The following is a 71,752-nucleotide window of genomic DNA, read 5'->3' as shown; positions in this document are numbered from 1 at the left end:
CCCAACCCACGGGCCTTTTAGTTTCTTTGTTTTGGGGTTATTTGCCCCTTCCTTTTCCCTTCCCTTGCCTCTCACCCCCCCCTTCCCCATTCTCCTGCTCTTTTCCTTTAGGGAGCAGGCAGCTGCATGGATCTTGGCTCTCAGCAGGGTAAAACCACGACACACACTCACAGTTCTCAGACACTACAAGGAGCACTCACCTTCTCTCAACTCTTCTAAATGCTCTGACCATCTCTGACCACATTCACTGTATTTCAAGTCCTGTACTGAACTTTACTGAATACAGTAGCTGATGCACAGTACATACATTTTTTCCCCAACTGTACATACAGAGCAGTAGCAGGAACCATTAAAACATAAACCACACAGACACACACACACACACACAAGGATTCTTATACTCACGCCACAAAAAGCCCCAGCAACAAGACCAAAACACACACCTCCCAAAATAGTCAGCCAGCCAGTGTGAGGCTGAGGAAATCAAACGGAAGGCTTATACAGCTCCACTGCTGCAAACCTCTAACTGGTAAGGTCAAACTGGTAAGGTCAGCAGGAGGTCAACTGCATGAAGCTGGGGCTGACATCAGCCTGATGGTGAGAACCACTGGGCAGGCAGAATAGGAAGAGAAGTGTATTTGAAGATGCCAGTGAACTACAAATGATCAAGAATCCTATTCTGGATTAAAAGGACCTCTGAGTTTTATGTGTCAGAGGCAGAACCAGAAGACAGCCAAAAACATTTATAACCTTTGATTGTGTAACTGACCAGTAACAAATACGCAATTCGATTCTAGCAACAATTATCCTCTATGGAACCCAACCAGATGAGACACTGGGAATGTGAAACACTGGATTTTCACTAGTGGAGGGATAGAAATGTCAATGACAACCAGAAAGATGGGGCCTGGCTTTGGGACCCTCTGAGACTCCACAGCTCCTACTGACCTCACTTGCTTTTGGGAATATTCAGCACTTCAGGAACAAATAAAATAAAAATACAATAAAAATACACGTAAACCCCCTCCCGCCCCCCATGCCCAGACCCCCATGATTTTTGGCAAACAAACTTGCTGAGAAATCAATCTTTGGAATATAACAGACCTTTCTTTTCTGTCCTACTGCAATTCAGCAGCCATATTTCTCTTCTCTTTGAGGTCTCCCCAAACACAGAAGCTACTAAAGTACAAACAACAAAACCATTGTGGGGTGCCACTCTCATTGTCCCTCAAGCGTTACCTATCAAGGTCTCCACAATCAGAAACAGTGACCTCCACATTTTTCTATCTATAATCTCACTTGAGCTGGATTCTGTTCTTCTGTTCCCAGCAGTGAAACGCGTTCAGACCAAACTGCAAACCTTGCTGCAAACCTACTGCTACTGCTTTGAAACAGGTACCTGCCACCTTCCAGGACGTTCCACAAGTATCAAACCACTTCAATGATGATACGGACAACAAGCAGGATTCAAAGTTTCTTCTGGCTGTGCTAAGCAACAGAGTGACCTAGGAGAGCACAGGGAGGGACTCAAGTAATCTACATTCACAATGTAAAGTACCCAGAAAATTGCAAACAACAGTAACTGCATTCATGAAAATAGTCTTTGGAGATGCCTTCATACAATGTAAAGTCTAAAAAGTCAACTGCTGTGGGTGTAACCTGTCCATGAAACGGAACCACCACCACCAGGCTTTGCATTATGAAACTCTGACAGGGCAGGGACTGCGCACTTACCATTCACTTTGGGCTGTCTTTCACCTCACTCAAAACATGGTTCCCAATGATGAGAAGAACAGTCCCTGCCCTGCCCTGCAGGCTGGAAAGCACACAGAATTTAGTAATGGCAAATTGTACTGGCAGAAGTAAATTAATCAAATCTGTACAGCAGCAACTTCGGAGGTCAATGCTTCACTATTTAAAACTCAACTTTGAGAAACCCCATCACACACAGAGATAAACCTTTATTTTAGGGCACAAGTAACATTATCAAAGTACTTACAGAATCAGGAATTAATCTACTAAACAAAACACAATTTCTCTGTAAGTTTTACCCAGTGATACATTAGCACAGCAGAAGCATAATTCCATTCAGCAGTTCTGAATTCAGTCCTAGTGTACAGTACTTAAAAATTACATAGCAAGCCAGTGTTAGGATAATGCAGGAATCTAATACTACCCTTACAAAAAAGCAAACCAAAACCCCCAAACAAATCCCAACCCCAAACCTGAAAATTACACTTAGATCTTCCTGTATTCATAATTAGTGCTGACATCTAATAATTGCTATGTTGAAGAATCACAATTGTTAGAGCAAAATTCAATACACTGTAAAAGTGTGCTCTGGAAAAGGTTATTTTCTACACTGTACCTTTACATTTAGATTTTTGGAGAGGTAATTTATCAGCACTCTTATCAGTGCCTGCTGGATACTAGTGCTTCCCAACACAAGAGCAGTCAGCGGCGCAACATCACTCCACGCTAAGCAGCTGACAATATCAATGGCTTCATCATAGAGTTTCCTCTGCTGAGCAGGAGACAATTCCAATAAAATATCAGGGACTGGCCTGAACTGTCCACTACTCATCCAGGCACCAAGCAATCCACCAACTGCTCCTCCTAGAAAAGAGAGAGAGATGTTACTTACTGCCATGAAGCCACCCCCTCAGGAGGCGCTCACAGAGCCCCATCCCACCTGCTCTGTGGGGTTCAACAGAGCCAAGCTTTCTCCTGCCACCAGCACCCACCCACAGCGCCCACCCCAGCTGGACAAGAAATGCTCTAGTGAGTGGAGCAGCTCCAGCAAGGGAAGGCAAAGGGATCCTCTACAGCTGATGAAATCGTGGCTGCTGCTGAGAATACAGCCTTATGCTCTGACAGACACGTTGTTCTCTTTCAGTAACAGTCTAACTTGTAACAGGGTGCTTTTCAACAGTCATTCCCACTACTGACACCGCAGCCCAGAGACACACACGGGAGGGAGGCAGAGCTTTCACTATGGATGGGCATCAGAACCCACTCTGCCTCCAAAGTTCCCACCCCAGCGACTGCTCCTGAACAGTCTCTTGTGCACTCACAGGGATGCTGTTTTTCATTAGATAAAAATTTCTTAATTTACACATTTTACCCAGTTGACAATTTTTCCCTTGATACCACAGAAATACTTGCAAGCCTACGGTGGCTGAATTCTTCTTCAAGGAACTGTTATGAGAACATCAGCTATTTGTTTATTTTTTGTGACTCAACATCGCTAACCCTCACACAGGAATACTGCAGATTCACTCTCATACCAAGTAGTCCATGAAATTGCTGGAATTGCTCACAGGAGTAGGGAGCATTCAAGAACCAGGACCCACATGAGTTCAGTGACAGCTTTCAAACTACACAAGTTCAAGAGATACAGAGGAGATACCACCCTCTACTATCAGGCCCTGGACATCCTGTAATTTTTCACACAAGGAAACAAAAGCAAAGTGACAGGGAATAGCAAATTCCAGAGGAAAAAAACCCCAACAAGTTCATCAAGAAGTGGATACCATTATATTATAGAAATAAGAATACTTTTTAAAATAAAATCATTAGCAAGATGATCCTGCCCCTTTCAACAGCTGATTAAAAATACTGACCCTGGCTTTACACCCCAATATCCTTTCTTCTGTGCCACCAGGTACCGAGCCCCCCTCTGCCTCCTGTGCTCCTTTTCACCATTGTCTCACCCCTCTACTCTTCATTCCCCACTGCCATGCTGGAGCCGAGCCCACACTAGCAAGCTCAGAGCCTGTGAGTTTGCTCTCAGCGAGTCTGCTCCCACACCTCAGACACTGGTGTTGCAGTTTTGTGTAGCTGTGCTGCTGAGATAGCTTTTGCAATCTACGTTTTACATCTACAGCCTCTGAAGAGATTGATCCACGCCTCTGCAGGTTTGCCGGGGGATTTGTGACTTGGCGGGGGACCAGGCCAGGGGAGTGTAGGCCCGAACATCAGCACCCATGGAGGGGAGTCCTGCTGAGAGGCCTGTGGTGAGGAGATGACTCCCCGATAGAGAGGACTCATGCTGCAGAAGTTCGTGGACTCTCGCCCGGGTGGGACCCCGCGGTGCCTCAGGGGAATTGTGTGGAATGTCCCCCCCCAGCTAAGACAGAAGACAACTCAGGAGGAGCAGACTGAAAACCCCCATCCCCCATTCCCTGCCCTTCTCTGTGCTGCGATGGTGGGGAAGAAGGCAGAGAATTTATGATTAAAGTCAAATGTGCAAAGAGGTGAGGGGTGGGGGGGAAGTAGAAGTGTTACAATCTGGGGAAGGAAAGCAGCTTATGAGGAACCACTGGAACCCCACTCCCTATTCCCGGCCTTTACCTGCACTATGTTGGGAGGGGATTGAGCAGCTTTGGTGGGCATTTGGCCTCTAGCCAGGGCCAAATCACCTCAAATGGTATACTTCAGCAGGTGGGAACCAAGGCTCTACACCCAAAAGCAAGTGGTTTGTTAAATATTCCTTCAGAGGGTTCCAAAGGCGCCACTGCCTCAGGCCCCTGGACGGGGCCCAGCTTGCAGCAAAGGAGTCCAGGTCAGCAAAGTCCCTACCATCCCAGAAGAAAACACTAACACATGCCTTCCTGATGAACACCTCATTTCTAAAAAGACAGTATAGATAATGGCGTCTTCTTAAAGGCCAGTTAGATGAAATCTCAGCACTGCACACCCCTGTCCTTCAACCTGGACCCCCTGCACAGACTTAGTAGTTTGTCCACTCAAGGAGTTAACCACACATACTGCTCCTAGAATAAAACACACTTACCTACAGCGATTCCAGGTGGACCTCCGAGCACACCCCCAATAAATGCTGCTCCACCCGCCATCCAAAATCCTCGACCAGAGTGTTTCACAGCAGCTTTCATCCCCTTCTCTCGAGACAACTGGCAGAAGAGTTGGATCACCTCATCAACACTGAACGGCATGTTGGCGAGTTAGGAGCCTGGAAGAGATATGCGCACTTATCTTTTGATCGTTGCAACAGGGACTAAATCTTGCAGACGAACAGAGTTCAGGATTCAGTGAGACTGAAAGAACAAAGGTACAGCTGATAACAGAAAAAGAGATACTCACTTTCAGTTTCATTTCTGGGAAATCCAACCTACTTGTAGACAGAGAAAAGCTACTGAAACTAGAAGAGTAGGCCAAAGGTGAAAGTCAGAGGATGCCAGAGAATCTTCCAGTTTTAGGACAAATTCAGAAGACCATACAAGCAATGAAAGACATCAGAGACTCTAGAGCACATTGCCTTTGCTCTGAGCAGTTGCCACATGTTCAGCATAACTCACAGCTCCAGGAAAAGACAAAGTGGAGCCTCACTCTACTGTAGCTAGCAGATTATAACTGACAAATACACCAGGTATTTTCCCCTTGTCCATTCATTCACTTTCTGAAACAACAGGAGCTACTAAAGTACAAACAACAAAAACATTGTGGGGTGCCACTCTCATTGTCCCTCAAGCGTTACCTATCAAGGTCTCCACAATCAGAAACAGTCACTTCCACATTCTTCTATGTCCAAACTCACTTGAACTGGATTCTGTTCTTCTGTTCCCAGCAGTGAAATGTGTTCAGACCAAACTGCAAACCTTGCTGCAAACCTACTGCTACTGCTTTGAAACAGGTACCTGCCACCTTCCAGGACGTTCCACAAGTATTAAACCGCCTCCATGATGATACAGACAACAAACAGGATTCAATACATTTCTTCCTGCTTCTACTTCAGTCATCTGAAAATCTACAGAAGCCACATTTACTATAATGACTAAGAGCATGCCACTCTGGCACAGAGTATAAAGCTTCTTGGGAGCTCATGGAAGCTAGTCTGGTCCACACAGAACTCCAAATTACTTGGACCTAACTTCTGTTGGTATCCATTTGACACATGTCCACTTTATAGAACAGTGAAGGCTGAAAGATCATACCTCTAACCGGTTTATCCTTTCTACAGGTGTAAAAAAATGCATTTGAAAGAATATACTGAGCAGCAGAGTGACCTAGGAGAGCATGGGGAGGGACTCATGTAATCTGAGCTCCATGTCTGGCATTACACCGATCCAAGAAACAAAAGTCAGTTCATTGCCTGGGCCTAAATTCACCAATACCTGTAAAATGCGAGTCACAACATTGATGTCTGAAACCACTCTTGAAATCTGCTAACCATCTGTTTAAATACTGGATAATATTAAAAATTAATTGGAACCGACATCTTTTCTAGGCCTTGCTCTACAATTAGATGCCAGCAACTGTCACATCTGGGTTCGAACAGAAGATTCTAAGTGGAAAGGCTCCATCCCACTGTATCAGCCAATCACCTGCTGCTGTTAGCTGGGTGTTTACATTGGAAAGAGTAAATTTACATTGTGAAAGAATCAGAAAATTGCAAACAACAGTAACTGCATTCGTAAAAATAGTCTTTGGAGATGCCTTTACACAATATAAAGTCTTAAAAGTCAACTGCTGTGGGTGTAACCTGTCCACAAAACGGAACCACCACCGACCTCAGGCGTTGCATTATGAAACTCTGACAGGGCAGGGACCACACACTTACCATTCACTTCAGGCTGTCTTTCACCTTACTCAAAACATGGTTCCAAATGATGAGAAGAACAGTCCCTGCCCTGCCCTGCAGGCAGGAAAGCACACAGAATTCATTAATGGCAAAATATACCGGCAGAAGGATGTTAATCAAATCTGTACAGCAGCAACTTCTGAGGTCAATGCTTCACTATTTAAAATTTAACTTTGAGAAACCCCATCACACAAACAGACAAGCCTTTATTTTAGGAGAAAAGTAATACTATCAAAGCAGTTTCACATGTGTTTACCTACAAGAGAAGGCACACCTCCACACTTGTCAACATTGTCTTACAAGTGCCTTGAAGCAAATGGCGAACAAGCAGCCGGGATATTCATCACCACCGTGTCTGGAGCTGTTGTTAACTGCAGTCGGCATGTCATCCCGCAGCACTGCCACCAGCGGCTGGCTGTCCTGTACCTCCATTGCAGTACCCTGTTCTTACACAGTTCATTTACTTTAATGCAAAACACAGGCCACTATGATGCTTCTTACAAGTATTTTAATGGAAACAGGACAAGCTGTTCAGATTTGGTCAAGAAACCAATGCTGACATGACAATCCCAGTCCTATGGATAGTATAAAAGTGCCAGATTCAGCTCCCCTTTTAAAACTTTTCTAAAAGAGTATTCTTGCCATGCCTTCCCATTCGAGGTCACCAGGTACCACTTAACTGTACAGTTTGTTTGTCTGTTCCTTTTAATTGTATTTAGGCATTGGCTTCACTTCTTACAGAAAGAAATAACTAATTCAAGAATTACAATGAAAAGGCAAAAAAGAATAAAGTTAGGATTGAGATTAATGTACTTCCTTATAACTTTCTTTTTCAGGCCTGAAACAGACATCAGATAAAATTCTTCAAGGTGCCCCAGCAACTTAGGCACCTCTAAGTCATTCACAGTAGAAAATTAAAGCACTTACAGAATCAGGATTTAATCTACTAAACAAAACACAATTTCTCTGTAAGTTTTACCCAGTGATACATTAGCACAGCAGAAGCATAATTCCATTCAGCAGTTCTGAATTCAGTCCTAGTGCACAGTACTTAAAAATTACATAGCAAGCCAGTGTCAGGATAATGCAGGAATCCAATACTAACCCTACAAAAAAGCAAACCAAAACCCCCAAACAAATCCCAACCCCAAACCTGAAAATTACACTTAGATCTTCCCGTATTCATAATTAGTGCTGACAACTAATAATTGCTATGTTGAAGAATCACAATTGTTATGAGCAAAATTCATTACACTGTAAAAAGCGTACTCTGGAAAGGTTTACTCTCCATACTGTATCTCTGCTCTTAGTTCTTTGGAGAGGTAATTTATCAGCACTCCTGTCAGTGTCTGCTGGATACTAGCATTTCCCATCACAAGAGCAGTCAGCTGAGCAACATCAGTCCAGTCTAAGCGCCTGAGAATAGCAATGGCTTCATCATAGAGTTTCTGCTGCTCAGCAGGAGGCAATTCCAATAAAATCTGAGGGACTGGCCTGAACTGTTCACTAGTCATCCAGGCACCAAGCAATCCACCAACTGCTCCTCCTAAAAAAGAGAGAGAGAGATGTTACTCTTTACCAGTTCAAGTCTGAAATTCTATCCTCAGCCTCCATCAACAATGTTCCCACCTTCATTAGAAATCAATGCAGAGCTGTGCATGTGTCTGCTTTAACTAGGTTTATAGATGATAGTCAAAGCACCAAGGATTTTCAAAGCCTCTTACATCCACAGCCATCACACTGGAACTCCACGCAATCAATGCTAATACCTTCAAGCTAGCAATCAGAAACAAAGTAACCGTCCTAAGGGCACAGGTCTCTTTAGGATAAGCTCCACTACTAAACAGAACCTTGCCTCAGGAAAAGCCCAAGCAATGGTCTTATCAGTGAGAGACAAACATAATTTCTGTAGAGTGGCTCATTGCAGCTGTAAGGTAGTAATGCCAAGAAGCCCACCCCTCAGGAGGTGCTCACAGAGCCCCATCCCACCTGCTCTGTGGAGTTTGACTGCCACCAGATCTGTGGAGCTTCTGCCACCAGCACCCACCCACAGTGCCCACCCCAGCTGGACAAGAAATGCTCTGGTGAGTGGAGCAGCTCCAGGTCAGCAAGGGAAGGCAAAGGATCCTCTACAGCTGATGAGATCGTGGCTGCTGCTGAGAATCCAGCCGTATGGTCTGACAGACATATTGTTCTCTTTCAGTTACAGTCTAACTTGCAACAGGGTGCTTTTCAACACCCATACCCACGACTGAAACCACAGCTCAGAGACACAGACAGAAGGGAAGAAGGAAGCTTCTGAGATAAAACATGCTTACCTACAGCGATTCCAGGTGGACCTCCCACCAGACCCCCGAGAAATGCTGATGCACCAGCTAGCAGTGCTCCTCGACCTGAATGTTTCACAGCAGCTTTCATCCCCTTCTCCTGAGAGAGGTGGCAGAAAAGCTGCATCACATCGTCAACACTGATGGGCATCTTGGCAAGTTAGGACCCTGGAAAGAAGAAGATATCTTTTGATGGCTGCAACAGGGAGTAAATCCTGCCACCAAACAGACCTCAGTGACTTTCAGAGAGACTGGAAGGACAGAGGTACAATCCAGGAAAAAATACATTCACTTTCAGTTCTGACAAAACCAAGCCTATGTGCAAACAGTTAAATATTACTCATATTGCAAATGAAACCATAGAGTACACCAGAGAAATATCTGGTCTTATGACAAAATCAGAAGACCATACAAGCAATGAAAGACTCCAGAAAGTTTTTACCTGACTCTGGAGCCCATTACCTTTGCCCTGAGCAGCTGCCACACGCGTTCAGCATCGCTCACAGGTCCAGGAAAAGACAAAGCAGAGCCTCGCTCTACTGTAGCTAGCAGATTATAACTGACAAATCTACCAGGTATTTTCTCCTTGTCCCAATTCTTGCCACAAATCAGTCATTTGTTTTCATACTTCAATTCTTCTCCCCATTTTGTCACATGCTTAAACACTTCCACACTGCTTTCTGAAAGCAGGAAGAGCCCGAGGAAGGGAACAGTTTTCAGGAGGAGGCAGAGTGAGCGAGGACTGGCAGCACACGGGGGCTCTGGAGACACAGCATCAGACACACAGGGGTGTACGCGTACAGCCGCCAGGACTCAGGGTAGCCATGAGATGACTTCCATTCACACGAGGAGGAGGCGTGACGGTGCCTGAGAGCCCTCACGTGCCAGGACAAGACCCCAGTGTGGGACAGAGGCCTGGTCGTGAGAACGAGCCCTCTGGGACCGAACCTTTTCCACCATGCTCACTTTCTGCTGGGGACAGGACCCAAGCACTGCTGACACTAAACAGAAATCGGGGTTTGGGGATGGGACCACACATGCTCCATAGTCGCAGAGAGGCACAGTAGGAAATTCATCAGAGAGGTGCACTTCTCTTCCCACTGCATTCATTTTCATGCCAGTCCAAGGAATACAAAGTTATTCGTTTTACCACCACTGCTTTTGGGGTTTTTGCAGGCTTATGACACAGCAGTCTACCAGAACAGCAGTGTGTGCTGGTTAGTGACTGCGGAGTGACACACTCGGCTTCCAGAATTATATGTTATCTCATTCAGAGTGATTCAAGCTCAAAGGAATAAATAAATGGCTGCTGTGTTCATCACAGAGCAGTGGGGAAAAAACCAAACAAAGCCAAAATACAAAACTGGTACAGCTCACACTGCCACCTAGCAATGCTGGGAAATGAGAAGACTGAATACATGGTTTTACCTTCTCAGAAAAGGTGAGCAGATCGCCACTCAGAGTTACATTCACACCAGCACCAAAAAGCTTTAAGTGCAGCAGATTCAGTTCCTCCGCTCAGAGAGAATGGAACAGATTTGTGCTTCTCCTTCTTTTCCTTAGCATGACCCAGTCATGTGAGTGCCAAAATGAATTTGTTTCTTCTCTTTGGGGTAAACCCAATGAACATCTGACACAAAGCTCTTCAGTACAAAGGCTCTGTGACATGGATGGGACAATGCCAGTTGGAGAGTTGAAAACGCAACACGTCTCACGCCCAAACTGACTGGCTTCCACCATTTCCTGAACCAATCTAATTGCAACATACCTGAAACGGTGTTTTGGTAGCAAAGGAACTGAAGGAATGAAGCTGCCTGTCCACAGAAAGACACCTCCACCGTCCAAACACTGCAATCGAGGATGTGTCCTTACGGTACCAAAGCATCTCAACCAGTGCAAAGGTGTTCAGGTAAACTGTGATGTCTCTGAATAAACAAAACCTCTTTCATGACTTGGTTCAAAGTGCAAGTGGCTTAACAGAGAAAAAGACCCAGCTGACATTGCAAGCAGGAATCACACTGCTGTCTGGTGGTGCACAAATGCACAGTAACCTGTTAGTCTCAAGGCTGAGCAGAAATATACAGGAGGAACTCAAGCAAGTGTAGGATTCTTGCCAGAATAAATTGCTGCATTACTCCCCTTACAACTTCCCCAAAGGGAACTGCCCCTTGCAAATGTAACCCTTATTGGGGGTTTCTTGGCTTGACTGAAGAAGCTGTTCCTGCTTAATCCCAAAATTGAGTGTACACTCACAGTTCTCAGACACTACAAGGAGCACTCACCTCTCAACTCTTCTAAACGCTCCGACCATCTCTGACCACATTCACTGTATTTCAAGTCCTGTACTGAACTTTACTGAATACAGTAGCTGATGCACAGTACATACATTTTTTCCCCAACTGTACATACAGAGCAGTAGCAGGAACCATTAAAACATAAACCACATATTACAACACAGACACACAGACACACACACACAAGGATTCTTATACTCACGCCACAAAAAGCCCCAGCAACAAGACCAAAACACACACCTCCCAAAATAGTCAGCCAGCCAGTGTGAGGCTGAGGAAATCAAACGGAAGGCTTATACAGCTCCACTGCTGCAAACCTCTAACTGGTAAGGTCAAACTGGTAAGGTCAGCAGGAGGTCAACTGCATGAAGCTGGGGCTGACATCAGCCTGATGGTGAGAACCACTGGGCAGGCAGAATAGGAAGAGAAGTGTATTTGAAGATGCCAATGAGCTACAAATGATCAAGAATCCTATTCTGGATTAAAAGGACCTCTAAGTTTTATGTGTCAGAGGCAGAACCAGAAGACAGCCAAAAACATTTATACCCTTGATTGTGTAACTGACCAGTAACAAATACGCAATTCGATTCTAGCAACGATTATCCTCTATGGAACCCAACCAGATGAGACACTGGGAATGTGAAACACTGGATTTAATTCTTGACTGGCATCAGCAACCAGTTAAACTTTGTTTAAATATACCCATTTAACCCTGCTCTGCATCTGCAATTCTTGTTTATTTTCTTAAGGCAGGGTTCATTCCTACCTATTGGTGTAAAGATTAAAACCATCCTGATTGCCACTCGTTATCTCTGCATGTGGTACTCTCCCAACCATGAGAACTCACTACATCTACAGATATTTACTGTAACAATAGTATAACCTTGTTGCTGACTGGATAAATCAAATGCTCATTTTTGTTTGAGTTTCAAGCATATTGGGAGATGCTGAGAAACTCATCTGTTTGCGAGACAATCTGAATCCAACTGAAATGCACAGAACCTTTTAATATCATTTTGTAAGAATGGCAAGTTTAAGAGTGTTGCTGACTTTCTTCTTTTGTGTACTTAACGCATGTGAATTCATCAGTTTATTTCACTTATTTAACAAAAGAAGCAACAAATTTACTCATATAAATAAACTAAAAAGAGGCTGATTGCACAAATCTCTTGGACACTTGAAAATGCAGATAACTATTCTGTGGGAATGACCTCCTTCCACTGGAATTAAAGGAAATTTGGGTCCTAAACCGTGGAGGCACTTAAGACACCTGAGTCACCTGGACTAAAAGGTTACTATGTATCTGTGAAAGACTTACTGAAAACCTTGCCCAATGTCTTTTTACTTTATAAAATAATGGTGAGCTTTTAAAAAAAATAAATTATTAATTTCTAGCCAGTTTCTCCATTTTGAAAGCTGTATTCAAAAGAGTTACATGTCACTTGCATCAGCTAGCTGGTCTGACAGCCAAAATTCTCCCTTTCCGTTAAGAAATAAGAGCAAGCTGACACCTGGGAAACACGCAGAGAGCAGGGCCTGTTCCCCGTACGGATACCTGGCGCGGCACACCGCAGCCTGCCTCCAAAATCTGAACCAAGGCTGACAAGACTAGAGACGCTTGTCCTGGCTCACTGCAAGAGCACAACCTCAGCTCATTCACATGAGCCACGGCCTGAACGCTTTAAAATCTGTTAAAATCGCTATGACTGAATTTATTTCCCCACAACGCCCATTTCAGGCGTGTTGCTGCTGAAACCGGACCCAGCCGCGACGAACCCGGGGCAAAAAGCACCCATGAGCCGCAGCAGAGTTCAATCCGATCTGAAGATTTTTAAGGCTCATCTCACCGGGCCCGAGCGGCGAATCCCGGGGTGGACGCCGGGGCGGGGGCAGCAGGCGGCCCGGCCAGGGCCCAGCTCAGGGCCCCGGCTCCGCCGCGCCCCTCCCGTCCCACGCCCCGCTCCCGGCACCCGCCAGGCCGTGGGCCGCGACCCCCGGCCCCGCTTCCCGCAGCGCCCGGCTGCCGCAGCCGGCATCTTCTGGAAGCTTCCCGGCCGCCGCAAACGCAAACCGCGCCGAGCCGGGGACAAACGCCGCCGCGGCTTCCGCACGCCTCAGGCAGAGCCGGCGCGAACCCGGCCGCGGCCCTTCCCTCCCCCGCTTCCTTCTCCCGCCTCCCGGCCGCCTACCTCCGCCGGCAGCGTGCGCCTGACAGGGGCAGGGCTGGAAACGGCTGCGGCGCCGGGGGAGGAGCGCGGCCCGGCAGAGCGACCACCGCACAGCCCAGCCTCCCACCGCCGCACCCGCCCTCACCTCCGCGCCGGCCGCGGCTCCGGCAGGCCTCGGGCAGCGGGCCTGGCTCCTGCCACTACAGCCGGCCTCTACAGCAGCTCCCGCGCTTGCTCCATGGGGAAAACGCGTAGCCCAGAGCGGCGTTGGGCAATCGGCGTGCCGCCTCCTCCTACCGCCTGCCCCCGCGGCGGCACCGAAGGCGAACCTGGCCCAGGCCGGCGGTCAGGCGCGGTGTAAGCGCTCTCCTGGGGCTCGGTGCTCGTTTCGGAGCAGCGCGACCGACCCCGGGGAGCATCGGGTGCCTCCGGGCCTTGCGAAGGCCGTTACGAGCTCACGGGGAGTCCGGCTAGGATGCTACGGGGGACGAGGCAGACGCTGCCCGCCGCGGAAGGCTGTAAAGGCATCCCTGGCCTCAGCCTGAGAGTACCGCCCGCGAGCAGTGCTGCGCGCCCTGCACCCGGGTTCTTTCAGCCATCGGCTCGGTACAGCGCACCGAGGGGCTGATCTAGCGCCGTACACAGGCTTCGCGGCGGGACCGCGTTAAGCACCGTGTCACCTGTGGGCCCTGGACCCCACCACCGTTCCTTAGCGCCAGGGCTGTCTTGGGAAAGGTGCTGCCTAACGTTAAAAACGCTGCCATTCCCCGGGAATGGGTTCTTATCAGAGCGTTATTTATTATTCCGTTTCTGCTTTTAGGCAAACCATCACCCCCCAGGTCCTCGTTGGGATGAAAAAGCAGGAGGAGGAATGAAACTTGTGTCCCTTTCCTGTGGCTGCGTTGGGGGCTTCATAACCACTCCCTGCTTGACATGCTCACACAAACCAGCTGTCTGTGTAACAACTCAAGCCGTTACAGGCCTGCTGGAGCTCGTGATGTTCACGGTTCAGATGTAAAAAGCGCACATGGAATTCCTAGAAGGACCGCAGAACCATGGACACTTTAAAAAGCAACGTCCCAGGTTCCAGCTGTAAGCAGCTTTCCAAGGAGCGAAATTAAAAGCAACGAAGTCTGCCAGCCAGCGGTGTGTGTGTGTGTGTGTGGGGGGGGGGGGGGGGTGTTACCCGTCTATCCCAAAGCGAACCGCTACCTCACAGCTCCCGCTGAACACCGGCTGCGAGGGCTGCATCGGCGGGCGCCACCTGGCGGCTGCCCGCGGCTCCAGCTGCCGCTGGCAGCGCCGGTCACGGACCGGTACCGCCCGGGAGCGGCGGGCAGGTCCCGCAGATCGGACCCCGGCACCTGCCCCGCCGCGCTAGGCGGGGCTGCCTTAAGTCCCAGATGCTACTGCTGCTCCTGCACCGCGGCTCTCCGCCCTCCCCATCACACTGTTTAGTTACCTTTACCAGGGCGTTTTACTTCTTTCCCCGCTCGGGTTACTGGAAGCTCTACGCTGCTAAAAATCAGGGGAAAAACTATTCCCTCTCATCCCCCAAATCCTCAAGTCATCCATCGAAAGCAAGCATGCGAGACCAACTACAGCGATGGCATTCTGGCACAGCCCAAACCCAAGGCAGCTCTGCACGGCCCCAGCGTGCTGGGGTCACTGCCTATTTTCACAGCTTTTGACATCCCAGGAGCCCAGCCAAGGGGTGGCAGGAATGGTTTCATCTGGAGATGGGCTCTCGCTATCAGGAGAACAATTCACTCAGAAAACACCTATCAGGAGCAGGCTCAGCCTGGAGAAACTGTCCAGAAAGACATAATGCAACTGTCTGACAGATCTACCACCTCCACAGGAAACCACCACAGGTTTTTTTTAAGACAGGCACTTAATCTTGTTTGGACAGAAATAAAAGCTGTTTCTAAGTTTTCTTCTGTGCCAGATATTCATGAAAGAAAGAAAACCACAGGCAACTGCGACAGACTTAGTTTCATCATTTCACCTAGTTGCACTTTTCTTACAATCTTTAAGTTTCTTACTCTCACCATAGCAGGAAAGAGAAAAAACATTCAAAACTTGAGGTGTGTGCAAATAATGCAGCTCCATTTGCCTAAGTCTGCAAAGCACCTAACCATACACATGAGATTTCCTTTCTGTGTCAGTGTGTTAACTTGGAAGTGTGTGAGGATGGTCTAATACACTGTGTCACATCAAAGCATGAGGAAAAGAGGAAGAAGTGCCATGCATTCCCCAGAACATGTGATGGGAGTGGTCCACAGAGAAGAAAGGGGATGGGAGATGGAACAAAGCAGGTTTCTAACCACATCCAAGTTCAGGAGGGTAAGAGACTTATCAGTTCCCCCCGAAGTCTGGAAAACCCTATGCCGCAGCAAAGAAAAGCTGCTTTGCTTATCCCTGTCTAACATCTAGGGCTCTACACAACCTACATCTCTCCCCAGATACTATAAAACCTGGTATGCATGCTCTCTGAAGGGCCATGGGAACAACAGCATCTGTTCTTAAAGAGAACACTCCTACTTCATACTGTGTTTATGATTTGAACCTTCCCTTCTTGACAACAATAATTACAGTTTTAGAACTTCTGAGTTGCTGATATTATACTGTGATTATCAAGAAAATGGTGAGCTTCACAAGATCAAATAAGGCACAACCTGTACCAAAAGAGAAAGGGAATATAAAAGTAACACTGTTGCATTTAAATCTTTAACAGAACCACTTAGTAAGGGAAATTCTACAACTGCTGCCTGGCTGTTCAAAAGGAACCGCAGTTCCTCCAGAACCCTGTACAATGAGAAAAGGCAGCATTCCTGAAACTGGGAACATAACTCCAATTTCCATCTGCTAACACTCTTCACCTCTGTGCATGCAGGTGTAAGTAATATAGTCAAAATGACCGAATTGCTCCAGGAAGACCCAATAGCAGGTTACAGAGATCTGCTACAAGCAAAGCATATGCTTGATGGCAAATCTTTTCCCTGTTTCCTACATTAGATATTCATCAGGGTCTGACTTCTAATTGGATGCAAATAAAGGATATAACAGGGTTTTGCATATGAAGTGAAGATATAGAACATCTGTCTCCTTACAGCCTTTCAATGTACCTTATGTGACACTAAGCTAAGAAGTGGTTTGCCTCATCAGCTTGTAAGAAATGGTTTGAATGTGAAGAACAATGCAACTGAATTAAATCATTCCACTGCTGCTGTAAAAGGTGCTCCTTTGGTCTCCCCGCACGCTCTCAGGTGATAAAATGACAAGTTGGACAAAATCAGTTTCAGTGCCAAAAAGATGGACTACTGGTGTAGAAGGTCACAAAACACTATTAATTGTCTTATATCATCTGAGTCTTGAAAGGTGATCCAAAAATATAGGCTGGTGCTTTGGAATAAGACTCACATTGCTGGCTAGCACTATCCATGAGTGCTCTTTAAGATATTTAAGGCACAGGCTTAACTGCAAATGGCATACCTCTCCTGCTCTTTTAGACTCTTAGGGTAGTCATTTATACTGGTTTTCTACTTCCTCAGCAGCCTAATTCAGTAACTGTTTTTACTGATGCAGTGTAGCCATTTTGTGACCTTTTCAGAAAAAGCCACAGCAAATCTGACCGTATGAGTCAGTGCCCTGCAATGAGCCTACAAGTTTATACCTTACAGCATGTGTGAACACTGACATGAAATAAAAGCCTGGTTAAAAAATAGCTACACAAAATACCTGCAAGGTTTCCAGAGCAGAGCTAAAAAAGAGAATTGCCTACAGCTGCTTCCTCCACTCATTCCCCTCCTGCAGAATGTATCTAAGAAAAGTGCACCCCAGCTTTCTCCTGGCCTGTAATTAAAGGGCATGCATAAAGGAGGCAAAGTTCAAGACCAGATTTAAAATGCATATTATAGATTCAGGTACAGAACAAAGCATTGTAGCACCAGGGATGGAAGGACAATATTTGAAGGTGTCTAGAATAACATCAGTGATAGATTCCCATGCTTGAGACTGTTCAGTGGCCTGAGAAATCTGTATCGGATCCTGGTGCTTGTGGAGTCTGAGAATAGTAAATGTTCAGCTACTTCAATATGCTTCTGGCCCCAAACACACAGACAGCACTTTGGAGACACAGAGGGGAAGCACAAAGAAGCTGACTTAAGTCCCATCAGTCAAGGGTCCTGGGCTGACTTCACTTCCAATCCTAGCCCAATTTCACAGGTGTGGAATGAGAGGCCAAATTTTACAAAGCTGTTAGACTTCATTTCCTGTCTTCTGGGAACACAGAGGAATTCTCTCCAGCTGTCTTGGGTCTGAGTTCCAATAGCATGGCAGGCAAAAGGAGCTCAGTTGGCCAGGTACTAGAGTGGAAGAGAAGTCAGCTTGTACAGATACCACTGTTTTTCTTTTCTCACGTGGTAGGATGGAGGCTAGATGATGGAAAGGTCAATTTGAATCGCACTGTACAATGATGTACCAGAGTCAAAGCTTCCAGAAGTCATTGCAAATACTCAGCTATGTTACAATGGAAATTTCAGACTTAGAGTTCAGTGTGTTATATTTTAATACTGCTTCCTGGGCTACCTCTGTACTCTGCTTGCAGTCACAAGGGTGTCACCATTTGGGATCACATAGTGCCTATGTGGCTACAACAGGGTGATGTAAAGAGGCCCTTTGCTGGCTTTCCACAGACCTCAATCTGGAAACCACTGCCTTAAGAATGTCATAAATGACTGAGTAAAAAGATGTGCATTCGAAACTGGTAATGGACATAATCCATATAGAACAGCTAATACCAAATGGCTTTACCTACAGCAGCATGTATATACACAATCATGAGACAAATGCCACTGGAGTAAGAGGGCACTGACAGAGCAGGTGACTTAATACTAGAGAAGGAAAGAACTGGGCAGCCCCTTCTGGATGGTGAGTTCCAGGGGATCTGTCATTCTGCCTTAAGTAGACAAGCATTAAGTTCTCAAAAGTCTGTTGAAAAGACTCACAGCAGGACACGCCAGTCTCCATAGCAGGGAGGAATGAAAAGCAGAGGTTTTCCTGCCATTAGAATGCACAACTGTCCCTAATTTCTGTCAAACAGTAGATGTCTCCCTTGGCCAGTGTTTGAAACGTGTGTAAAATGTTGTTAGGGTACACATCCCCAGCCAGCATGACGACTGTTTTTTTTCAGCCTACGTTCCCATCATGCCTCACAGAAAAATCCATGGGGGACGGAAGATAACAGTGAGTCCAAACCCTGAGAACAGAGCCCCATGAAAACAGCAAATTATAAACTCTACTGAAGAGATTTTCTTCAGAAAGATCACAGGCCTCGTGCTTTAGTCATGGCCTGTTCCTTTGCCAGCAGGTTCAGAGAGAGTGATCTGTGAGCGCTAAGTGATTTCTCTCAAGTAAGCTGCTCACGATGACTACAGAAACCTCAAGGATTACAGTGCACAAACAATGGGAGAAAAGCTGCTTCAAATAATAAACCCAGACAATGGAGTTGCCATTATGGTAGCAATGCAAAATATGGACAGGGATTTAAATGAAACGGGTGATATCTGTATACTTTGGAGGGCTCACGTGTGCCAAATTTGGCAGCATGAGTCTTCATATTGCTTGTTGCTCCACCCCTCGAACAATGAGGCTAAACCCCATATGTGCAGGAGTTGGTAGAGCACAAGCAGTTTTGCTAATCACACTGCATGCAAAAGCAAAAAGACAAAGGAAACTAGTAATGCTTAGACTAGCATTGGGGAAATAATTAAGCATGAATAAAATATTGTATGTGGATTTGAAATGAATGTTCTTGGAAACAATTGTGCTGGTTTCAGTTGTGCTGCTTTCCCCCCAAGTTTCACAAAGTAATTTGCATGTCATTTAAATAAATACCATAAATTATTGCAAACTTTTTGCTTTTATTTACATAAACCAAAATGCTCATTTCCATTATTGTTTGGATTACCTGACAAGAGTGAAATGCAGAGGACAGAGGAAGCTTGTTTCCCCCCAAAACATTACAAATTCCTCATGTGAGAGGCAGAAATCAGGACCCCATCTTTAGCTTTGCCTTACACAGCACGTAAAGCTCTGTGTGTGCACAGAAGTATAGGATCAGATCTTCCCACTGAGCCAAGCTGGAGCTGCAGGCTGGCCAAGGGTGTTGGCTGCCCTGCACTTGTCAGGGTTTCACAGCCCTTTGTGGAAATAACAGCAGCCTCAGCACAGCATGTCTGCCGGCCAAGCCTGCTTTTCCTGGGATAGCTTAGTTCTCTGCAGCTTAAGCACACACAGCAAACAACCCCTCTACAGGCACACTGAGCGTGCACAAGCCACTGCAGCACTCGACAGCACCTGCAGCGGACACTCGGCACGGCTTTCACACGCTGGGAGGTGAGGACACTGTTAACTCACACTTCTCTGATGAATTCTCTGCTGCTCTTTGAGAAAACCTGAGGATCAACTTCAACCACCATACCTTACAAGGCCTACACCCTGATGCTCATATTCTTCTCATTCCCATTCAGTGTTATCGACATGTCACCAATGTGATTTCACCTCTGAAATATCTGCCTTCCTTCCTGACTAATAACAATTCTTAGAGACCTTCTCAAACCTGCTTTCTCCTCTCACCCCATCAGGGGGTCAAGAGCATCCCATTCAGAACCCTTGCCATCCTGTTCATCCAGACAATTATAAAGAAATCACATGATAAATGTAGAAATCCAGACAAAGGTGAGTACAAGGTAGACTAAGAAGTTGGGTAGGACCACATCTCTCTGCAGGATCATACAGAGCCTGTTAGCCACCAAAGACTAAATATAGGTGCCATCACCTGAAAAACCAAGTGACCCAACCATCTGCAAATGGAGGAACTGAGTATCTAGTATAAATGATTTTAATGTTCTGGCCATAAGTCAGTAAGTGATCATTTGGGCTTCTGACCTGTGAAAACTGCCTGTGGGTTTTCTCCTCAATGCTTTATTGACATCTGGTTGCTCTCTCCAGTCTGAAAGGGAACCCAACAAATGTTCTCCTCTCTCCTCACACAATCTTGGGCTGCTTTTCCACATAGTCTGTTGTAAAAGACACCCAACATTAAATTGCAAACCAGATGAACTCATTATACAGATGTTCTTTTCACAGAATAACATCCTATAGTCTCGATTTCTAAGGCTGCTTTTTGTCTTATAAATGAAGAGATTCAGCCTGATCCCATCTTGGACACGGAGGCATTTACTTTCCCTGGACTTTTCTTAGTGGAGTCTTAAGTTTTGCTTCACCACTAAGGAAGAGCAACTGACTGTGCCTAACTTCATGATTTCCAGGTATCACTAGGGTGTGCTGTAGATCATAAAATTGCAGTAAAGCACAGTTAACAGGGAAACGTCTGCTACTGCTGCACTAAGTATTTCAGATTAAACACAGAAGTAACTCAACACTGACTCAGATTCCCTTTAAACAACATACACTCTCGAGAGGTAGTACAGCATGTTAGCAATTTAAAACATTTTTGTTGGTAATGGGCTTGGTAAACACAGCATGGTACCCAGAGAACTGGAGTCAGGCAGATAATCACACAGCTAAGCTGCACCTACACAACTAAATCCAGGCATGCAGTCCAGTGGGAATTGAATAAATGGGACTAGAACCAATACCCATATCAAACCTGGTAGCAAGCTTTCTTCAAAAAAATATTACAAGACTGTTTAAGTCACTGGAACTCACAAAGATAAGTGAGGCCTGCAGATGCAGAGTCAAGGGCTGGATGATAATTATTTATACCAATTAACACATATAAAAAATGATGCTGTAATTCCCAGTGGAGGTAACCTAATTCATCACTTGAGACTGCACCTCTCAGGTATCAGCTCTTAGTACAGGGGTGCCCAGCATGGAGCGACACTGGGAAGGGAACTGCAGCCTCTGTGGGAAGGAAAGTGTCACCCCCCCCCACCCCAGGCTTCCACCCACTTCCAGGCCCTGCAAGAGGTGGGACCCTTTGCTACCACCTGCACCCAACACACTGCTCAGCTCTGGGGAAGATGCACCTTCCTGCTCTCCTTCAGCCTAGGGAAGAAACAGATATCCTGGCATTGTCCTTCAGTGCCCAGTACAGTCACAGAGCGGTGGTGGGATAACAAACCCAGCATAATAAGGATGCTGAATCAGAAGAGCTGTTAAGCACACCCTTAACTTTAAGCATATATTTGCACTAATAACCACAGACTCAAATGCAAATTTAAAAACAAGCACCTATTTAAACACTAACAAAAGCCTAAATGGCTTACTGGGCCAAGGCCCCAGCTGTCAAGACATATCCAGTATGCCATAGTTAGTGGTAACAGCAAACAGAATTATCAAGTGATGCTTCAGCAGGCTGTATGAACTGAGTTTGGTAGTCTTACACCATGAACCATGTATTCATTATTATAACAATTTATACTACTATTTGTAGCATCTAGGGAACCCCAATCAGGGCTCTATTGTGTTATAGACTGTACAAGCACAGAAAAATAGGATGGCTCTTATAATGAGTACATCACAAGCCCCACTACCATAATTAACATTGATTAGCATCGATGCAACAGCATGGGAAGACAAAGATTGAGCCAGTTTGGGAGCTGAGGTACTCTCTCACCCTTTAAGGTGGCTCCACTGATTCCCAACTGCAGAACAGAGGGCAGGCTGTTTCAGTGGAGAGGGCTGCAGTCTCCAGTGCTCCCAGTAAGCAACTCCCATGCACACATTCTAGGACACGGGATTCAAAGAGACATCTTTGTCACTCACTAATCCAGTCTGTCATGAACAACTACATCACACAATCCTGCCCTTAAAATTATCAAGAACCATTACAAAACAGTTAAAGAATACTACTTCTTCCTGCTCAGGGCATACACGTCTGTCTGTCACTCAGGCTGGCTGAATTGGTTGGACAGTGTATCCTCACACATCAACCTGCATACTGAAGGAAGACTGGGATTTACAGCCACAGATGAGCATCAGTCTGAAATGCAATGGCTAGAATTGACCTAAAAATCACAAAAGAGAGACCTTAATGGACATGGAACGTGGTGCTGCACATAAACTTCCTCCCTCCAATATACAGCCCTTGCTAGATCTGTCATGATCATATGCAACTTCTCATTGTAGCCCATGGCACTGTCCCAGGTTTGCCTTTAATACTAAAGCAGTTTTTCCTTTCCAGCTGTAGGGAAGTGTTGACAGGTCTGTAATGCCAGGAATAAAACCCCTGAGCTACCAGCATGACTTAGAAAGATGAGTAAGTTTACACAAGAATCATTTTTTAAATCCTTACTTTGCCAAAATACTGTCTGGGGCACTCACTGGAAGACAAGCATTTGTGGCAACTTCTCTCTCACTTTTAGTACTGTACTTTTGTTTGCAATTTTGGAGAGGTAACATCCAAATACATACACTTCTCTACATGCACTTCTTGCAAGTTTGCTCATTACATTCATTAAGCTATTTAATTATCAAGGATCTACTGGAGATACAGTGAAGACCCCCTGAACACCAGTTAAGAATAAACATGCAATGAGAATAAATTACACACACATATCAATTCCTACAAGCCCTGTAAGGACTGAGACCTTTCTGCATAAGCATCTGCTGCAGAATTAAATCCAATACAGTAATAAAAGCCCTCCCCACCCAACTCAAACAATGGCACTATAGCAGTTATCCGATCAGTTAAAAGAATAAACCTTTTAAATAAATAAATTTCCACTACACCAATTTATGTCACTGTGGTACTTAAGGCGAAACCTTTTAAAGGAATAGATTTACTGTGCATACAGATCTCCACTGGGTATGTGTAATTATGCAAAGGAAAGGCATTACTTTTAAAGTGGATGAATGGGTGATACTTTTTGATTTACTGCTAGAAACAGAAAAATGGTAATGGCATGAAATAAGCATTTGCAAAACCGTTTTGGCAGACTGAAAATGTTTGATTTACCTAGGGCATCCATCAGGTTCTACATTTTAGATCAAAGTAGATAAATGGAAAGGCAAATGGATATTTGGAAAAAATCTACAGCTTTTCTGTCAGCCCTGCAAGTAAGTTAAATGTTTGGAGGGGGAAGAGCCCAAGGCTCTTTGGATGGAAGCAAGCCATGATTCATCACAGCTCTGGCAACCACAGCTTTCTGTATTTACCTGGAAAGGTGAGAATTACATGGAAGCAGTTTTAACTTCCTGATTCTGGGCCTGATTCTGAGACTTGAAGACAGCTGGCAAAGCTCAGCATTTCCATCTATCACTAGGTAACAGGTACCTGGAAATAGATAATGCACACTTCAGGTCATTTTCCTCACAACTCCAAGTTGTTCTCTTATTCTCTCTTATTCTCTCCTCTTCTGTCTTGAATTCACATTGAAGAAAATGTGTTTCAGTCAAAACACACCCCACACCCCTCCCTCCAATAACAAAACACTGCCTTCTCAGATCCTTTTGAAATCTGTGCAATAGGAAAGCACACTGAAGGTAGGATAAGGTTTACAGGACAAGTAGGTGTGACAGGTCAGGAGAACCCAAAATCAGTTCCTTCCTAAGGCAGAACTCTTCCATGAGGTTTCTAGTGAAAAAATGACTTCCAAGTGCACCATGATCCTGCTCTGAACTCCTACACCAAAATGCATCACCAGGAGCTGTGTAGTTTATGCATTGTGTCCAATCCTTAAAGCATCATCAGACCTATGGTACATGTGTTGCACAGATGGTTTGAATGTGCACAGTAAATCCAAAATGTCTGGGGCACATCCAATCTGTTGTGCTTGTGAAAATCCACAGGAGGGCACATGCACAAGAGCCCCAGCCACACCAGATTTACTGCAAGTGTGCACAGCACGCGCAGTGGGCACAGATTTGCTATAGACACACAGTAGAAAGGACTTGCTCGTAAGCTGAGAAAGGGCTGGGATTGCTGGACATCTGGAAATCTTGAGACACATGCAGAATCCTTGAATATAACCTCTTGAGAAACTGGCTGGCTGGGGAAGGACATGTCTGGAGAAATTCAACATTATGTCCCTCTGCCTGCTCCGCTGGGAAATAATGCAGAGGGGGATATATGGCCTTTCCAGCTCTCTCCACAGCATTATCAACACGAACAGCAATTCTGTCAGCTACTTCTGCATCCACTTATTCTTCAGAAGGGTTGCCCAGCTCTTAAGAAGCCAAAGAGCAAAACTCACATCTTTTGCCCAGAGAGGTAAAAAAAGCCAGCAGGACTTATAATTACACAATAACAGAGCTGGCTGCCCTCTAGGATACTCACTTCATAGATTTATCACAACAACATTAGCAGATACTAGCTCCTGCTGACATAAATGGACTGTTTTTAACTTAGCCTCTGGGTAACCTGTTCTGGTATTTCAGTGTTCAAGGATAAGCTGTGGAACCCCCATCCTTGCAGATATTCAAAAACCATCTGGACAAGATCCTGGGCAACCTGTTCAAGCTGACCCTGTGTTGTGGTGTAACCCAGCAGGCAGCTAAAACAGCCACACAGATGTTCTATCCCTCCCCTTCCCCAGAGGGATGGAGGAGACAGTCAGTGGGGCTGAGTGGGGAAAAACATTAAAACTCACAGAGATACAGACAGCCTAACAGGACAGAAAAGTAAGATAATTTATAATAATAATAATAACAAATATACAAAACAAGCGATGCACGGCACAGTTGCTCAGCACCCACAGACCACTGATGCCCAGCTGGTTCCTGAGCTATGGTCCAGCCCCTGGCCAGCTTCCCCTAAGTTATATACTGATCATATGGTTCAGAATATCCTATTGGCCAGTTTGGGTCAGCTGTCCTCCCCACGTCAGCTTCCTCGCTGGTGGGGCAGCAGAAGCTGAAAAGTCCTTGGCTGAGTGCAAACATTGCCCAGCAACAACCAAAACATCAGTGTGTTATCAACAGTATTATCATCTGAAATCAGCTACTAAGAAGAAAATTAACTGTTCCAGCCAAAACCAGGACACTCTGATTTATGCTGGGCCATCGGGCTACATGATAATCCTTCCAACCCCCACTGTTCTGTAATTCTGTGATGAAGATTTGTCCTTTCAGTTTTGAAGATGCATTTGCCTTCCAAGAACTAATTCACTGATCACACCTCTATCATACTGTATACAAAGAGTTCAAAGATGTTGCATTTGAGGAGCAGGCCAAATCCTCTTCAGTGATCAACAAAAAAACCACAAACAAAAAATTATGAAGTTCTACAAAAGTTCTACAAAAGAAAGAACACAGAAAAACCAAGAATGACAGTCCTATTCCTCTGTTGCATTCCTCTGTCACTAGTGAACAGCCCTTTATATATAGGTTTTTATATACAGAGCTCCTCAGATGAGATGGAAGTCGCACATCTTCAGAGCAGGGTCAGCAAGCAGCATCCAGACCTTTTGTACCTAATATGCCTTCCAGTCTCTTTGAGCTTGTTTTCAGTTATGCCTCTCATGCCAACAGCAAGCTACAGATTTCCACATACATAAACTCTCCAAATCAAGACTCAAGAATAAGACCACCAAATGCAAGATGCATGTACACATTTAACAGCAGCTGCACCTATGCGAGCTGAAGATTTGTAACACACCCAGGCATACCTGAGAGTTACACACTTTGTCTGTAGAAAAAGTCACTGCAAGCTTCCATGCAAGGAATAAGTGTTAAAATATTGAGCTAGAAGTAAGGCCAGTCTGTATTTCTGCTCCTGTAAATCAGCACTATATGTATATATTAAATCCAGTCCCTTGATGTGTCCAGTTTCAGTGATGAAAACTTCGCGAGCAGGGCAGAAGTTCCTGGGCAGAGATCGATCTGCCTGCTTGTTGTCCTTGATTGGCACTAATGCGACGTTTTCTCCTTGACTGCAAGAGGCGCTTTTGTGATTTGGGAGCAGAAAGAAATTCTGCTCTTGGCAGATTTATACAGTAGGAATACGCTAATGTCCTTTGACCTGCTTAAGAATAAATACGACCTACCAAATTGTCATTTTTATGGGTATTTACAACTGAGGCACTTTGTAAACCTAAGAACTAATATTTCCCAAAGGAAATCTGTGCTCTCCAATCTTGATAAATTATTGAAAAATACAAGCCACTACCAGCCCTACAAATTTTCTCTTCTATTTCTCCTATTTTTAGTTACACAGGAGTTGTCAAAGCAGATTGGACTACTGATCTATTTCACTGGGTATGATGCTGCAGCCATGGCTAGTGCTTCAGAGGAATCCTATAATATTTTTGGCTATTTGATCAAGGCTGTGTAAAAAAAAAATTCTTTCCTGAAAGTTGAAGGTTTTCAGTGCCCAATTGAAATATGAGTCCTATAATTCTTTAAGCTCTCAAATTACTATCAGAGAAGTATTACAAACTGTAATTTCCACAGCCCAAACACCACCAACTGCATTTGCTCATGAATGCTTCAGCTCATGCTTTAAACAGATAATGTAGGAAGTAAAATAAGCCACTCTAGTTCACCCAAACTCCAGTGCTCACCACCTCATGGGTGTAGTGCAGATACTCTGTGAGTTTAGTAACGCATTACTGACCAACTATTTCCCTAGTTTGGGTTTTTTTTTTTAATTCTGCAGGCCAGGTGACCCAGGAAGCATTCACTTTTGTCTTTTGAAGTCCCTTCCAACTCCTAACAGTCTGTGACTGCTGTACCTCAGCTCCACTTCATCTCACCAACCCACCCCACTTGCCACAGATCTCTTCCATCACCTTCACGCTGCCTCTGCCCACAAAAGCTTTCAGAAAAGCCAAACTAACTACCCACAGGGAGAAATGGAAACTGAGAGGAGGAGCTCTGCCCTTCAGCATCTTCTTCTGGAAGACAACAGCACATGACTATACCTCTAGAGCTTGACCTTAAGGAAACAGATTTTTGACATGAAACCAATCATTGTCATCCATACTGGAATGGTGGAAAGCTGTTTCCTTTTACCCTTATCCTCCAGCTGAAAGTTGATAGAAAGTCAACACTATTCAGGACAGTATCTAAGACATGAGACTGGCAGTAATTTTCCAGAAGCAGCTTATTGTTTCTCCTCTTGGTTATATCCCTGTACAACAGTACAGATCCATTCAACACATCAGATTTTGACTAAAGCATCATGACGTGACGTTCATCTCTACTTTTACTCCATTTCTAAGGGCAGCTGCTTTTCTATTTTTCTTTGCACATCTGTGGACAACAAAATCTTTTCTCTATCACAAGAATGTCTTCATTAAGTCAGTTTCTGCCTTCAGCTTATTCTTAGTCTTCTGCATACTATAATCTATGTATATGCACAAGAAAGGCTCTAGAGGCAAACTGAAAAAGCAGGAAGCTGGAATAAACAACGAAGCAGAAACTGCAGGAAACTTGAGCATCTCTTCTTGCCCTTACTGGGCTGTTTTCCTTTTCATCCTTGTTTACTGTTGAATTTGGGATTCCTCCTACAGTTATATGAAACACGATTTCAATATCCTCTGTTTTGTGATAGCAGTATGACATGGCACAGCTAATCCAGTGATTGTGGCACAAAGTCAAACAATTCTGAGTTTAACTACTATCCTGAACACTTAATTTCACATCAGATTTTAGACATTTAAATATACACTTACACTTTTAGACTTAATATTTTTCTCTAAGTAATTAAAAGGTCCTAAATCCTGACCAATTCATCAGCACCTGCCCCCACACTGGCTATTCCATCTCCCTTTGCTCAGGTAGTAGGACAGAAGTAGGAGCTGCATTTGAATGTCCAAAACGCCCAACAGCCCAGCAATCCATACAACCAAACAGCATCTCCATCCCACTTATTTCAAAGAGAGTGACATGCTCTGGAAAAAAGAAATTATGAAGCACTAATGTTTGCTGTCTGGTACTGAATTTACTTTGTGAAACAATGAAAATCTGACAGTGACAGGAAAGAGGGAAGTTAAACATAGAGTAGTCATTTCAGCCCAAATCAGCAAAATCCCTTTTTGACATCTTGAAAAAAACCTACCAATTAATAAAATCAACAGATTTTTAATCAAGATAATTGCCCTCACACATCTTTTCCTATCCTTAAGTGTTTAACAAGAAACATCTTAGGTTCTCCTTACCTTTACTACTTCTAAAGCTTCAAGCTGTAAGCAAAGAAACAGACTGCGTTGTGAATTGAAACCCTTTCACCTCATGAAAGGCTTTCCTATTTGCAGTGCAGACTTTTCTTTCCCTAAATTATCTGTGCATTTAAGGATAGGGGTGAAAAAGCATCTAGTACTCTTGATATTTCACTAGAAACCACCCAGCCTGACTTTTAGTTCAGCTGCTGCATCCGTTTCCTCTGCTGCAGACGTAGAGAGGCCAACAGGAAGGAGCGATGGTTGTGTCTGAGCAAAGCACAGGGGAGAAAGGGATAGATTTCCTAAGGGAAGTAAGCTTTTGATCCCTACAACAAGTGTTCAAAGGATCAAATAATCCTTGTCACTAAGAACCGAGCAACAGTTAAGAGTTGGGAAAAAATTGGAAAGAAGTTCCATAACGCCCAACACAAACAATTTGTTGCAAGCTCTGGTACAAGCAGCGTTTCTCTCAGCAGCAAGGAGCTCATGAGCACTGTTCCCTGACTCCTCTACTGCAGAAATCCAGCTCTATCTGAAGGATTTTAAGTTCTGATGGTATTTCTGCAGTGGAGGGGAGGATCAGGCCAATTCTAACACACACCATGGCAGGTTAGTCCATGGAGAGGACCTCAGCCCAATTCTCCACCCTTTCTGACCATGTATCATTTAGGTCACATATATAAATGCTGCAAGAAAAAAGCCACAGACAGATCTGTTCCCAAACTCAGTTTCGAGGTCATCAGCACAGCAACCACTGACTGCATGTTAGGGCAGAGGGGCAGGATGTACGTGAAGATTTCGTAACACAAATACCTCCCGTGGTTTGTTTTTGAATATACAGGCATATAAATCTGCTCTTCAATCCAAGGAGCTGGAATTCCCAAGCCTACATTTTGCAACAGATATCACCCCTTACTGCCATAATTATGCAGCAAAGCTTCAACTTTCATTCTTCAGGAAAAAAGGTCTCCCTGAGCCTGTATACTAGTGACAGTGATCCTCAAACATAACCTACACTGTGAGAACTGACAGTCTTATTTAAAGAGGCTGCAAACAGCCTGAAACTACAGCAAACACCCCCATTCATTTCTCTCAAAAGACTCATGCAGGAGGAGTTTGGTGGGATAGGAGCAGGAAAGAAAAACTGTACTCCAATTTATAACCTGTGGAGTCAAAATAATGGGAGGGAAGAGCAGCCCAGGGGCTGGATCAGCTGCCTAAATGACAGGGAAGAAAATCCCCCCAAATCAGCCACAAATCCTACAAACTGACATTTTCAGCACCAAAATACATTTTTAAATTATTATTAGGTCCAGATAAAAATAATTAAGCTTTATGTATGGAATGAGGGTTTATTAAGATTTATACATTGATTTAGACCAAAGTCTGTTACCACCACTGCTTTTTATTTATCTTTAACTTCAATAAAGAGACCCCCCACGTGGCACTAGGTATCTCCCTGTACCAAGCATCATACCGAATCTTCACACAAAGTCATTTCACTACACAAACTGACACTTCACATTCTCTCTGCTGGGTCACAAGTCAACAGTGACAACCACACTGAGGTTTCAAAAAATCTAACAGGACTTGCCCAACCCATCTGTTTTTAAGATCTTTCTGCCCAGCACAGAATGGACACCCATAAGTACAGTAACGATGCAAAACCTGAGAGGAAGAAGAGATCCTGCAGGAAAGGGAGGCCACTATCTGACATTTGAAAAGGGCAAATCGAAAGCAATCAACACCCAACAGAATGCTCAGTGTAGGATGAGGTGATAGCTTAGGATATACTTAGGATACTGTAATGAGGCTAACAAGTGCTGTGTGTTTTAATGTAAATTAACACAAGATAATCTCTTCACATATTTAAGTGATGCACTTCAAATTAATTAATACATATTTAATAGAAGTCTTCTTGAACAGCTGTTATTTACTTCTGGAGTTTCTACACATTAGCACTGCCTGCTTTGTTCTGCTCTGAAGTTGTTCATGCTCCAAAGTACTTTAACAACTTGGGCTGTATAAAAATTGAACACTCTTCCCAAAAGAGACAGCCTTTCTGATAACTTAATATTTTTACATTAAATATTCAAACACTTTCTGAACAAAAGGTCAAATTCTACTTACAGCATCTGTGTGAAACAGGCAAGCAGATGCTTAATGCTGCTAGACAAATACTGTCGGCACAAAGAATGATAAAGAGTTGGTGGTTAGTCACATTTCCAGGCTTTAAAATCAGCTTTCCTTGACTTCTGTTTCCTACATTCTGCACTTACCATTCACTGAAAAGTCCTTATCAGTGTGTCAGCTGCAGGTGTCAGCTCACTGCTTGGAGATGGTTACTGTTCTTATGGCACTGTACCACCAGCTAGTGCTCATTGCTTATGGTCAGCCTTTCTAGCCTGTGGGCTCACTGAAAACAGCTGTCCAAGTCGGTAGCAACTGCATTAGAAACTCTCTGTTGGGATAACCATCATTACATCTTCTCTGCAATGATGCATGGAAACAGGGGCAACTTGTGAAGGGCCTGAAAACAGCCCTAAACACACAAAGGTGAAAAATATGTAGTTATTTTAGCACACTGCTATTACTGCTACCTAAATTAATGCTCTTTTATTTAATGGGGTGTTTTTCACAATAAAGAGAACGTGAAGGCAGCACTTACTACTTGGGCTAAGAACATAAAGACAACCAGATCAGTGCTTTACCTGGCAGATATGCTGCAGGTGTCTGAGTGCCTGGAAGACATCTGGAAAGCACCTTCACAATCCTCAAATAATTCTGCCTATACCAGCAGCTTGGAGTTAGAGCTGCAGATGCAAGGAATGGTACAAGCCTGGGTTAGCTTTCAGCAAGAATCAGCTTCCTGACCCCTATGAGGCCACACAAATGGTCCTGCTGTCTCAAGAGCAATGATGGGGACAAGTATTTGGGACAGAACTGTTGGGTTTGATGGATGTCCAAACATGTGGAGGATTTACACAGGCAGTCAAATGTGGACTTTGGAAAAATTAGTGTCAGCTGCACTAAACAGGCACCTGAAGGGACTTCTCTGCATTGAAACTTTGTCAGTGTAGTTAGGAGAAAAGCAGAATGATGCCAAGGTTGTCAATGGGTCTAAATAATCTCTTTTCCAGGAGGTCAGCACACCAAAGACGTTTCACTGCTTTTGATGGGAGTCATGTGGGAGACAGACCAGTCCAGAAAAAAGAAACACAAGTAGGCTTAATTCTCATGTGTGATGTTCTGGAATTACCATTATGTTAATGAAACTACATTTCTTGAAAATCTTTCTTTTCTTTGGAAGGAGGATGTATCTTTTGTTCAGAGAAGCATGGGCACTCTGCCAGCTGACAAAAAAAGTGTGTTTGTATACTTGCTTTAATATCTACAATATAACTTTAGCATCAGCCAAAGCCTGATGCATAGATGTCAAGGAAAGAAGGAGAGATACCAGAAGACCAGCCCAGCTCCCAGTCCCATGGAATGAAAACACATGCCCATATTTTATATAGCCATGACATAACAGGTATTCTTTAGATTATTCTAGACTTCCTTAGAGCTAAAAGATCAAATTCAAGGGTTCTAGCTTACAACATGTACAGTGAGACTGTCATATTTTTCCTCTGTGTTCTACAGGAAAAAATGAAAATCTATGTATACCTGTCAGCTCTGGTAGAAAGGTTCCCATCATAATTACACCTTATGTGTTGGAAGGAACCTGGCAGTTTTTAACACCACTAATACTAGTCTGGAGAGGTACAAAGCTTTAGGAGCGTGCTGAAAAATAACAAGAAACCTTTATTAAAATTTCCAGGTTTTGCAAAAACATTTGGACTGAATTCCAACTCTACTTAAAATGTAATTAAATATTTGCATTTATTCTCTAGTAAGTATTGTTAAGTAAATCAATTTCCCAATTATCTTAAGTTTTTGTATGGTATACAATTACTACATTTTTGTAATAAATGCACAATTCTAATGAAAAAATAATGATCTTGAACTTTAATAGAGCCCTTCATTTGAGGAGATGAAAGTGCTGTACATTCATTCATTTATTATGTCTTACAACCCCCGTGTGATGTAGGCACTATTATCATCATTTTACAGATAGGAAACTGGAAGGCTAATTAACTTGTCCAATTTACAATACTCTTCACTGTAAACTTAGGGCATCCTATTGTACTCACAGACAAAACAAAACTCACCTCACCTCTGATGAATATTTACCACAAATTCTTTAAATTCCATAAGCATTTTACTTATAGAAGAGAATGTATTTGTTACACAAGCCTTTGGAGAGTTGGTTTTGCATTGGCAATGGCTTTGAGTGCCAGAGAAACGTGCTGCCTAGAAGCAAACACCAGAGCACCAGTTTATTGTGAAGTGTCACCATGTTTCCCAGCTAGTTACAGAGATGATGGGTGTTTTCATTTAGTGTTATTAGCCATTCAAGCACACATTTGTGCTTTAATTCTGTACAATGCATCACACTGTACTTACACCCCCCCCCAAAAAAAATAGTGTTTGCTGACAAACTCATTCTCTCAGTTTACTTATGTGTTCCATAAATTTCTTTACCCTGTCAGGATCAACACCATTTGCCCAATAACTTTGTTTCTTGAAATACGAACCAATTATTAGAGCGTTTGCATCCAAATAACTCCTCACATTCTCCAGAGTAACTCCAGACCCAATCAACACAGGAATCTTCACTGCATCTTTAACCTCTGAAGAGAAGAAAAGAAAACTTAAGGTTAAGTCCCATCTCAGAAATTCTATCAAGACTCTCATTTGTATAGCTTTTGAACACTAAAGAAAGGTATCAACAACTCATGATCACAGTATTTCTTCTACTACAGATAAAACTTCTCTAGAAAAGCACACCTTCAGCTCTGAGCAGCTGTCAAGAAAAATCTTACTTTTATTTTATTTTGCATTCTGTTATTGTAAGAAATGCTGTATTGTAAGAATATTCCTTGGCACATATGAGGGTTTGGACTAGATGGCCTTTAAAGGTCCCTTCTGACCCAATGTATTCTATGATTCTATACCAGAGAATGGTCTCAGTGCTATGGAAGACATGAAAGTTGGGTCTTGGCACCACAGTGCTATGGAAGACATGAAAGTTGGGTCTTGGCACCACAGCTGTTCCCCTGTTTATTCTCAAGGACCAAGGTTTAAGCCAGAGTAAGTAGAATTGGCCAGCAGGGAGTGTGCTGCATGTTACTATATTCTAAATCCATTTTTATTCCACTCCCTGGTAAGAAGAGATGCAGGCAGCTTTTACCCAGCAGCACCAGACCCTTTTACTTGCTGTTACCATCACACATAGAGGCTCCGTTGTGCTTGAGAGGTACCACACGTACAGAAAGAAGTTCTCATCTACTGCTGTGTTGCAGTAGCACCCAGTGTAGATTCCAGGCAAACCAGGACCATTGCCTTGACAAAGGGTTTACTGATACTGGAGTGACCATGTGCTCCCCACCTCCCTCACCTTAAGCAATGAATAATTACCTCCCCCAGTCTTTCCACAAAGTAATCAAAATACAGCTTCAAGAATAAGATACCATTCTTGTTTCCATTCATTTTATCAGCTCAGATCCTTTTTTGCAAGTCTGGTGAGATCATTAGTGGCAGAACTATTCAGCAGAGCTGGGCTCATTACAATTCTTCAGTCATCAGTTTAAATCACAGTAATGGTAGTTGGACTGGTGTGTATTTCTGCCAGGTCTCCTTGCTGGATTTATGCTATGTTGACAACCAGCAGATCTCCAGCAAGGAAACACGAAGGGCTTATTCATCAGCAATGGAAAAGGAACATGCTCCCTACTTCATGGTAAATTTCAGGGGCTTGGAGGTAGGAAAGCAGGCAGCAGCCTTACAGACTACAGTGATTGCTCCAGGTAGTTTACCAGAAAGCATAAGATAGTACTAACAAAGACTTCTCTTTCTATGAACAGCAACAGAACAAGAGAGCCAACTCTGTTCTATAGACTGTGTTACTTCACCACCTGACCTTTTACCTGGCTCCAAAAGGAGAAACAGACATATCAGAACCAGGGCTCAAAACACTGCAGACCCACTTCACCCCCGTGCTCAGGGGCAGGTTTCAGACTATGGTTCAGATGATCACTCCACTGGAACACACGTGTGCTGCCTGATCTGAATGTGCAGAAGCTGACACGTGCACGGCTCAGCCACAGTAGCTCTCAGGCTTTTCAGAATAAAACCCAAACAGGGTGGCTGTTTTGGCCATGGAAAAGTTCCCCATTGATAAATGAAAGGTTGTTAGAGTGTTTTTTGCAGAACTCAGGTCAGCACTAGCTCTGGAAAAATGAAAATTAAAAATTCCCAGTTCAAGAATTACTCAACATCCCTCTCATCCTTCCATCTCACACTGTTCATCCTAAGAGTCACTCGCAGGACCAGATGCTTCATTCTGTACTTAGAGAAATGTTGTGAGGCATTATTTCTGACCTTTAAAAACACATAAGTTACATCAGCTTATCACCAATTAAAGTAAGAAGGCTAAAGCCCAAAGCAATTCGAGAAAGCACATATGTAACATATAAAAGTCTGCTTCAAATCACCGTTTGTTTAAATGAAGTTTCATCAGAAGCCTAACTTATTAATTATGCTTCAGGGAAGGCTAATTATTTATCACCTCCCTACTTCACTGAAGAAAGGGGATCAATTAAAAAGCTCTTGAATCTCTTTTTCAGTCACATGCTCTATCAATTTTCCATCTAGGAACAATAATTCCTTCTAAGAAACATCTTAATAAAAAATAAAATCATTTTACACAAGTCTTATTGAAAATCTTAAGCAAAGTTGGATCACGCACATATGATTCAAGCCATGGCTATTTCCATGCATACTTTATATTCTTACAGTTGTCCTGCTTACAGCCACAAATTCACGTTTAGTTATTTATAGCATTATTACTGAAATCCTGTTCTAGAAAACTCAGATTTTTATTTATACAGTATCTATGTGCTCTTAGAAATATCGTATCTGCTTTACATAGACACCAATGCATAATTAAGGTGCTACAACTGACCGCAGATTTGTGCAACAGCACTTTACTGTATTCCCAGAGGAGCCACGTTCCAAGTCAATATTTGTTTTTACAGCAAGTGCATAAGGCACATTAGCAGGTAGTTGTTTTATAATTATTTCACATCAGCAGGAAAAAATGAAGAGCCAAATAATTAAACAGAGCATGATCACACGGGTGTAAGACAATAGCTTAGCCCTAGTAGGCAAAGAGCAAAAAAATCAGTGAAACCAGAGGCTGATATGAAGCTATAAAAACCACCCCAAAGCTTTCTGAAGTAACCAGGTATCCAACTCCTGCTGCGATTCATACATGACACACTGAGTCCACATACACTTCCCATGCTGGAGATTTATTCACATTGACAGTGAGAAGAATGGCCGTGGGAGTGCTGGGTCTGCAATGAGACTGGGTTACCTAATTAGGTATGCTGCAGATGCTACTTTTAAGTCATTTCCAAGCACATCAAGGTTTAAAGTTGATTAGTACAAGTCATTTGTCTATTAGCTGTGTTACTACAAATTGCAACTTGTGAGAGAAACTAAAGCAACTGCGCAGAGATGTGCTTTTGCATGGTAATGTTCAGTCACTGACAAGATGCCTCTAAGCAGAGTCTTGCTTAAAAAAAACCTCTCAGCTTTCTTGGCTTCTGATTTTATTTTGAGAAAAAAGAAACAATTTTGCGACGTTACAGCAACAAGATCTTAAAAGTTTACACAACTTGCACATTTGTCTATTCCAACAAACTGTAACTAGAGGGCACTGTGCTCTTTCTTGTGACAGCGCATCTGCAGACATGTCTAATAAAATCAGATGAAATGGTGCTTGGTTGCAAAGCACAATGAAAGCATCTGAACTATGGTATGCACAAGTTACATGAAATAAAGGCCAAATGCTCCTAGCTTGAAAACAATGGAGAAGAGCAGCATAAAAATAAGCACCACTGTGCCAGTAACTTGCTCGGCTACTCTTCTTAACAGCTTTGTCATACACAGTAACCACTGCACCATACACAACACTGTTTATGGTAACGCTCCACTGTAGCACGTTTTAGTTTAATTCAAAGGCCTTTCTCTGTCATTAAACCTAGAGCTTACAAGAAGTACAGATCAGAGACACATCTCCTTTTTACGAGGGTACCAAAGGCAGCAGCCTCTGTTTTGACCTAAGTGTACCATTGAAAGGTAGGAGGGTGAATTGGTCTTGATGCCACTGTTATGAACAATAAATAAGGAGGTGACAGTCAAAACTAGCTGTTGGGTTTAGTGATGTACCCCCTGTTCCTCTGATCACTCAGCTGAGGCCATTCACTTTGTCCACAGAGATAACTAGGCAGTCATGAGAAAGCTTTGGTCACTTACAGTCCGGACTGCCTGCGAAGCAGGTACATCAGCAGAAAGAGAAAGCCCAATAGATTCACTCTCCAACGACAGAACATTGCACAGCATAGCAAACTGGAGCTAACTTCTGTAACCTCCTAAATGAAAATAAGGTTTATTGAACAAGTTAATTATAATTCAAAGTGCTTGGCTAGAATTCCTGCTCCTTAACAACCTCAAGTCTGATTTTCAGGCCTTGTAGTCCCTAACCAGCAGTGCCCTGGTATGGCCAGGGAGCCCTGGAGCAGAGTCTGCCAGCCACTGTGAGGAGTGATGCTGCCTATGAGAAGGCAGAGACACGAGCTACAAACAAACCCCACTGAACACAGCTCTCTGGCTTGACAGCGAAGCGCTCATTCCCCACACCCCATCACAAATCAGTCAGCTCAACAGACACAAAGGCAAAACCACTTCTGTATTACTGCACAACAAAGCTGAAAAAAAGACATGACAAAAATCTCATCTGTCTCTTGGTTCTGCTTTCAAGAGATGCCTCACAGTGTGATGAAAGGTGCCCAATTGTGTGTATCATCCTAACACAGCACTTCCAGAGCTGCATAAATTCGTGAAATGCAAAATTTCACTCACATCAACACCAACTTTGTAGACTGTAGATCTGATTCCTTTTAAGCATCTGCTGACATACATGTGCCTAATTTGTCATTTTCTTATACCCTGGAATATTGATGTTTAAGTTCTTAACTGTTTTAAGCCAGCGTCTTCTTCATGAGAGGGCCTGTTAACATCTGAAATGCTGTGACCTAAGTAAAGTAAACCCACGATCTGCAGGCTCTTGCTTTCATAGCACAAATCCAAACACAAAATTAATGTGTGTCCTTCATTACAGCTGCCAACTCTGATTCATTTTGTTCTTTGGACCCAGAAAGAGAACAAGACACACTGACATGTTTGTTCACATGAAAGAAAAGCAGAAGTTACTGTGCTATCACAGGACTCCAACCAGAGACAAAAAATCCTATGGGCCTGGGGGTCAGGTTTTGCTCTGACGCAAGAAATCAATGGAAGTTGCATGTGCCCACATGAAAGCAAAAACTTAACCTAGGATTTTGCCTTAAGACTTATCAAATCCTTGTTTTCAGGGTCACCTGTTCCATGTATCATTTCCAGTTGACTGTACCAAAAGAGGCAATTAATTTCAGAACTCAGTGTTCATACCAAACCATCATTTTCTTTTTAACATTTGTGATTGAAGCACAGTCATTTTATAACCTATTATTTGGCAAAAAGTTTAATATGCATGAAATCTAAACCCATTTTGACAAGTTCAACATCCTTTCTAAATGCTATTAAGCATTAAACCCTGAAAACACTCAATGATTTCATGTTATTTCAAACAATGTTTAAAGTCCAGGTATCTATGGCAAGTACATTCTTCGGTCACTGATTTCATAACATAAGTAGGATACAATACACCCTGCACTGGAACTTCAAAATAGGGTAAGTTAAAGAATGTCAGCAAAAGTAAAACCAAACAAATACACATTCTGTTTTATGTAGCAAGACTCTCAAATTCAAGCCTTTAATATTAAATTGAAATTAGTGATGAAAAATAGAACTTGAATTCTAGCATGAGCGCAGTCCACTTCCACGAAGACAGCCCAAGCTTACGTGAATATAAAAATCTGAAGAATCATATAAAACTTTTTGGAAAAGTCAGAACTCATAGGTTGATCAACTCTCTCCCAATAAAAAGTCCACACCATTTAAAACCTATTTTTTTTGGTAATATCTAACTAAAATGAACCTGTATTCTTTCTGCAAATCTAAGCAATCCTTTTCCTGGTGTTAGTGTTTGTAACACTGCCTTATCAAAATTTCTCTTTTCTTGCAGGACTTCCATTTTCATTGTGGAAAATAAAAATGGTCAACTCCTTCAATGGAAAGATTTATAGCCTTATGAGAAAACTACCTATAAAGTACCTTTTTCTTATGTTAAGAGTTTTTAGAAATGCAACAGTTGGGTTAGTTTTTTGGGGGGTTTTGGTTTGGGGTTATTTTTTAAAGTTTTACATGCCTTTTTTTTTTATCCATTTAAGCCTCAGCATCACTCAGCATTACAGAAGCTTGAAATAGTTTTCATTTTTGTCCTGCCAAGCGCTTCTTTAGAAACATACAACAGTGAATGTGAAGAGCACCTCAATCACATTAGCTCTGCTGTATCAAATCAAACCATACAGTGAGAGTTTCTTTCCTTCCCCATTTTTTTTCCCCCTTAAGGAATAACAGATATATAGATTTCTTTCTACGTTAATCCAGAAGCTGATTCACTGCCCGTGGTCCGACCTTCTCATGCCAGCGCTCACCTTTCAGCTCCCGGGGGTCTGCGGGCAGCCCGGTAGCCGTGCCAGTCAGTACAACCCCATCCGCCAGGAAGAGCTGGGCAGCCAGCGCGGTCTCAGCCACTCCAACATCAGCCGTCAGGGCGTGCGCACTGTCAACAGCAGGATGGTAACAGCGGTTACTGTCGGCACACACATTTGTTATCCATCTTGTTGAATGTTTAGACTGCATTTCTCCATCTTCCCCGCTGTCAGCACAGCCAAAGGCATGCTTTGTGAGAGAGGGCAAGGGTCTCATTTTAAATCGGGAAGGAAAACTGCAATGTAAACAGGAGGAAAAAACCCAACCTTTTCCATCAGGGAACCATAATTGATCCATCCATTGCTCTCAGTCTCCTGTCTCTAAAGAGTGATTGCTGAGTGTGAACTACCAAGTGTCAATTGAGGCAGCTGCTTACATGTCGAGCACCTGTATTTCAGAAGTGTTGAGCACACACAGCTCTCTGACTTCAAGTGGGAGTTGTGGATGTGCAGTCATTCATAAATCAGATTCTGTTGCCTAGAACAGAATTAACACCCTTCACTTCATTTCACAAAGTCCAACTAACAGAAAGTATAGTTATTACCCATGATATAATCACAGGAATCATCTTACATAGCAGTTACAAACAGCAATTACCTGCAACCTAGCTTTTCAACTGCAGTCTTTGATATATGGGTGATGCACTTTGTCTGAAACCTGTAGCAATAGCAGCTTTTAATTTAAACTGTTCTAAACTTTGAAAGTATTCCAGCCATTGCTGGCTCAACACCTGATTTTGTTGTTCCTCTATTTCCATTTAAGGAGAAAACGATGGCTATGGCCAACGTGTTGCACTGATGAGTGGTGATGGAGCCAGCCTCTTTCCTAGATGGACATCACTCTTGGAGTCTGTGCTCTGGCCATGCCCAGAGGCAGCACGTGTGTGCAGTGCATTCAAATCATGGTGATGGATGCAAAAGGAAGCACATGAACTTCCTTTCTGGAGAAGGGTGGGCCTGAGTACCTAATATGTACAATAAGGATGACATGGGGCTTAAGGGTAGCAGGCACCCTAACGTTAGCACGTGGAAGGCAGCCATAACGTCGCATGTAAACTGCAAACCCAGTTTCCCCCCATTTAATGACCAAGGGGCTAGCAGCTCTCAGTAGCAGGCATATTTTTCTACATTATAAAAATCTCAACCAGCAAGCCCTTTACCTTCACCTTCTCAGTTTATGAATCCACCTGAAACAAAACCCTCTTTTCCTTTCTTAAAAAGCATCAAGAATTATAATCCAAATACCAATCCATCAATTGTTCTGACAAAGGGGAAAAACCAAATTACAATACAATCTTTTTTCCTTTTACAAAAAAGTCCAGTGAAAGGTATTTTTATTAACATATATACCTAAAGAAATCCTTAGAAAGAAACCACTCTGAAAAGCTTTAAAAGCTTAATTTGACCACGCTACATTGTTTCCTTTCCATTTTAAAATTTATTACCTGTTTATTAGGTATTTAAGATCTTCCAGACTTGGTTATTCTCATGATTACCCACATACTACACACAAACATTTTAATTAGGTTATTTAGCATGTATAATACATAACACTTGAGCAGTTCTTCTGGGGAAGAAAAAAAAAAACAAAACAAAGAGTGACATCTAAATAGCTGAAAGTACCATGTGACAGTTATGATAAAGTATCAGCAGAAAAGGAACTGGATTCATCTGTCACAAGTTCTTTCTGTTTGATAATCATAGAACATAATCTGTACATAGACAGCACTGATTTAAGTAGAAGAAACCAGTATTATTGGCAGGAAGGAGAAAAAAGAGAATAGCTTTAAAATGCCAAAATATTATGATTTGGCTGTTTCTATATGGCAACTGCTTGCATAACTAAAAATAACACTGGATGCCTAGCCTCCAGAAACAAAGTTTCTTTAAACATAACAGGCATATAGAGAAGTATACAATCTCACCTAATACCAGATGCAAAATTTTTTACAGCTTGCATTTATAAATCCTGAAGGTTAAACAACTGAAAACTTCACAGATGCAGCAACCTGCAGCTTACAGGTGCAAATTTATTTTTAAATTAAAAAGCATCACAGCAAGACCTTCCCTGAACAATAAAGTTCTCCCTATATCATTAACTTTCCTGACACTAAACAGGTATTAAAAAAATTCATCAGAAAATTGTGAAAAATATAAGATCATTATAACATTCCATAATAACATAAAATGTTGCTTGTATTTACCTATGTTTCTTTTTAATATCAGCAAAAATCTGGATGTTCTCTGCTCCAACTTGTTTTCTGTAGCGTAGCAGGCTACCTGCACAGGCATTAATAATCCCTTCATCAGCAACATGAGCAAACACAAACCCTTCAGCCCGGATAAAATCGAGACCTGGAAAAAAATATTTAAAAATTAGCAATATCTTAGCTAAAACTGAAGACTGAAACCCAAAAATACGAAACCCAAACAAACTCCCACCTTACTGCCCCTCTTATTTGATCCCAGCACAAGTTGTTCTACACACTCTTGGACTAACCAACCCTCAGACATTTAAATTTCACATTATTTTCACCTATATTCTCTGAGACTTCTTTCCATCTTACTGCTTCCAGCTTCCTTCTCTCCTGTGGAACCCACAAGCCTTCTCTCTCAAGCCCAATCAATCTGTTCCTGTGCAGCTCAGAACAGAGAGCTGCATACCCTGCCCTGCCTCTTGCCATAACGTGGGAGCGTGCCAACACAGGAGCAGGTAGGTCAAAACACAGCTCCTTTGCCCTAACAATGTGTCCTCTCTTCAAAAAGGATTATGAAGCTGGGTCATGCCCCTCTTTCCAGATACTTTTTCACTATATTACTTTTCCCAACAGCTTTTCCCCTGTTAAATATGCCTGAAGTTGGCCACCATGTCAAAAAACGTCAAGGACATGGAGAGAGAGGAATAACTTTAAGTCCTCTTTCTTTAAGAAATCAGGCAAGAAAACACAGCCTGTGACATTATATACAGCCTGTTGGACTCTCCAGCTGAACGGAGCTTGTGTTTTCTACAGAGTACCACATCAACTATTACTTCTGGAGCTGCACTAAAGGTATAAAGATAGGGGTTGGGCAGTGCAACACGTTTCCTGCTCTACTCCAAACTTACTCTGACCATCAATTCTCCCATGTCTTAGCAACATGATTTCCACCATATTCATTCATTTTTTGCACCAGGAAGGTTTTGTGGCATGGACACTTTACAGGAAGATTATGAACAGCAATGACTTTGCACAGACCGTTCATCTACCCTCAGGGAGCCCTTACGCAGCCTTGAAATATCTGTCGAAATACTGAAGTTCTATTTACATCACCCAAACTTAGAGAACAGTGCAGAGTTAAATCAGAAAAGTTAATTCTCTAATCTTAAGGTTGTTAACAAATCTAGAGATACATTACATTTCCATAACAATCATAATGTCTAACTCAGGACAGGGGCAATTCATCAAGTAATTTCATTTATTGGAGTCACTGGTTGCATATTGTTGATGCTTGCTTTGTGTGTCTTTAACCAGGTAATCTAAAACTTTCTGCTAAGCATTAGGATTGTAATTAGTTTAACAAGGCTGCACTCTCTCTCTCTCTGGGTTTTGGGGGGCTATGGAGATACAAACTTTAACCAAGTGTAAGAGGTGAGGGCACCAAATCATTACCCTTCTGTTTTATGAAGCCATAATCAGATTCTGCTAATGAGTTCACTTTTACACTCATAAATTTGTGAGAGTGATACTGTTGCTTACTTTCACATTTGGTAACTTGAAAAGTAATAGCCACTGGACAGTTAATGGGCAGTTCCATTTTTGACTTATATGGGAACAAAAAAAATTGGTAATCTCACTGGGAAACAAGAACAGGAAATTTTCAGTGAAGGCCAGTAAACAGAACCTCACCACTGTGTTAAGAACGTAGAATCAAGTAACCAGCCGCTGCTCAAGGAGCTAGAGCTTCTCTCTTTCACAAGCTAGTGTTACTAGACTTACTTTACTTCTACTTAAACACCCTTACCTAAACAGCTGTGAAGGTCTATCAACTGCAGAGAAAAGCTTTATTTTCTTTTAAGTTTCCTTCCCACTATAATTTATGATTAAAAGACAAAATGATGTACAAACACTTCTTTTGCTGGGTGAGAGAACATTGCAAGACTGAGGTGGAGGAAATAATACTTTGTAATAATACTTTGTCCATCTTGAACGCTGCAGATACACGTATCACTGCATTTCAGCACCCCAAAGCTGTGAATTGGGTGCAGCCATTGATAAGCCCTCTCTCAAGTACGTTCCTTCCTTTAGTTAAAGTCAAGAGGAGCTTGGCTTTACTGCTTTCACAGAGACAGAATCTGGCCCCTGCAAGACAGCAACTCCTGGTTGCTGCTGAATTTTGGACTTCAAGCAAACATTTGCCTCTACACAAAGATAAGAATGTGGCAGGTAATTTTGCTGGTGACATCTTGTTTTATATGCACAGTAAGTCCCAGCTCCCAGCCCTTCTTGCCTTCCTAATCCAAAAAGACTGATTTTTGCACTGATAATGAAAACTCACCAGGAGCATCGCCTTTGCCTGCTATTGACACTAGAGGCACACAGTGTCCATGCTGTGAAGACCCTTTACCACTCAGGACATTGTCTTGCAGCAGCTCCTTCCACACTCAGCATGAATTGGAAGCCTGGGTGATGTGTCTCCTGCAGAGCTCGCAGCAGCCCCAGCACTCACCGCAGACGCTCCCAAGGCACACACACCCCCCACACTGTCATTCCCAGCTTAGCTGCCTCCCCACCTCAGCATTAGTATGGTGGCAGTTAAAAAGAACACCCAAAAAAGCAGCGTACAATTCTATCCCACCTTAAACACTATCACAGGCTACAGCAAGTGAATCCCTGCGGAGGATATCTCTGCTGGCGGGTGAGGGAAAGGAATTGCCTCAGCCAGCAAAGCTGTACTTATAAAAGGCATGGAGATGTCTGGGTACTGAGGATACCTTCTGATATGAAGCCCCACGTAATCAGCTACCAACTGTGCCATTATCATTGATGAGGACTTAATTCATAAATGGGATTTCAGTAACATGATCCTAAAAGGGAAAAAGGGCAGTTTCACAGTCAGGTGGAGATACAGTCGGACTAGACGATTAGTTTAAGTCCATTCCAGCTGAACTGTTCTATTCTAAATTTATGAGATAAGATAAACTTAAAAATTCATGATGAGTGTAACAGAGGCTCACACAGATATAGGGAGGCTACACTCTACAGTAGAGCCTGCAGTCCTTGCTCCCAGGCACACAGACTGAAGGTCTGGCCAGAACACAAGAGCATAACTTGCCCTGGCCCTTGTGCTTGGGTTTTCCACCCGATGAAGCCAGGCCAATATTGCAGCACAATGACAGTATTTCTTAAAAGCCTTCTTTACCATTAACGTGGTCTGTTAGGTTAATGATGGGCCATTTGTTTATTTCTTCTCAATCCCTGCTACCTGTTGGCAACAGAGAGCTGCAGAAGTGCAAAATAATAAACAGATTATCACCATACATGTCCTCTATTATAAAGGCTCTGCACCTCCTCTGCAAAGACCTACTCTGATAGTTCAGAGCCAAGCAAAACATCCCACAAACAGAAGGAAAAACATAAACAGCAGCTGAGAGCTTTTGGGCAATTCCTTTAGACACAACAGTCCCTTCTGACAGGAACAGTGCTTCACAGTTAGCAAGCTTTCAATAAAAGAAAAGTCATGTAATTTGGAAGTAGATCAACAACAAACATGAGTACATGAAATTAACACCATGGTGAACTTCAGGAAACAAGACACACTGATAAATAAGGAAAACCAAACACTCTGCCCAAACCCAACCCAGACTTTAACGAACATACTGTGGACATTCCCAAGCACTGAGGCATTATAACCAGCAATATTGGCTGAACAAAAAAATAAATAAGGGAACATTTGTATTTTGATCTCCTCTACAAATGCACATAGAAGCTGCTTATATACATCACTCTGACTCAACCTCAAGCAGATGTAGTTAATTAAACCAGAAACTACAAACAGGAAATTATACACCTCTAAAAACCACATGGTACACCTGTTAATAATGAACCAATTGAAAAGCAACCCGAGCAAACAAATCCTGACTTCCTTCTCCACAAAGAGCATTTTAGGAAAAAAGGAAGATAAGACAGTCTTTGGAGGATGTCATTAAGATGCACTATTAAGAAGGGTAGTTTTTCTGAGAATAAGTATTTGAGATTAAGATGGTTTCCAGTCAAAAGCCTAAATACAAAGCTGTGCTATCCTGTACTGCCTGTTCTGTGGGCTACGCTTCCTTTGGGACACACTGGATTTATTTTAAGTTGAAATGCCTACATTAGAGGAGTATAAAAGTTAAGCAGAGGACTTGGATTCCAAGAAAGGTGTGACATGAATCTATCTTGCTATTTGTGTACACAATGACACTAGTTTTTGAGCAGGCTGACACTGCCACATGAAGAGGCGATCCAGCGCAGAGGGAGAGCTGGCAGCTCGCAGCATCACCTCTCAAGTCAGAAGCGAAAGCAAAAGGTCAGGCATGGCAATGCGGGTTTGTGGGGCAGACAGAGGGAGAACACAGGCCTGTGGCAGGATGGCTGTCCCTGGGCAACCCCCTCCTTCAGCCCCCTGTGGTGGGACCGGTGGGTGTGCTGAACCAAGAGCATCCCACACTGGTGTAACAGTCTGCAGTAACCTCTTGGAGCTGGGAGAATGTTGGCAACAAAAGTTTTTGCTCAATAGTTCTTTTCTCTTAACATGAGGGACTGCTTGCATCTGTCAGAAGCACAGAGACACAGTGGTTCCCTTTTTCCTAAAGATCCCCCACTATTTTCCTACCACTGCCCCATACCTTTGCTGAAGCACCCAGCATGAACACATTTGTGCTAGCATTCCTTCCTTTAGGTGCCTAACTGAATAAATAAATGTTTCCTAAAGAACCAAAAAAAGCCACTTTAAAAGTACTCAACCTTCTCAGATGCCTCCGCTTATTATTTCCAGATTTATCCAATACCTTGTCAACGTGCTTGGAACATTCAGAAATTTAATGTGTTACTATTTGGCTACCTACAACATGTTTATTAGTATAATCAGATGTTGCTGATGTTGAACTCCTAGTCACACTGTAAACCCACTGACTTTTTTTCCCCCTTTACAAAATAAAATCATTACCTTCACATAGAGACCACTTACACTGTCCCTGTGCAGTGCTCTTCAGAACAGTTATTTCTACCAGAGATAGTAGTTTCCACAGAGAAAATGAAATGACTACACAGTAGCAGATGCTACATATGGTTTTTTAGCTAAAACACCTTCAGCAAGTATGTTTTGTGGCAAAAGCATACAGGGCTTGCTTTATTAATAGCCACCTATTAAAATTGTATTGACATTAAAGTCAGTATTAAGTTGCTACAGAAAAACTACTCAAAAGATTTGCAACCTACAGAGTGAGTAGCACTCACTTCACTATGCTTTTGCTTAAAGTGATTTTATTTTCTTTTTGCTTTCCTGTTCAGTGAACTCAAGACAATCATTTTCAGAGAAGTGCAATGAAATGCATTAAACACAGACCCTTCCTAGCTGGTGTTCTCCAGTTACAGAGCAAATAGTGCAGAACAGTGGTAGAGCTGAGCAAAACCCCAGCCCTCCAGGAATTTTCTCCCTCATTAATAATTGCTGAGAGGTAAGAGAAATACATTGTTCCCACACTATATCCCTTATTTAGTGATCAATTTTGCTCCTAAAAGGATGCATAACTCACTAGCAGTCTGACTATTGCTTTTAAAAATCAGATGTGTAAATATTTTTGCTAATGTCTGTGTACCCCAAGTATCCTACCTGCATACAGTCCCTAAAAGCTGAAACTGGATTCTGTTAGCAGCTTTAGTCTACTGCAGCAATAACAATGAGGTTTTGTCAGTTTGTGAAGTCGCTGGATACCTTCAAAATGGCAACTTCTGATTGTAAAGCACTCCTGGTTGAGTTCAAAACACATCTACTCACAAGAATTCCCCACAAAAAAAGGGTGCAGTCTTTTAGAACATAATTAAAACCGCCACTGCAGGTAAATTAACCTATGTTATTTTAAACAAAGTACAGCCTTCCATTAACACCAACATCTTTTCGTTCTGCATCCTTACAAAATTCTACTTGCTTATAAAATTTGTACATTCAAAAGCTGTGCATGCTTACTGTAATCACACATGCAGCTTGGGCAAAACCAGGCATTAGCCCTCAATTTATGAAGCATTCAGGAAGTACAAGCCTTCCATATTAAACCAGCCTCCATCTTTAAATCAGGGGGACTGCTACATACGAAAAACTACAAGTGCTTCAGCAAGCAGTAGGAGCAGAAAGGTTAGCAAGCCTAGGGTTCATGCAATAAAGATTAATTTATATTTAATTCCCCCAAATGCAATTTAATTTTAAGTAGTTTGGCTAGCTGTACACTCATTTTTTTTGTTACTAGATAAAAAGCTTCATTCTGTCCATTCATTAAAAAGACAACGAAAACTTAGTTTTAATGGATAACAGTAGTAGCAACCACACATAATTAGATGCTGAAACAGGATGCTTAACCACAGTGGGTTAAATTGATCCTCAAATATAATTTAACTAAAGTAAATAGAGTTACACCAAAGGTGGCTTTTAGACATGAGTAGATTTAAACTAATCATTACATGTAGACAGGTTTCTCCTAGAAAGCTGCAGCAGTGGCCTTGGGATTCTCAGCTGCCTCCAAGTGAAGCAGTGAGCAAGTATCATCTATTATAATCAAGCAGGCATCTTCCTCAAAATCTAATTTCTGCATTTTCAGGGTACAGTGAGCTTTTCATGTCTCATTTTTCATGGTATCTATGTTAGTACAATGCACAATTTGCGGAGAGTAAATGCCATAGCAAACAACAGGAGTAACTGATGAGTCATTTCTGTTACCTGCAGCAAGAGCAACTGCCATCGCCTCCTGGTTTGCAGCACACAGGATCTGGGTGCCCAGCGCAAGTCGGGGGCAGGTTTGTCTCACTGCAGCGCTAATGACTGTCATTGCTGCAGTTATTTCAGGCCCAGGACACACTGTGTAAGGAAGATCATGCATGTTTTCTACTATCAAGCCATCCTGTGGAGATTATTGTAAAGAAATATGATTAAACTGGGGGGAAAAAAGGAACATTAAAAACACGTCCAGTTTACCATGATGCTGTTTGTTTATGACACCAGTTTAAAGGTTTGCCTTCAAAGGAAGGGTTATCTACAGCACGTTGTGTCGATGCATACAACTACTTATAAAAGTGCTTTCATCAACATGCTGGGAAATCCTGAAGAGAAATAAATGTGATTTTAATTATAATTCATCAGTTTGGTTTCCTTTGATCCATCCTACGACGTGAGCTATAGGCGAATGAGTTAAATCTTATACCTCGTTAAAAACAGTGTAAAGTCAAACTTCCATCATCCAAGTGCAATATAGGATATTGAGCATGTTTGGCTAACAGAGGATTTAGAGATAATCAAGGCGATTTTCAATTCAATTAATGTCAGAAAATAAGTGTTAGTTTGGATAAATAAAGGAACCTCTTGTTTGACTATTATTGTGCCTGTTTGCAGTGTGCCTAATACCGTAGTATTATATTAACTATTGATATTTCTCCCATTCCAGACTCAGAATTACTTGAAGGAAGATACTGCTATTTATTATCTACCCTACTTCTCACTCCATACAGACAGACTCTTAGCAAACAACTGATTGATGATAAAATACTCTGCTAATACAATTTATGTGATTTATTGAAAATCTTTGTACATTATCTAGTACCTTGCACTTTTCCAATCATGGTATAGTATGTATCAGAAAGTTTTCAACAACTACAAATCATGTATAATTTTGTCAAGGACTAAGAACAAAAGTTTAGCCTTGAAACATATTTCAAGCCTGATGTTTTGCATTTGAAGTGAGAACGTTAAAAGCAGCTAGATATTTCTCACCTGCTTCAATCTAAAAATACAAGTAGTTTAATAGACAAACTAATTGTATATATAGAAAATAAAACTCCAGAGAATGGAGTTTAATCACACATCTTAATCCTTTAAAATGAAAGGTTTACATTTCAAAGACACTGTAACTGAACCAGAACAGAAAGAAGAACATTTAAGGGGGGGAAAAAATCCAACTAGAGATTAGACAAAGAAGTTGGGTTCATAACAACATAGAGAATCACAAAGGGGAAAAAAGGTTTCATTTTTAAAAAACTTTCATATGTAACGCTTTTTAATCTTTGCTGTAGTGCAGAAGCCCTTTTGGCAGTAAAAGATAAGACAGTATATAAAATGCAGTCAGCATTTAATGGCTGAATTACAGGCTAAGCCACAGACATCATAAACGAACACCTAACATGGAGGATGGGGAAGACTGAGCATGGAAATAATTCAGGGGGACCCACAGAAGTTCAGCAGACCAGGGTACCACTGCCTTTACCAAATGACTTAATGCCTGAGTGTTTAAATACACAGAATACTTGCTACTTTAAAAACAAAAGGACACAGCCTATTTATGGAAAAAAATGATCTAATACTATGAACACCCAATATCAGGTTTACACACTCTTTGGTGCCAGTCACTGGCATATTTAATTACAGAACTCCAGTCCAAGAAAACCTCAGCTAGGCAAAGAAAAGCCAGATATGGAAACTACCCAAACATCTGTCCTTGATTTTGTTCCTACATCCAATTCATTGTGTAATTTAACTTCTCTACCTGTGATGGGATGTAGCCATACGACAAAGATAACAAGTAGTCCTCAGAAAACCCACAGCATTTTTGGGGTGGGGTGGTATTAAAAATAAATAAATGAGAACCTGTAGTTGTTTCTCTGGAATGAGGCCAGGACTGTTCCAACAAACCTGAACCAACCAAATGGTCTTGCACCTCAGACACAACTACTGAATCTCTTGTGGTACCAACAGGAAGAAAATTCTCTTAGCCTTTTGCCCTCTGTACACAAATACATTAGGTTGCTTTAATCAAGAAAATGAAGTTGGTCAGTAGTAGCATGTGGCAAAAGATAGATGGATTAATATAAAGCTATAATATTTTAACGAAGCAACGAGGTGGGCTCTGCAAACCAGAGCCCCCAGGCTCTCTGGCATTCAAGAATCAACCTCAATAAGGCAGGCAAAGAGAAAGGTGCATGGGGATGGGACTTCAGTGCTCAGCTCCTGAAGAGCCATGCTGGTAGCCAAACAAAGCTTAACAGGCTGGCAGAATTCCACAGGAACTCCACAGTGAAACAGAGCTTGCTACTACTTTAACAGTGCAGGATTTGCATAAAGCAAATTATTCCATTAGATACATTAATGAATTAATTCATTTTAAAATTAATTAAAACCCCTAGCTGTATTACTGTGCATAAAAAATATCTGATTGAACTCTAGTTTGAAATGCAGGCATATGGGAAGAGGCCAACATTTCTCTCTTCTGCTTCAAACTTACTATATTCCCTTTTCAGCAGTTGTCTCCTCCTATGGCCTCAAGGTCCCCAGTTACAGTGAATATTTTTGGTAGTATGTTATTTTGGTACCATCTGATAGACTATGTTCTTTTGCATATTATGTTTTGTTTAATTAAAAAAGAGCAACATACGTTCTGCAACACAGAGAGAAGAGTTACAGATGCATTAACTCAAAGCTTTCTTTCATATTTTATATAAAAATGTAACACCACAGATTTCTGTGTTTACTGAATTGATATGTATATAAAACAGACTTCACTGCTATCAGACAGCTAATTAAAATGGTGGAAAGAAAACAGTTATGCTAAATTAAAGTTCTTGGAACTTAAGCTTATAGTGTAGACTGTGGGAACAGCTACCTCATTACACCCTCCCAATCGGAATTTATTTGGATAGTAAGAGATAAAACTCTAGCAAATACCTTTTGTGTTCCTTTCCCATTGAATATTAAGATGATTTAAGTGTTGCTTATATATAATAGCTTTGTTATAAGCAATTCTCAAACAATATATTTCCCTTTTACTTTGAATGACTTCTGAAGTGCTACATACGTGCAAAGTGCCTCTTGTATCACAGTTAGCTACTAGAAAATAGGTCATTTGAATAGCTCTCTGATTATATAGAAAAATAATTTCCCTAGCTTTACTCCACTTATAGAAATGACCTCTTAGAACACTTCAGCTGCACATACACATATCAGAGTAGAAAGGCATCAAAAATACTTACAACACTTTAAACACAACAAGTATAACAATCTTACAGGCTTTAACTCTGCACCAACTTCAACCCCAGTGTCTCCCCTAGAAAAAAAGCTTCATGCAGTAACACAAAACTGTTACAAGCTTAAAACAAGGACTCCTTCCTGCAGGAAGAAAGGAGGCTATTTACCCCACACCCACAATTATACAGCTCAGGTGTGCACCAAGACAATTACAGCCCTTCCCACCCCCACAGCCATGTGCCCCTTATACAGGAAATCAGGTGCCTTTGGAGAGCATTTATTTGCTGTGGCTGGGCACAGCTTCCCAGCTTTTCCTTTAAAAACCCCACCTCCAGGGTTAACAGGTTACTCCTCCAGTATAAGGAAGTAAGTATCTTATACTGTCCTTTATATACCTATAGCTGATAGTTACAGGGAAACTTGGTTGCTATTTAATGTAACTGTAACATAGCCAAGATTTGAAATCTTCTGTAATCTGTGTGATAGCTGCTTACCTATTTCTAATGAAATACTGGCCTATTCTAGATTAACTGTCTTTAAACTCTAAGCAATTTAAATTCTAGCTACCACTGTAGTTATAGAAGCCTTGAAACTTTGAATTTTTAAAACCATCAATGTAAAGTGTGTACTAACAATTCCCCTTCTGGATGCAGAGGCTAAAGAAAGGTCAGGAGGACCAGAATAATACAGGATGCATCTTTAGAGTCAGTGTTAGTATAAAAATAACCCAGATATAAAACTGTGTGGTGAAAAGTACCATAATATTTGAAATTCAATGTAGTGTTATAATTTTGGGATTTTTTTTTTTAATAAATAGTTTTCCTTGAGTGTCTCTACCTGTCCTTAACATCAGCTACTCAAGTAGCTACAGCTAGATAACAGCAACTAGTAGTATAACAATAAAACTAGGGGGAACCTGTGTTCTTTTTCTGGCTACAAAGTAGGCATCACCCAGGCTGAACAAAGTGCATAACAGTTAACTTGAATATATAGTTTGTGTTTTTCATAAGCAAAAGTAGATATACAAACTAGAAGGATCATAATGCCTTATAGCTTGCTGCATGTAAAACCTTGTCTAGGGAATTTCATTGTTTAGCAGCACACAAATACAAAGCATATATACTTTGAGCACAGATGGCTTCCTAACTGAGCACTCACTTGTTTTCATTACTGTGCTGTAATATCACAAATCTTTCATATTTATTATGTTAAGCTGCTAATGTGCCAGACAAGTCACCTTTTCCTGAATATACTAGGATTTACTTCCAAGTGCAATGCATATTGAGTGAGCAAGACCATCAACTTCTTTTTGAAATGTTAACATCAGTTCAAGCAACTTCAGACAATGTGAACATCTAGTAGCAGCAAGTTGCAGATCATCTTAGTACTGTAGGCAGCATTTGAAAATGCTGGCAGTAGAAACATCCATGGGGAAGAAAAAAACAACCTTCTAGCTCTTCTTCACCAAGAAAAAGACAGCTTAACTGGCTACTTGGAGTACTGAAGGAGAAACCCAAATAAATCAAAAGTGCAACCAGCAAGTCAAAGAGGGGTGATTCTCCCCCTCTATTTGGCTCTTGTGAGACTGTATCTGTAGTACTGTGTTCAACCTGAGACCCCCAACATAAAGACATGGACCTGTTGGAGCAAGTCCAGAGGACAGTCATGAAGATAATCAGAGGGCTGGAGCAGCTCCCCTGTGAAGACAGGCTGGGAGAGTTGGGCTTGTTCAGCCTGGAGAAGAGAAGGCTCCATGGAAACCTAGTACTTGAAGAGGCCTGCAGGAAAGCTGGAAAGGGGCTGTTTACAGGACAAGGGGTAATGGCCTTAAGCTGTATTGAGGGTAGGTTTAGACTAGATATTAGGAGAAAATTCTTCATTATGAGGGTGGTGAGGCCCTGGCACAGGATGCCCAGAGACACTGTGGCTGCCCCTCCCTGTCAGCATTCAAGGCCAGGTTGGATGGGGCTTTGGGCAACCTGGGCTGGTGGAGGGTGTCCCTGCCCATGGCAGGGGGGTGGGACTGTATGGGCTTTAAGGTCGCTTCCAACCCAAACCATTCGGTAATATTCCTATTGCTCTCCTGATTATCTCTGACCATTATGGCATTAATAAAGGATTTGTTTATCATATTACTGTAACGCTATTGTGCACAGACCTTTAGATTGAAGATTGGTCTGGAATGTATACTGATGTTCTTGTGACTTCTACAGGAAATAAAATAAGCCTAAATTTAAGCCCTGAGGTTTTCCAAATGCATAGAGAAATGACAGCATTGGCTTCACCTGTCTTCCTGAGAGGTAGGTTTAAAATATATTCAAGTTCAGAGACTGCAGCGTAGTAGGAAAAAAGGTCAACAGGTTAGACCTGGAATAGCAGAATTTATCAGAACTGCTGAAAAGACAAAGTTTAAAACACAACGTTTTGTATTAGTAGCTTGTCTTAAAACTGTTCCAGCTTTGCACGTGTCAGCAGGGACGTTAACTGCTTCTGTATCCTCCCTTACCTCTACGTACACAGCAGGGAGAAAACACCCTACTGCTAAAGGCTTCAATGTGTAATTAGTAAGAGAAATAGATAAACAAGCACTGGCATGTGGAGTAATGTCTCTGAGTTACAGATCCCATGTGTAACTACTTCCACTACTTAACCACAGAGACTTGTATGTGCCACTTTTCTGATGTAGATCCAATCATGTTACACCTCATGTTGACACTGTAACTGTAAAGACAAAATACAAAGTCACAGTACAGCACAGAGCTATTGCACACCTGTTCTTTCAACAGCCATTGAGAGCAAGAAAACATACTCATAATGTGCATCTTGCTAGTCTGATTTAAAAGCACTGAAGCCCACCTATGTAAACACCATTCTTCTGCACTGCTCTTCATCCTTTCAGCCACCCTGCTCTCAGGATTCTTTCCTGATTTAACCTTACTAGTGTTCTCCCCATAGCCTACTTTGTGACATCTTGCATTTTGACCTTGGTATTCTATAATTCAGATTAAGTTGTTATACTCTATTTTGTTCAGTCTGTAAAGTATCACCCTAACTTATGCCATTAAAAAGGTTTCAACTGGCTTGCTACTAAAGTTTTGCAGGAAACAGCAGCACAGCTCAGTGATTACTTGTTCCTTTAAGACATTTTCAAATCTCAGACATCAGGAGACCACCTTACCATGTCAGAAAATGTACATAAGACTTCAGGCAGGTCAAAGATAAAGCACATCAACACCTGAAGACAAGGTGCAATGGAAGGTTTAAAACATATCTGACCTTTCAAAAGGCCGTACTCCCTGTTAAAATCGACTGACCTATGAAGATTACTACATTGCTTTAGATCCAATGGCAATTCAGCCAGTACCTGCCTCTCCTTGCCTCTGGCTGAGGCTGGCCTTTTGGGCCCTCTCTTCTAGATGAGCAGTGCAGGTGTGCTTTCTGCCAGGGGGCTAGCACAGAAGGGTTAAAGAGGGCAGAAAAGGATCTAAGCTTTTTTTTTAGTCCCTGAACAGTATGTGCTTTTTTAGCACTGACACAGATGTGGGGTGATCCTGCACCCTAAAGTGACTGAAGCATGCATGCAGGGCCTCAGCTGGGCACATGGCATTCCTCCACGACTTCAGGAACCAGAGCTGCACAGGGCTAAAAATAACGGTGCCTTGTCAGGCAGGATGATGAAGTGTTCTACAGCCAGATACCTAGAATGCCAGAAACCATCCCTGTTGCAGTCATCTTTTTTTTCCCCCTTCCCTTTAAACTGACTTGACTATTAAAAATGGATGGCAATCCAACTTAAGCAACTTGAATTGCACAATTTGAATCTACGTGTTTTCAATTGTTTTGGGTGCATGTGATAGCTACTTTAGGCTTTGTAACTTGAAGACCTACTTACTATGTTGAAATAAGATGTGGATTTGAACCCCTTCCTAAACCACGCGGTTTAAGGTGCTTTTGATGAACTATAGACTCAAATATCTGCTATGCAGAAGCAGGTTTGTGTAAATGCTGCCACAGGAAGAAAGAAATCAAAACTTACAACTCCAGCATCCTTGTAAGCTTCTGCCTCTTGACAAGCTTGATCAATGATCTGGGTGAGCGGAAGAGAACTTCTTGGTGTCCCTGAAAGAATGATGCTGCTTACCCCAGGGCATGCACAAACCAAAACCACATACAGTAACAGCTCTCAGGTAGGGTCACTATAGAGACTGGCACACCAAAATAGGGTAAACCTGCTAAAAGGCTGAGGTATCTCCTTGTGACGTGCCTTAGCAGCATCTCTTACCTTAGCTGAACTTGACAGATCTGCTGTAATCTTTCAGCTCCTAAATCTAGTTCAAAAACTTGAAGAATATCTGCTATAATCTCTGATTGACCAAGTCTGCTCTTAGCTTGTTATTCCTGTACTTAGTACAGCTTACCCTGCATGAGTGACGTTCCACACAATACAACCTACGGCAGGAGTGACCTCTAGGTCTGCAGAATATGTGTGATAAACACCAGCCAATTTAAAATAAGTTAAAGCTACCTTAAATTCTAAACCCCTGCATGGCTGACTGTATTTATCTTCAAGTGAAAGTGCTTCATGGCAAAAATTAACACACACAGATTTTGAGTTCATTGAGTCTCCCTTGAGACCAAGTCCAAAGTCTACTTTGACTCCTAAAGCCAGGTACTGGAAGTCTGAAATGGAGAGTGTGAAGAGCCCTCTGACAGCTTTGTTAGCTGGTCTGACCTCTCAGCCTGGGGAGAGCTGCTCGTGGGAACCCGTGGAGCATGATGATCTCTGGACACCAGCCTAGCCAGGGGAAGGCCAGCTGCTAAAATCAGCCCTGATAACCCTCGCCCCTGGAAAGGTGGACAAGGTCTGGGCAGGACAAGCCCTACCTGATGTCTGAGCTTCCTGCTGCCTCTCAGGACTTGCGAAAGCTCATCTACCCAACATCGACCCCATCCCAGCGTCCATGCGCATGGTTTCCTAACGCTTGCCTCTCAAAACGCAGCAGCGGAGAGCCCAGTAAATGCAAAACCCTTGCTCCCTCATTCCATCTCATCCCACCTCCCCGCGTGGAAGCGTCTCCTCCCGCTGCCTCCAGACACAGGCGATGCCCTGCAGCACTTCACGAGGGGCCCGCAGCAGTAGTGGACGGGACACGCTGCCAGGGGAGCGGGGCGCGCTGCGGGACCCGCAGCCGGGCTAAAGGGTGACACCGACGAGAGGGTGGCTGGGCCCGGTCCCCTCGGCGGGCGCAGTACCGACAGACCCGGCCGCCGCTTACCTGGCAGCGCTCCCACGTGCACCACCCCGACGACCGCCGCCTTCAGCCGCCCGAAGAGCCCGGCCGGCCGCATGCCCTGCGGGAAGGGAAACGGGGAGCGAGGGGGTCAGGGCCGGGCAGGCCACGGCCGGCCACGGCGGCGGTCCGCTGCACGCCTCGGACAGACCGAGCCCGTTCCTGTTCCCGCTCGCGAGCGGCCCGGCCCGGCCCCTCCCGCCAGCTCCTCGGCCCCGCTCCGCTCCCCCCACCGCCGCCGCCAACCCAGCGGTGTCCAGCTGCGGCGGCCGCGCGCGCCGCTACCTCTGCCGCTTCCGCGTCGGCGCCGCCGGTCCCGCCCCCGGCCCCGCCCCGCCGGCCCCGACGCTGGATCCCGCGCCCCGCCGCGCCCTGCGCCGCTCCCCCAGGTCCCGCCAGCGGCGCCCCGCCGCGCCCCCCGCAGACCCCGCCCCGGCCGGCGCCGGCCCCCGGCGCTGCGCGCGGGGCCACGTGTGCGGGCGGGCGGGGAGGCGGCCCCGCGCCGCGCGTTTAAATGTCCCGCTCGGCGCGGGCCGCGCTGTGCGCAGGGACGGGAGCGGCCGCGCCGTGAGGCAGGAGGCGCCCAGCGGAGCCCGCCCGCGCCGCGCGCCCGCCCTGCCCTTGCGCCCCGCCAACGCCGCAGCCGCCGGGCGGGCACCCACCGCTCTCGCCCGGGAAGGTCGGGGGTGGCCGGCGCGGCGGGGAGTGAGCGAGCGCGCGGGCAGGGGCCGGTGGGCGCTCCTGTCGCCTCCCGGGGCGCCGGGCTGCGAGGCGGGGGGAGCCGCTGGGGCTGGCTCGCGCCCGCGGCCGCCGTTTCCGCACCGTGCGCCCGCGGCCGCCGTTTCCGCACCGTGCGCCCGCGGCCGCCGTTTCCGCACCGTGCGCCCGCGGCCGCCGTTTCCGCACCGTGCGCCCGCGGCCGCCGTTTCCGCACCGTGCGCCCGCGCAACTGCCGCCCTTTGTGGGGGCTGGGGCCCGGGCCTGCTCGGCGGCTCCCCGCACGGCGCTCTGCTCGCCCCGACCCGGCCCAGTCGGGCACCATGCGCCGGGAGAGGTGAGTCCGCCGGCCCTGTCGTGCGCGGGGCCCTGTAGGCCGAGGTCCCCGTCAGGCACCCCTGAGGAGGCTCTCTGCCGCCGGGGCTCCCTCAGCTTTTCCTCTCTTGGCAGCGACTGCGCGGAGGAGAAGGCTCCCGCCAAGGGGGATGGGGGTGCGGAGTGCGCCATGAGAGCCCGCAAGAGGAAAGCCGATATGGCCACGGTGAGTGCGGGCCAGGCCCGGCGACCCGCCCTGGTGCCCGCAGGCCAGCGCCTGTCCCGCCGCTGGGCTTGGCCCGCGGGCCCTCGCCTCCTTTTGTTGGGTGGCGGGGGCCATGCGGTGGGCTGGGCGCTGGGCAGGTAGCGGGCGGCCTGGGGCCGGGCGTGCGTTGCGGTGGTCAACGGTTGCTTGTGCCCCAGGAGTTACCTGTGCCTCTCTGTAGTTCTTGCAGGACCCTGATGAAGAAATTGCCAAAATTGAGATGACCAGAAAGAAGCCGTACGGAAGCCAGGTAACTGATTGGCTTTGGGTCGCTCTCCTGTGTTCTTACCTAACCCTGTGGTTATTTTGCAGTGCCACCTTACTGCTGTGAACATGGGGCTGCAGATGCGTGGCTGTGCTGTGGAGCACTGCGCCGGGGGGCTGTCGGCCCTGGCTGATGAAGAGCTCACAGTGCTTCGGGTCGTACATGTTACTCTGGAGTCTTTGCAAGGGGTGAAGCCTGTATAGGTCTAAAGTGGTGCATTAGTACTTCACTATATTGAACTGTCCCAGCATTGCAAAGGTGCATCTTCCAAAAGCCTTAACGTACATTTAGGCCTACAGGGAGGAACTCTGCCTTGACCTTTCTAGAGAGTTGCAAGAGGACAGTCATGTGGTGGTGTGCTCTACCTAGCAGGCACAAGACTCCTGAGTGCTCAAAGAGAATTGTCTTTTGAGGTGGTTCTCTCTGCAGTTATGTCTCTACTTACGTATCACCTGGCAGAGAGGAAAGATGCCCCTTTCCTTGTAGTGTCAGCTCCATTCCTATTGATGAGTGTCATTATCAGGCTGACTGAGTATAAGGCTCCCCAATAGAGCTCTGAGGTTCATAGTAGGCTCTAATGTGATAGTAAAATTGGCAAGTCAGGCCTGCAGTGGGGGTTAGTAGTGGCCATTGCCAGCTTTGTCAGTAAGATGTTTAGAATGATCTAAGTTATGAAGTCAAAGCGAACTTCAGTAGTGTCCTTTTGCTCCCTTAGCACCCTTCCTTTGAACCTGAGATGCTCTTGGTGTATGGTATTGGAAGTGTGATGCTTTTGTACGTCGAGATGCACATCCTAAATAGAATAGAGGAGCCTCTTTTATGGAATAGGCTTGCTCCCCTCTTTTTTTCTGTGTGTGCACACATGAGCTTACTCAGTCATTGTCACTAGGACTTCAGCTGGTTACACACGTGCAGGGTGATGCTTAAGCTGCAAAAGTCATGATTAGGGAGTACAGACTATTCATTTGGTACGCAAGGCTATGCATAATGTGGCCCATCTAACCAGAAGTGGCAGCTGGAAGTTCTAAGACTAAAGTGCTACCATAACAGATGGGCATCATTGTTTGGAATGGCCTCTGCTTGTTGCAACTGTGTATACTAGTTATCAGTCAACATATTAAGCAGGGCTCAAATGGTGAGCATTTAATGAGGGGATGTCTCCTTCCCTTCTGTCTTTCTTTTGTGCAGTATATTAAACTAATTTCTCACTTCTGACAAGGAAGAGCTGCCTGTCCTTCACCACAGCTCTCTCCTTCACCAAAAGATTCATTCTGTTTGAGCTGAGCAAGGGCTTCTTGTGCATGTTTATAGCATAATAATAAGGTATTGTTAAAAAACCTCAACAGGGACCTTCTAGAGAGATGGTGGATAGAAACTTGAAATATATTTTACATATATTGACCTTCAACTTCAAAAGTATATGAAGATTTCCAATATTTTGTTCTTTGTGTTCTTGGCCTGGTAGCTGTTCAGTGTTACCTCAGGTTAATTAAAATTTAGAAGATCTAGGCAGTAGCCATTCAGAGTATTTACTTGAGAATTTTTCAAGTTAAGCTTAGGGTACAGGTGGGATTTGGCCCTTTGATTCTCTAAGCCATGAAAAATGGGTACCTGTATATCTGTCCCTACATAGAGGATGTTTTTTGTTGTAACAAAGTAGCCAGATTGTTACAGATCTGTTTAAAAAAAGCTAACATTTGGCTGCACAGCAGCAGCTCTTCAGTCTATGGTGTGACACAAGCTATTCTCTGATATAAATTGCCATGGGCCGCTAATGAGAATATGTTTACGGTTCCAGCAGCAGTATAGCAGGCTTGTATGATAGCCAGTGAGATAGTTATTCTGTTGAGGCATAACAATTCTAAAATGCAAGCAGCTATAAATCCACTGCAGCCTATACCACATGACTTCTACATTAAATAAATTGTTTGCTGACAGTAGTTTATGCACAAGGCGAAATACCATAGTCACATCCCACTTTACGGCGTCTTCATAGTCAATTCATTAGTTTGCTTCTGTTGAACATAAGGCCTGAGTTCTTAATTAGGATGCTGTTACCCTTTATGTGATGAAAGGGTGGCTATATCATCAGGTTTGTGACAGCAGAATATTGCATAAATTCTGTGTTTGATTTTAGAGAACTGGCACTGCTGTAATTCTGCTAGCAATTCTCATATTAATCCTGGCTGCTTTTTGTGGATGGATACACTTCCAAGGTTCAGTGTAAAACAAAATTCATCTAACTAGATTAGAGTCACCCTTGCAGTTCTGTACAAATTACATGGCCACCACCATCTAGAGTGAAGAATTGAATCCAGAATCTAGTTTCTTTAGATGAAACTAACTAATGTTCTCATATGAAAAGAAGATGGTGTAAACTATGAGGAAATAGTTTTGATCAATTTCTCACTAGACAGCTGGTCTTACTGTTGTCAAAATGTTCTGACTAAACTAGTTTGAAAATAACCTCCAAAAAGTTTCTTTAACTGGTCTAGGTTATCTTTGGAAGATCCAATTTAAAATAACAAAACCCAACTTCAATCTTCAAAGAAACTGTAAACTGTGTCCAGTTTGAGAGCTTGGCTTGGCCCAAATCTGGAGCAGGACAATAGTCAGACTTTAGAACACTGACAGTAATAGAAGCTCCTCTGCTATTTACAATGAATTGTAACAAATTCATCTGAGTTGCTATTCTCTCTTTTACTGATCCTGGAAACCCTTTCTGATGGCAAAGAAAAACCATGTACTCTAATGAGTGAAAAATGGCTGGGATTGTAGGTCTTACTGTTCCTGATGGGCAAAGTAAGGCTGCAGTCTAGCAATTGGTGCCCATGTCTCTGTTACAAACTGCTGTGTTTTAGGGTGAGACAAAAAGCCTGTCCCCCTGTTCTTCCTTTATTTCCATGCTGAAAACCCTCTGAGTTTGCTGTTTGAATGCAGGTCTGAGTCATCCTCTTGCTTTGGTTTCCTGCTGCCCTCCTTACCCTGGTACGTGGAAACTTGTGGCTCCAAGCTCATGTTGAGATACACTAGTGTCTCAGCAGCTTCTGCTTAGGTGTGGCTGTTTCACTGTGGTCACTACCTGCTCCGGTCTGCCTGGCCTGTATGCCTGAGGGATGTGGAAATACCTGGTTAAATGAGTGTTTGGTATGTCAGCAAATGGTGATGTGATGCAGAAAACTGAGGTGTGGGAATGTTTGAGCTTTAAAAAAAACCAACAAACCCACCACCTCTGAACTCCTCAGGCTTCTTTTCTTGGAGCTGCATGGGCTTGACTGCTCTGGACTTCTTTGGTCACCTAGTCACCTACCTTCTGCCCGTCTCAGTGTTCCTTTTCCTAACAAGCCTCCTCATGTCTTCAGTTTCTCCAGTCTATATGTAGTTTTGAGGTCTGAGATGCAGATCTGTATCTGATCAGTTGCTCCTGTATCTAGATTACTACTGTTGTCGTCAGACTTTCTTGCTGGGCTCCACATAGACTTGAAGAGGCAGTTTCCCCTGCTGATTTTTGGCTTGCATCCTGCTCAGCTCCTATTTGTCTCAAAAGTAAGACCAGGACTGTAGGATTTCCTCCATTAGCCTGCACTGATTCTCTGTAACATCTCTTGCTTTCTGGCAGCTCCCTACCTACTTTTAGGTTTGCTCTGTGCAAGCCCAAAGGAAGCTCTTCATGGTTTCCTCAACACCCTCCCCACCTTAAACTTGGTTTTGGGTTTTTTCAGCTCTAGCTCCCATTTCCTCAGTGTGATGTAATGCAGTTTCTTGATATTTTTTTTTTCTTAGTTTTGGTTGAATGTCTTGTCAAATCTGCTTTAAAGACTCTAGAGTTTGAATAATGTGCTCATTCCCTCAGTCAAAACTGAGGCCAGAGCTATAGCATTCCCTCACACTCATTCTGACTCCTGTTTTCCTCCCTGGTAGCATCTTCCTTTTGAGGGCCCTGTGTGTTTGTTTCCCTCTTGGCTCTTTTCATCTTTTCCCCAGTTGCCTCGGTGAGTGATAATATCTATTAAAAACTTTGTTTTAACTTCTCAAAGCACTTAAGAGGCTCTTAACCCTTGATTAATATTTCTTTATAGAAGATTGGGCATAGTGAAATCTCTTGAATCAATTGTCACTGTTGCTGCAGTGTATTATGTGAGGTATCTATGTTGAGAACTCTGTGGACCAGATCCCTTGTCCTTCAGATCTGGTGTAGTAGGCACCTTTAAACATATATTATATAATCTGCTGCTTTTCTGTGGCTTGCTGATTAACTGATAAGGCAGCACTTCTCCAAAGGGTCTTGGCAGCTGGGCTTGCCTTGCAGTTTGGAGGACAAAGTATGACTGAAGTCTAGTTTTGAGGGAGGGCAAAAATTAACTTAAAGCAATGTTGATGTGACACTTCTATTCAAACTGTCAGGTTGTAAGGAATCTGTCACTTTTAAGATAAAGATACTATTACCTCTTTGCCTTCTTCCACCCAAATGAAATTGTGGCACTGCTGGGTGTGTAGCTGTGCTGGCCTTGCATGTAGAACTCCAAGAAGAAGAAACAACCCATCTGTGTGTCAGTAACTCAGAGTACAAAGTCTTAGCTGTGAGTGAGCTGTGCAGTGTGGTTTTTGTTTCATCAAGTCAGTGGTTTCTGTTTCTGCAGCTAGGCTGGAGGACAGCCATTTTGCTGGGAAGTGATGTCCCCTGTAACAAGGAGAGGACACAAATTAGGTGTGGCAGCTTCTTTGGGAGAGGCAAAACTTAGCACAGAGCATTCAGTTAGCACCTGGTGATTCTTCTGACTTTTCAATACTTTTTTTTTTTCCTTGAAGCACGTTAGGAATCTTGTTAGGAAGTTGTGTCCTAGTGCTGTGGAACAGGTCACTTTGCAGCAAGATGGCTGACTTCACTGTTAGGCAGAAAGGCCAAATTTTAAAGATGGAATGGGGCTGACTTTGTATTCTACTGCAAAATAAAACAAGTAGTGTTTTCCTGGGGATCTATGTGAAGCATACACCAAGATCTTTGTTAAACAGAGCTAGGCAGAAGGAAAGTAAATTTAAACTGAAGTTCTGATCCAAATAAAAAGATATGATGGGTGAGGTGTCAAATGTCTGATGTTTGCAGACCTTGGCAAAACTCTGTATATGAAATGGTCAATTTGATGCTACAGTAACAATTGCTTAATATATATTTGCTTTATTCTGAAAACAATTGGATTGTGAGTGCTTTGTTTTTTCATTGTAGCCCTGCAAGATGAATAAGTGAGGAAAAATTTTATGAACTACTGTTTTGCTGTGTTTGTTGTCAAGGTTGCTTTGCCTGGAACTATGACTTCAAGCATTGCATCCACATATTCCTTACCAGAAATCCTGACCTTGTATAGTTAAACCACAGATTTGGTTTTAAGGTTCAGTCTGTTTATTCTTTACCTGAATACAAGTGTCTTGCCTTCATGTAAAACATCTTTGGTAAAAAAAAAAAAGGCAACATAACAGGAAGCTCTGACTTGGGTATTCTTCCATCAAACACTTTTGGTCCTTCAAAAGGAGAATGGGCTTTGAATGTTCTTCAGCTTTTGTTGTGAACTCTCTCTACTGTGGAAATAAGCAACATCCCTTTACTTAGCACTGGGGAAGCCACTGGTGAAGCACTGTGTCCAGTTCTTGGCTCCCCAGTACAAGAGAGACTTGAACATACTGGAGAGAATCCAGTAAAGGGCCACTTAGATGATTAAGGGACAGAGTACCTCTTGTGTAATGAAAGGCTGAGGGAGCTGGGACTATTCAGCCTGGAGAAGAAGGCTCAGGAAGATCATATCAGTGCATATGAATACTTGAAGGGAGAATGTAAAGAAGGTGGAGCCAGGTTCTTTTCAGTGATGCCCAGTGGTATAAGAGTAGATAGATACAGACTGAAGCACAGAATGGAAACATCTTTTTAGTATGAGTGTGAGCAAGCCCTACCACATGCTGCCCAGAGGTGGTGAAGCTTCCTCCATCCTTAGATATATTCAGAAGCCATCTGGACATGGTCCTGAGTCACTGGCTGCCCTGCTTGAGCAGAGGGAGCTGGACAAAGTGACCTACAGAGGTTCCTTCCCATCTCAATGATTCTGTGCAGATCAAAATGGTAATCATGGCTTCTGTCCAAGGTTCTTGCCAATGCCTTGACTTCTCTTTACTGCTGAAATGATTATTTGAGAAGGCACAGTGTAAAATTGTGTGTTTCATTTAACAGCCTTCCCAGAATAACGCTCACGGAGACGCCTACATGCTGATTCCTACTCCGGATAAAGATGATGACCCAGTTGGCATCGAGTACTCCCACTTCATACCCCTGAGTGTTGTTCCTGCCAGAGCTTCACCATTACCAGTTCTGGGGTAAGTGTGCAGCTTTGCTGCTGCTTGTCTGCCTTCCTTTTGTCTTAACATTTGAGACTAAACATATTGATCTATCGTAGCTGGGCAAACAGAGAGGATGTGTGGAAAAACATGGTAAACAAAGACGACACATACATAAGGGATAAACTCTATATGCAAAGGCACCCTCTCCTGCAACCTAAAATGAGAACAATCCTTCTAGACTGGCTAATGGAGGTAAGCTCTTCTGTCCTTGTGAATATTTCAAGTATGCTTTTGTTGAAGTGTACTAATAACTGTCACAAATATGGTTCATGATCTTTACATAACTCATTTAGCACTAGGCATTCAATCTTAAAGCTTGCCAATGGCACTAAACTTTAAAAAAATATATATATATTATCAATTGTGTTGATGGCATAGAAACTGACAATATAATCTGATGTTGATGTAGATTGATAATGGATGGATAATCAGCTTGTCCCTGAAGGTCCACAATGTAAGATTCAGTCACACTGCAGATAAAAGCTGCACAAATGATTGGGGAAGTCACTGTAAGAAGGGAAGTGTGGTGTCTATTAGAGGCTGTATGCATCTCAGCCTCTTTACCTGTTACTGGCATGTAGAATGTACTGCAGCTCTTCTGAGTCTCTTGCTGTTTGGATGACTTGATGGCATGCTCTCTGTTCTTAATTCTAAAGTATATGTGAGAATTTTCTCTTTTGGGGTGTTGGAATGATACATCTTTGCAAAAATGAGGAACTGATGTTCTGACACTGTTAAAACATGTGCTTGCATTTCCTAAAAGGGTTTTCACTCTGATCTCTTTTCTGGGGGAGTTAACTGTAGTGGCAGTCATCTTGTGTCAAAGGAAACTCTTCAAATCATTCTCTTGGTTAACATGTGACTTTGCAATAGCAGTGAACCAGAAAGTCAGTATGAATTTTATGTCTAGCTCTTGGGGGGGATGGGGTTTAACACATCTGTAGCATCTGTGTTTGACTCTTAACACTTTTCTTGACCTTTGTAATCTCTGTCTCTCCAGGTTTGTGAGGTCTACAGGCTTCATAGAGAAACTTTTTATCTAGCACAAGATTTCTTTGATAGGTTTATGGCAACACAACAGAATGTTGTAAAAACGCTATTGCAGCTCATTGGCATCTCTTCTTTATTCATAGCAGCAAAGCTTGAGGTAAGTATCTCCAGTGTTACTTCAACAAAAAGTGTGTATGGGCAGACAGCACTCTTACTGTACCCTAGACACACTTTGGCAAGCTTTATGATGTTTCATCTGGGAGACAGGAAAAATCCTTCTTTTCTTTTCAAAATTACTCCTATTTTAGAAGTGGTTAAAATTAAGACTAGCTAATGTCACAGTATATCTCTTTAATCTTAAAAGGATAGTCTTTTCAGTGTTTTTAATTGTGGTTTGCTAAATGAATTTTTGGCTGGCTGCTGTATGCAGAGACCACTTGTTGCAATCCTATTGTCAGTGGAGTACCTACTGGATGATAGACTGAGCTACTCTTTATTTACTGGAACAAATTGAACTATTAAAATACATAGTGCTTTTTAAGTTCTTACTGTTTGTCTTTTAAGTGGGCTATTATTCTTCAATCTGTTCTCAAGCAAGGGATAAAAGGCCTTTTCAGGATGTATAAAAACATCCTGATGTCAATTATGATACAGTCTCAGTGGTGCCATAGTAAAACATAATACACATTGTACTGATCCATCAAAAGTGGAAGGTGAAGGCAATGAGCAGGAAGGTTGAACAAGGAATCTGCCTATGTTAAAGGCAGAATAAAACACTGAGTTAGGATGGGGGGGTTGGTTCTTTTTTCCTTTTTCCCCTTCTGTTTTGAAATGCTGAGGTAGTGGTGGGTTATTTTTCTCAAGCATATGAGACTAGTTGCAGCCTGTTCTATATACTAACACTTGATCTCTTATCTTTCAGGAAATTTATCCACCAAAGTTGCACCAGTTTGCCTATGTTACAGATGGAGCTTGTACAGAAGATGAAATCCTTGGTATGGAATTGATCATTATGAAGGTAATATTTTAAAATTGAATTAGTTTTAATTTATTTTTTTAAAAATGTATATCATAATCAGACTGAAAGCAGAGAGCCTCTGTTGACCTTCTGAGCTGCTGAGTGGCGCTTTGTTTCCTAGAGAAACAGTGATTTAAAGCATCCACCAGTAAGTGTGTGTTAACAAAAGTAACTGCTCCTCAACTCTATCAGGATGAGGAGGTACATGAGAGGATTAGATTTGTGTTTCAAAGATGCCGTGGTGAACTGAAGTTACAACTCCTGATCTGAAGTAAAGTTGCACAGCTTAAGTTAGGAACTTGTTATTAATACTGAAGTTGTCTTGTGCATGTCTACTTTCAGGCTCTTAACTGGAATTTAAATCCACTGACAGTTGTGTCATGGCTAAACATTTACATGCAAGTTGCATATATAAATGAGCTTTATGAGGTATTGCTGCCACAATATCCACAGCAAACGTTTGTACAAGTAACAGAGGTAAGGTTGACTTCTTCCTTCAAATGCTGTTTCACCTGGGTGATGAAAGGTGTTCTTATGAAAGACTTATTAAACATTTGCTGTCTTGTAGCTCTTGGATCTCTGTGTGCTAGATATTGGCTGCTTGGAATACACATATGGAGTACTTGCAGCTTCTGCTTTGTATCACTTCTCCTCATCTGAGCTGATGCAGAAGGTTTCAGGTACTGGCATTTATAAACCAAGTCTGTGGTGTTTACAAATGTTCAGTCTTCATTCAGGCAGATAAACATAGTTCTTGTCTTCCAGGTTATAAATGGTGTGAGATAGAGGAATGTGTGAAATGGATGGTTCCGTTTGCCATGGCTATAAGGGAAGTAGGAAGCTCCAAACTCAAACAGTTCAAAGGCATAGCTCCTGAAGACTTGCACAATATACAGACGCACATGAACTGCTTGGATTTGCTGGTATGTATATGCTTGATGAAGACAAAAGCTGTCTGTTGAATCTCCTACCTCTCATTTCCTTTTTGGTTAGGGCATACAGTAAACTTGAGTGCAGTATTAGATTGAGACTGAGTGTATGTGGGTGATAAAAGGCATAAGGCTGTACTCCAGACAGAGAGATATCTCTTGTTGGGTACTTAGTTTCAAGAGGTGATTGTGATGTGAGTCTTTCATCTTAAGCAGTTAATTACCCTAGAAATCAGAAGCATATTTCTACCCTTTTGGGATGTTTTAAATACTGTATGTTAGACTTTTCTCTATAGGAAACACAGGTAATACAAACTTGTCTGATGAAAAAGCAAACATATGGACTGTTAACAGAACACAAGGTTAGTCTCAAGTTATGTGGCAGTGGTGGCTGACAATAAGTGGCACAAGAGGTTTTTAGCATGAGAAACCTGCACAGGAACATAAGTTAGTTGTAGAAAAAGTTAAAGCTTTTCCTGTTCAGTTGTTTCTGAATTTTGCTTTTTTGAAGACATGAGTATCATAATGCTGATCAGATTCCAGAAGTTAATCCTGAGTTCTTGGGGTTTGTATTCAGTAACCACTGTATACAGCATGAATTACCAGTCCCTGCTAGGAGGGGTTAGATACAGCTACACATTTCCAGGTTAGCAGTCCATCAAGTTATATTGATCTGTTGCATAGATACACCAAAGTAAAGACTTTTTCCTCCTTTTTCTGTGCTTTCAGGACAAAGCTCAAGCAAAACAAGCAATATTGGCTGAGCAAAACAGGACTTCACCTTTCCCCACTGGTGTCCTTACACCACCACAGAGTAGTAAAAAACAGTCTCCTGGACTGAAGTCGATATGACTTCAGAAACAGTTGACAGACAGTTTTGCTCAAGTGCCTGTTGCTGGTTCTAACTCTTGCTCCATTATGGAAATGCTGCCAGTGAAGTTCATAAGCTTTTATGGAATCTGAAAAGGAAACTTTATTTTTTTTTTTTTTGAGAAGAGTTTTTTCTATTTGAAATATTTTTATTGAACGTTAAAATATTTTAAAGAGATGGATCGAGTACACCAGCCACTTAAAAGAACACCGAAGAGTGCTCCCAATGCTGCTACGGAGGGTGATGCTTGATGTGACCAGCTGTTCAGAAAAAGGGCTTGAAGTTTAGATTAGTTACTGTACCTGTATGTCTGTTGGATAATATGCAGTCATACTGTCCCCTGTTGACAAGTGGGCAGAAAGTGCTGTGGAAGACATTTCAAAGTCTCTTTTTCAAATGGTTGGCTTACAACTTGATGCCTTTCTAAAAACGTTGTTGTAAATGCTGCTATGTCTCTGTGTATCCATTTTTAATAAAAATGCTGTCTAAGACAGCTGGTTTTATATTCCTATTTTTCTTTTAATTATGCTCAGATAAGGTTTTTCAGACTGTGACCACTAGTAGCGTGGGAGTTGGGGGATGAATAACATAGTAACTATGGCTATTTATTTACCACTACTGAGTTACTGGTTAAAACTCCCTTTTTGGATACTTAGGGTGCAAGTGTCACGTTGGGCTATTTGGGTTTCCCTAAGCCAGATGCAGGTGGCTAGGGAGGGGATAATAAACGTGACAAGTATACGGGGAATCCTGCAACACTTTCTAATCATGGGTGTATTGAGTAATTCTTGAATCTGATTGCTGGTTATGTTTAATAGCAAGAAGTGAAGCTTACCTTTTCTTAAAACAGTAATTTAAACTTCAGGATTTTAGCAGAGTCTGTGACAACTGACTGACTTGTGTGCAAATTTGAGTTGTGGAATGGTGTGTGCCTCTTTACAGGAAAAGTTGTCCTTGACCTTGGTGAGGTCTGAGAAGGCATAGTAAGATGTTTTCTGGAAAGTTATGGTTCTGGAGAAAAGGGGAATAGAGGAAGAAGTATATTTAAAAAAAAATTACTTGTCTTCCTCACTTTGGAGGAGGACTGTTCAACAATACTGAGAACTTCTGTCAGACTGGGACTACCAGGATTCAGCATGTCCTTCTGTAGATGACTTAAGTGCTACAACACTTATTTCAGGAAGCTCCTACTCTGTTGGTTGGTTTTTTTTTTTTTTCCTAAACATCAGTTCCCAGTAAGGCTGCTTTTCACTATTTAAGTTATTCTCCCTTTTGGTCCTTCCCTGACCCACTATTCTGTTGAATGTTAAAGCTTTAATGTAATAAAAATGCCTACGGTAACTAACAATAAGCAAATTATTTGGTGTTGCTGGCTTTTTTCCTTTCAGTGAATGGTTCCAAGTTACACTTCATTTGTTAGCACAGAAATGTTAGCTGCACAAGTTTGCTAGTGCAGGTTCAGAGGCTTTAATTTCTCAGATAACTGTATCTTAGACAAAGGAATGTTCTATTTGCCTATGGGGGGGTGGGGTGGGGTGTGCAGTTTGTAACATTGGAGAAAATGTCAGAACACATCTTGGTACTTTGTCCTTATATTTAGAACACAATGTCAGGGGGAAGGGGGTGAGCAGGCAATGAGACAACCCCCTGATAGGCAGTCTCTGGGCTTCCTATTTTTCTTTTAATTCAGTACTAGTCATTTTGCTGTTACTTCTATGTGTTTCAGCTGTTTCTGAAATATTTAAGTAAATATTTAAACTGTAACTGGTCCCTTATAAATGGGGATTGTGTATTTATGAATTAACTGTTCCAGAAAATATTCTGTAATAACATTGAAGATACGATGTACTCCAAGCTTGTGGTTTAAGCTAAATACAACTTTCTGTTTACTGCCTGTTCAAGAGTGAATGCAGGTGTACATGTGTTCTTGGCTGCTTGGGAAACCTGTCAGATACACCTATCTATGAATGAAACTGTTCAAGTAACAGGCCTCTCTCAATTGTATCTCTGCTTTAGATGGTAATCCTGCTAACATTGTAACTTCCCCTCTTTCTGAAAGGTCAGCCTGCTTTATTTCCATGGGAAGCAGGCTGCTCAGAGCCTGGGCACTGCAGCTTTGCAGCTTCTCAGGTAGGGATGCGCTCTCCAGCTGGGATGACACCTTAGGAGCAACTTTCTTACTTTATCATCTTTATCTTATGCTTTAAGGATCTTTGTTTCTGGTTGACTTGCAACAGGTGCAGATACTAAATCTGCCTGAGTGTTTCTAGGGTAGCTTGAAAAAAAACACTGCTGGTTGCCACAGGCTGAAAACCATTATAGGGAAGAATGGTGTAGCTAATTTTAAGGAAGATAGTTCTCCCTATTAGGAAAAAACCCAACCAAACAACACAAGCCACCAACCAAAAAAACCACCCAAAAAACAGAACTAGGAAGACATTCCTTCTGTATTTCTTTGCCTGAGGATCGTATTCTAAATTCTCTTTGGTCCTGGATCAGTCTGGAGACATGTTCATGGCAGGCAGGGAGAAACAGGGGCAGATCTGCCCAATCAGAAAGGAGAAAAAGGTGTAGTGTGTTTATAAGTAGGCTGAAGTTTGTGCAAGTAGGATGAGCTAATATCAAATAATATGTTCCTGCAAGCTGTCTCTGTCTTTGGGCATGCTACCCTGAGAGGTGGGGAGAGGGCTCCAGGGGAGGATGGAGCTGTGTGTGAGGCTCCTGTTCCTGGCGCAGGGTCTTGCAGGCGCTGGGGAATGCAGAGAAAGCAATTTAGCTGTGTGTAGCTGCATAATCCTCAACTGGAAACTGTCTCTCCCTTTAATAGCTACAGACCCAGCATAAAGCAAACTGCAAGTCAGTTGAATTCTGCAGTAACCCTGCTGGCATATGGTTTGCTGCCTCCTTCCAAAAGGTTTGTCTTACCTGTGTGTCCTGGTTTCAAAACCTCACCTTGGACTGAAAGCTGGGGCCATCAGAGAAACTTGGCACAAGAACTTAATCCAGTGCTGATTTTTTTTATTGCTGATAGAAATTTGCAAGTTGGTGGTGGCTGTGATTGTATGGAAGGAAATAGCCCCAAATGAGTGAGTTAAAACAGTGAGCTGGAGTCAGGGAGGA

General features: G+C 43.1%; 4 protein-coding genes across 5 annotated transcripts; 1 reads left to right on the top strand and 3 right to left on the bottom strand.

Moving 5' to 3' along the window:
• Positions 1–2,238: 2,238 nt before the first annotated feature.
• On the bottom strand, positions 2,239–4,955 carry LOC311196479 (protein C19orf12 homolog; the record flags this gene model as incomplete). Its single annotated transcript, XM_084270051.1, has 3 exons — positions 2,239–2,283; positions 2,369–2,616; positions 4,796–4,955. The coding sequence occupies 3 exons, from the start codon at positions 4,953–4,955 to the stop codon at positions 2,239–2,241; spliced, it is 453 nt and encodes a 150-aa protein (XP_084126177.1).
• A 1,832-nt stretch (positions 4,956–6,787) lies between these two features.
• Positions 6,788–13,591, bottom strand: LOC311196725 (protein C19orf12-like). Of its 2 annotated transcripts, none has more exons than XM_084270343.1 (3): positions 13,536–13,591; positions 8,920–9,096; positions 6,788–8,147 (listed from the first exon to the last, which is right to left on the bottom strand). In XM_084270343.1, the coding sequence occupies exons 2-3, from the start codon at positions 9,077–9,079 to the stop codon at positions 7,882–7,884; spliced, it is 426 nt and encodes a 141-aa protein (XP_084126469.1). In that variant the 5' UTR covers positions 9,080–9,096; positions 13,536–13,591; the 3' UTR covers positions 6,788–7,881. The 2 variants fall into 2 exon arrangements, with proteins under 2 accessions (XP_084126469.1, XP_084126468.1); XM_084270342.1 differs by having other exon boundaries at positions 13,412–13,540.
• Positions 13,592–32,921: 19,330 nt separating this feature from the next.
• On the bottom strand, positions 32,922–56,990 carry LOC311196459 (uncharacterized protein F13E9.13, mitochondrial-like). The gene is made up of 6 exons (XM_084270028.1): positions 56,864–56,990; positions 55,624–55,706; positions 48,297–48,477; positions 41,552–41,702; positions 39,291–39,418; positions 32,922–33,257 (listed from the first exon to the last, which is right to left on the bottom strand). Exons 1-6 carry the CDS (start codon positions 56,934–56,936, stop codon positions 33,067–33,069), a joined length of 807 nt encoding a protein of 268 aa, XP_084126154.1. The 5' UTR covers positions 56,937–56,990; the 3' UTR covers positions 32,922–33,066.
• Positions 56,991–57,918: 928 nt separating this feature from the next.
• Positions 57,919–68,613, top strand: CCNE1 (cyclin E1; the record flags this gene model as incomplete). Its single annotated transcript, XM_084269938.1, has 11 exons — positions 57,919–57,932; positions 58,046–58,136; positions 58,357–58,425; positions 64,658–64,800; positions 64,881–65,016; positions 65,825–65,971; positions 66,737–66,832; positions 67,175–67,309; positions 67,401–67,512; positions 67,598–67,755; positions 68,491–68,613. 11 exons carry the CDS (start codon positions 57,919–57,921, stop codon positions 68,611–68,613), a joined length of 1,224 nt encoding a protein of 407 aa, XP_084126064.1.
• Between the last annotated feature and the right edge of the window lie 3,139 nt (positions 68,614–71,752).

The sequence above is a fragment of the Gallinula chloropus genome, assembly GCF_964237585.1.
Source record: "Gallinula chloropus genome assembly, chromosome: 13".
NCBI lineage: Eukaryota > Metazoa > Chordata > Aves > Gruiformes > Rallidae > Gallinula > Gallinula chloropus.
Note: the sequence above shows the minus strand (reverse complement) of the source record. Positions and strands in the feature narration are given on the sequence as shown.

What these genes read in the sequence shown, in the direction of transcription:
- LOC311196725 (XM_084270343.1), bottom strand. Translation starts at nt 9,079, where the DNA reads ATGCCCATCAGTGTTGACGATGTGATGCAGCTTTTCTGCCACCTCTCT. An exon ending in TCCACCTGGAATCGCTGTAG is followed by an intron (nt 8,148 to 8,919) that starts GTAAGCATGTTT and finishes TCTCTTTTTTAG; the next exon opens with GAGGAGCAGTTGGTGGATTG.
- LOC311196459 (XM_084270028.1), bottom strand. Translation starts at nt 56,936, where the DNA reads ATGCGGCCGGCCGGGCTCTTCGGGCGGCTGAAGGCGGCGGTCGTCGGG. An exon ending in GCACGTGGGAGCGCTGCCAG is followed by an intron (nt 55,707 to 56,863) that starts GTAAGCGGCGGC and finishes TCATTCTTTCAG; the next exon opens with GGACACCAAGAAGTTCTCTT. An exon ending in GATATTAAAAAGAAACATAG is followed by an intron (nt 39,419 to 41,551) that starts GTAAATACAAGC and finishes TGCTGTTGACAG; the next exon opens with TGCGCACGCCCTGACGGCTG.